Source organism: Calliphora vicina, chromosome 3 (assembly GCF_958450345.1).
Source record: "Calliphora vicina chromosome 3, idCalVici1.1, whole genome shotgun sequence".
Taxonomy (NCBI): Eukaryota; Metazoa; Arthropoda; class Insecta; order Diptera; family Calliphoridae; genus Calliphora; species Calliphora vicina.
Window position 1 is genome coordinate 115,306,276 of NC_088782.1, and position 67,437 is coordinate 115,373,712.

Below are 67,437 nucleotides of genomic sequence, written 5' to 3' on the forward strand. Positions count from 1 at the left end.
TCAGTGAATGCTAAAACATCTTTGCAATATAAATCAAAATAATTTATACAAAAATTTTGCCCAGTTCCGATTTTTAATGGAATTATATAGAGAAAGTGTTTTTACAAGCTTTATATAGAAAACTATTCCAATCTGTATAAATATTTTTGTTTTTCTTTTACAGAATGATCATCCCCGCTATGCATTTGAATATGGCGTCAATGATCCCACAACCGGTGATATAAAACATCAGCGTGAGGAACGTGATGGTGATGTGGTGCGCGGCGAATATTCACTGGTGGAGCCAGATGGTAATGTGCGTACCGTCAAGTACTATGCCGATTGGGAAACTGGTTTCCATGCCGAAGTAATAAATAGTCGAGATTCCGTCAAGACTCTTACTAAACGTACTGCCAGTAAATCATAAAGTAAGCAGTCTCTAACAAAACATTCATAATATAACAATAATAAATAAATTCTGTTTTATTTTGCAGTTAAGTAGTCACCTTTAGATTCTCAATTATTTTTTCTTTAGCCATAGTAAAAAAGTCTCATTAATTCCATGGAGGATTTCCAAACAGTTTGCTGTTGTTGTCTCTATTATATTGCATCCTAAGCCTGTCAATTCATTAAACATATTTCCTCATCATGATGTTTAGCAACAACTTTAACATGTTCACACCTACCCTACATATATAGATATATAAAAACTGGCTACATTCCAGGCCTGAGAGGTATTTTTTTTTTTGAGAACATGCTCTACTCTTAACAGTCTTGTGCCGTTTCTATAAGTCCACTAGCATTTTGTTATTTTATTTATATTCATTTATACTTATGTCATTTTTCCATACAAATCGTATCTTATTTCCCGGGGGATTTACTTTTTTTATTGTATATTTTTCCAAATTTGGGCTTTTTAAAATTCTATTTTTGTATGTACATATATTTTTGAGTAAATTTGTTTGCATTTAAATCATTTAAAAAGAAAAAGAAGTAATAATTTGTTATGTGATAAATGAAAGTGTCATACATTATCATCTCTCTCTATATATATATTTTTTTTTATTTGTGTATAATTTAATAATTTTTTTCTCATGGTCTTTTTTTTTCTTAATTTTTGTAAATATTTTCTTAAGTTAAGAATTGTTAAAACTAAAAACGAATAAAAAACGAAATTAGATGTAAAATTAAGTTGTTTTCTTATATGGGGTCAGAGGTTAAATAACATATGAGATCTGTGATATTTCACTAAGTGTGGTAAGGGCATAGATAATTATACATAGAGAAGAGACACTGCGTTTTGTCAAACAAAAATAACCCAAATCATATGTCTGATACAAATAAAATTAACTTTTTTTTCAAAATTTAAAAAAAAATTTTTTTTTTCAAAATTGTTTTTTAATTTTTTTTCCAATTTTTATACCCTTCACCTTCGTGAGAAAGGTATATATAAGTTTGTCAATCCGTTTGTAATTTCCACAATATAATTTTCCGACCCTATAAAGTATATATTGTTACGTTTTAACCTTTTCAAAACGCTGGTTTATTTCCTTTAAATAAACCTGATACTTTTGATTGCAAATAAAAGCCGTTTAGTAGTTTAAAAATTGTAACAACTCTTTATTTATTTAAAATGTACAACAACCACAGAATTAAATAGCCACTCAATGTTTTTTATACAGGTTTATAAATTCTCAGAATTACAGACACAATTTATAATGTACACGAATTTACTTGAAAAACACAACACACTTTAAGGCACTCAGATGATGTTTATTCGAAAAGCGTCTCTGATCAACTCACTAACGACTGCAACCTCTGCCACTATTTATAACACTGCATTACCATCTAGAAAGCTCTTTAACTGTCTATAGGTTTCTAATACATACGCCATCTGTGGTGTACTTTCTACAATGTTCTTTAACTGAATATTCGAAATCGAATACAGCGTTGCCAACTTACGATCAAATCAACTGAAAGCTTTTATTTAATAATGCCACAGATATGTTACAGTTTTACAGCACTGTTATTTGAAAGCATTATGCTACTTTTAAATCAGCCGTTAAAATCGTTATATTTGAATTCATGTACAATTTCGTAACAATATGTATATTCTGGATCCTTATAGATAGCGGAGTCGATTAAGCCATGTCCGTCTGTCTGTTGAAATCAATTTTCTGAAGACCCCAGATATCTTCGGGATCCAAATCTTCAATAATTCTATCAGACATGCTTTCGAGAAGTTTCCTATTTAAATTCAGCAAAATCGGTCCACAAATGGCTAAGATATGAGGAAAAAACCAGGACAACCTCGATTTTTGACCTATTTTTGACCTATATCTGGAGTACTAAGACATTAATATAGACAATATGGATATCTAATGATAGATATTTCATCTTTGCAGCGACAATAGTAAGTTGGACCTACAATGGTTCAAAATCAAAAAAAATATTTTTTAACCCGAATTTTTTTTTAAAAAAAAAAAAAAAGAAATTGAAAAACCAAAAAAAAATTTAAAAAAACTTTAAAATTTAAAAAAAAAAAATTTAAATTTAAAAAAAATGTTTCAAAAACTTAAAAAAAACTGAAAAAAAATAAATTTTTATACCCTACACCACCATAGTGGGGAGGAAGTATACCGATCGACTTAGAATCACTTTCTGAGTCGATTAAACGATGTCCGTCCGCCTGGTCGGCTGGCTGGCTGTCCATGTAAACCTTGTGCGCAGAGTGCAGGTCGCAATTTTGAAGATATTTCGATGAAATATGGTACATATTATTTTTTCGGCTCAAGGACCAAGCCTATTGAAACTGACTGAAATCGGTCCATTATTTCACCTAGCCCCCATACAAATGTCCTTCCGAAATTGGACTTTATCGGTCATAAATGGTTAATTTATATATGTATCTCCACAAATTCCGCTCCAAATAAGTTTTATATACACAAAATTCATGTCACCAAATTTTGTTACGATCGGTCCATAATTAGTCATAGCTCCCATACAGAGCCGCTTCCGAAAATCACTTTAACGTGCATAAATCCCTTAACGTTGGTATACTCACAAAATTTAACATAGTAAATTTTCATGTAGACATAAATCACACGACCTAATTTCATGGTGATCGGTCCATAATTGGTCATAGCCCCCATATAAGACCCACTTCCGAAAATCACTCAAAAATATAAATTATTGAAATTTTAAAAGAATAATGTTTTTGCTCTTTTACTTAGTGTAGGGTATTATATGGTCGGGCTTGACCGACCATACTTTCATACTTGTTTTACTTAAAAATATTTAAAACTTTTATTTTGAAGTATAATTTGGTGAAGGGTATATAAGATTCGGCACCGCCGAATATAGCTCTCTTTACACTAACTCTCTCTCTTTTGACAAACAATTGTTTTTGGTGAAAACAAAATTCGGTTTCAAAAATATTTTTCCTGATTTTGACGCATTACAGGTCCAACTTACTATAGCCATATAAACATCCATATTGTCTATATTAATTACTAAATAATCCAGATTTAGATCAAAAATTGAGGTCGTCCCGGTTTTTTCCTTATATCTCAGCCATTTGTGGCCCGATTTTAAACAGTAATCGAGCCGGCAGAATTCCCGATACATTGTTTGTAAGTTATTTGGGGGCTACGGAAAGTTGATTTCAACATACAGTCGGGCAGACGGCTATATCCACTCCGTTATTTATAACTATCCAGAATATATATACTTTGTGGGGTCGCAAATGAAAAATGTAGAAATTACAAACGGAAATAACCAACAACTCATGATAAATCGAAAAATTCGCGATCAATTTTGATATTGAAAGACTACTCCCTGTAAAGATGAAACGTACAAGAATTTGGCAACAAAACATGTTGCCATTCGAAATCGAAATAAATTTCGAATGCTTCTCAGCTTTCTAGTAAAAACATGATCGTAATCGAATGTCATCAAAATTAATTTCAATACATTTTATTCCATATCGAATAAGGGAAACCCAAAAATAAAAATAGAAACTCTCGAATAAGTATTCGATCGTATACGAATGCGAGAATTAGCCCCCAGATCTACTGCTGCTTAGCAGAGTCTTTAGTCGCTTTGGATTCGCATTCGGGTCAGTTACTTTACTAGCTACCTAGCTACCAGCTACCAGATCGAGCTCTTTTTCTTGATTAAACGCTTATTAGCCAAATTATTTACGAATTTAGATATTTTTTGGTCAGAAATATGAGTGATCACAGATCGAGCTCCTTTTCTTGATTAAATGCTTATTGGCCAAGTTACTATCGAATTTAGATATTTTGAGTTTTTATATAAAAAATCATTTTTTTTTTTTGTCAGAAATTTGAGTGATCACAATCGAGCTCCTTTTGTTGATTAAACGCTTATTGGCCAAGTTATTAGCGAATTTAGATATTTTGAGTTTTTATACAAAAAATCGATTTTTGTTCAGAAATATGAGTGATCACATATCGAGCTCATTTTCTTGATTAAACGCTTATTGGCCAAGTTATTAGCGAATTTAGATATTTTGAGTTTTTATATAAAAAATCGATTTTTGGTCAGTTTGGACCCCATCGTGTTTTCAACAGACAGACGTACGGAAATACCTAGATTGTCTTATAATAAATATAAAGAATATAAATAAATTTGAAAAAATAATCAGTACTTTTTTTTATAAACTTATGCGAAAAATATTAGATTTGTTACAAACGGAATGACAAACCCCAATATATTTTATGGTACGTATAGAAATGTGTAAATTAAAGAAGTTAAAAATATTTCATGTATACTTTTAGGAGTAACAAATAGCATTGTATTAAAAAGTAAATTGTAAGTTGCGCCTTAAGGTATGTGAAGTTTTTGTAGCAAAATCTTTTTACGAAAGCTGAAGAAGCAAAACCAAAACATTTCAAAATTAAACAGTATTATTTTCACTTTCGTAAAATGTCTGTGAAAAACCTGATTATTTAAATAAAATGAACAAACTAATTTATCCACTTTTTCTTACCCCCATTAACATAACTCAGGAGAGAAATTTATCCACCTGATATATTTAACAACGTGAACTTGTCATGGTATTGCGATGTAATGGATCCTACACATATCTTTGTATGTTTTCCTTAAATATCCTACTTTACATACCTCGGGTGAGGGCTCCAGCTGTGTGATGTTGAAGCAAGGATGACTCCTCCGATGACAACCCTGGAGAAACTGTTTGAACAACATGACGTTGTGTTCCTTTACTAGCAGAATCTACGTTGCATCGTGTATATGGTTATCCTAGGTAATTTGCATGTAGTCTGTGACAGTCCTTAACGCAGCATTTTGTCAGCTCCTGGAGCAGCATAGTTGACCACTAACCGACCAATCGTCTTGCAGGTAGCCAACAAGGTTTTTTTATCCACCCCAAGTGCTGCCGGCTAGCGATTTGGAATTCTTATTTCTACTTCACAATCATGTTGTTGTAACAATTTTCTAATGCGGGAATTTCTGCACCAAGGTGCAGGTCTAGACTGTGCTAATTCTACTAGGTTGTTAGATAAATCCATTGGACAAGGTTAACTGAATTGGCTGGTCGTCAGTTGAACATGTGGAGAACCTGACCAAAATTCGAGAATAAATTTGGAACGCCTCGGTCAATGCGGTAAGAGAATGAATTAAATCTGCTGTTCCATACCAACCTTAGTTGTTTTCCGCTGCAGTTTTTCCTCTATAGTACGACAATCATTCCCAAGACTATCGGCTCATGGAACCAAATTGACGTCACACAGAGGTTTAGAAATATTTTGTTTAAATAATTCGGTGAACTATTGAAGATATTGTTACGAAATTTCACATGATTGGAGCAGAGTTGATTTACAGTTGATCAGCTTCCTAGGGGTAATGGCGGCCAGTGCGTGACTTTTTTTTTTAAAAATCGCCAAAAATCCATTTATGATCCGAATGTGCTGAAATTTAAAATATAAATTGTTCTTGAGAAGATCTACAAAAAATGCATACATGTGTAGGTTATCTCTTTTAGTTGAAGAGATGTTTAGGGGTATTTATTTCTTTTAATTTGGCTCGATATTTTTTTGTTTTTCAAGATATGGTGGACCTATGGAGGGTCGAATTTTTTTAAATATCTGCATATTTAGACGAGATAACTGCAAATAATAAAAAATTGGTAACAGTTATCTCGTCCCTATAAAAAGCTACACGTATCCAAAGTTGGAAAATGTAAAAAGGGACTTCTCAAAAAAGTCCCTTTTTGTTTTTTCTTTTATAGAAACAAATGTTCTTCGGGACTATATAAAATGTTTATGTGATCCGTAAGGAGAACTTAATGGAAAAGCTTGTAAAGTAAAATTTGGCTCAATAAAAGGGACGTAGTATCCCATAGACCAATACAAACTTGGACGATTTTTTAAAAAAAGCTGAATTATATATTAGGCTATAGTAAGTTGGACATACTATGGGTCAAAATCGAGAAAAATAATTTTTAACCCGATTTTTTTTTTTTGTTTTATCTCAAACATTATTTTCAAAAATTCTTTTTCCAAAATTTTTTTTTTAAAAATTAAAAAAAGATTTTAAAAAAATTTGGAAAAAACTTTTAAAAAAAATAACTTCCGGTGAATTTTTATTCATAATTGGGCTGATTGTTAGTGAAAAATTATTAGTGCCTGGAAGTTATTTTAAAAAAATTTGAAAAAAATGACAAAAAAGTTGACCATAAATCTAAAAAAAAAAATTGTTTGGTGGACTCTTATATATTATTGCCATATATAGCTAAGCGGTATTACCAAGTCTGAATTAGCTATTGGGCAAAATCAGATTGATTACACCTTTTTTAGGGCCCACTGATTTTCTGAATCTTTAGAGGTACATAAAACAAAATTTGTCACCAAAATCGCCAAATTTTACTACCCTTTGGTAGTAGAGTCGAACCTATACTGTTTTTTACACTGTGTTACCAAATGCATCCATATAAATTTTATATATTTTATTCGATATCAAATAAGGGAATTGAATTTCAAAAATAAAACGCTCGTATACGAATGCGAAAATTAGCGCACCTGTGCGGTTACTGAGTAACACAATCCGAAAACGAAAATGTTCAAAAATTTGTTCTAAATACATTGTAATTCAAAAAGATTTCCTTTCGAATCGAATCGGGAGTAACCCCCCTGATCTACCACCCTGCTAATTTGAGTACCAATTGTTCAACATGGCTCTGAATTGAGAGCAAATACTTTTAGTTGTAAGATTTGAACTAAATGTTAGAACTAGGACGCCTTTACTTCCTATATAAATTAAACTTTATTCGCCAATAATTTTGCAAAAATGCACTAAAACGAAAGAAAGTTCCTTTTAAGATCAGTCATATTTTTAAAGGTGATCTTAACCCCGATCTTATCAATAAAAATATCCTATTTTCCCCCGAATAAATAAATAAAAAACACCTTTAAATATAATTGTTTTTTTTTAGTTTTTATATATTTTGTCCAACATTTTTTGTGGGTAAAATTAGGTTTTTATAGTTTTTTTTTTAATAAAATAAAAAAACACATCTTACTTTTTAATTATTTAATGGGTTTTGGCGGCCAAACGCTTGTCACGTTCTTCAGCAATGCTCAATTTAACACCCTTGCCCTTAGGCAAACTAATGTAAGGCTTGTTGCCCTTGCCAATGATGAAGACATTGGTCAAACGGGTAGCGAATACATGACCTTGAGTATCCTTAACATGGACAATGTCGAAGGAGCCGGGATGTCTTTCACGGTTGACAACGGTACCGACACGACCCAAATTTCTACCTCCAGTGATCATGCACAAGTTGCCTGTAAATTATTAAAGAAAAAAAGCCAAGTTAGTTAAATTTGTTTATATAAAATAAAATTAAATAAAATTTAGGATTTAAAAATGTAATTGAACTAAAATGTTATGACAGTATCATTTAAAAGACAAAGCCATGACCGTGTTACAAAAATTGCTTTTGGCTTGCTGTTGATCCCTGTAAATGTGGTTTTTTATAATCATTATACAAAGTCTTCGATGAAGCCAATAGAAATTACTTAGTAGTAATACTTCTTTTGTTATTGTTTGTTATAAAAAAAAATGTATTCAAACTTACCGGAATCGAACTTGATGTAATCGGTGATCTTGCCGGTGGCAATATCAACTTGAACGGTATCGTTGGCCTTGATCAAAGGATCGGGGTAACGGATGGTGCGACCGTCGTGGGTAACAACGAATGGTACACCCTTGGCGCCCAATTGTGTCTTGCGGACCTTGCACAATTTGTACTAGAAATAACAGAAAAATAATAATAAATAAATGATTTTGATTTAATTTAGCTGAAAGCAATATCTTTAAAGAGTTATTGGCAGGGGAGAAGTTTATTTCCTTAAAGAATTTAAAATGCCGATGACATTTTAAATTTGTAATTGAACGTAAATGTTATTGCAGTATCTGGTAAAATGATAAAGCAAAGACCGTCGTTACAAAAATTGCTTTAGGCTCACTTTTGATCTATGAAAATGTGGTTAATTGTATTCATTTACATAGTCTTCGATAGAGCCAAACTTGGATATTTATACTCTCGGTTTACGAATGAAAATAACCCTTATTATGACTGGGAAGTCGATTGTACATTTTTTTACAACTACAACACAAAATATATAACAAATCAACTGGTTTTGGACTGCGACACTCACAATAAGACGGAATATTCCCATAATTGTTTTCAAATCATGCATATATCCGATAGAAATCGATCGGTTTCAAAACTCTACCTTATACGAAAACACTGAATCAGCTTTATCGTGTAAGGCCAGTCGCAATAGACAGTTGATAAAGTCTAATCCCTATCTTACTTATTATTTTAATCAAGTACTCTATTTTTTAAAGCTCTACTTTTAAAAATGATCCTTGAAATTCTAAATTCTCTGAGTATTTAAATCCTATATCAGTTTTTTATTAATTTTGTAATTGAACGTAAATGTTATTGCTGTATCTGGGAAATGATAAAGCAAAGACCGTCGTTACAAAAATTGCTTTTAGGCTCTTTTCTAATTAAAATATCCACACTATAATGAATCAAAAATCAATAAATGTGGTGTTGAAAAGCCCATGAAACATTTAAAATTAAAAGGTTTACAAAATGTTCCTATTTTCTACTCTTAAATTATTATATAAAAAGAAGTTCTAGAATTTAAGATTCTCCGCAAAACAGTTGACTTCTTGATTTGAGGAACCAATACTTTGGCTAATTTCTCCTGTTAACTCCAAATGTAAAACTTCTATCAAATCCCAAAACTTTCGCTACAAAGAAACCCCAGCTTAAATTTTCTCTCAATTCTGCAGTGTTTTTTAAATCCAGACTTTAAACTACAAAATTTGTTTTACAATTCCTTTTTAGATTCTCAAAATCCTAAAAAATACAAAGAACTTTCAATTAAACTAAACTCCAAACTATTTCCACTACTTCTCCCCTCTTTCACTTTAACAAACATATTCATAAAATACTTACGGCAGCTTCTTCTTGGGAGATACGGTGAATGGTGAAACGACCTTTAACGTCATAGACCAAACGGAAGAATTCACCGGTCTTTTCAATGGTGATGACATCTAAAACACAAGATAAAAACCATTATTAATAACTCCGTTACACTTCAACTTAACACAAAATAAAAAAAATACATCAAAACCAATTGATAACTTACCCATGAAACCAGCTGGGAAGGTAGGGTCAGTGCGTACCTTACCGTCGACCTTAATCAAACGCTGCATAACAATTTTGGTTACTTCAGCACCATTCAAGGCGTACTTCAAACGATTTCTCAAGAAAATCATCAAAGGCAACGATTCACGCAATTTGTGTGGACCGGTGGATGGACGGGGAGCGAAAACTCCTCCCAATTTGTCCAACATCCATGCCTTGGGGGCGGCTAAACGTTTCAAATGCTTCTTAGGACCTCGCGCCTAAATTCACATATTTTTTCAAAAATAAATAAATATTCATTAGTTTCTTTATAAACACTTTTATTTTATTAAATTATTTCATTATAAAAAAATCACTGCCATCTTTTAATTTTTTTAAAACACTTTTTAACACTCATTTGTTTATGCTTTCTTGGCCATAAACAATATTTTTATATTTTCTTAAATTATCGTTGTTTTTCATCGTAATTTCTTTGAAATATTTACATTTTCTCTTAGCAAGTATTGCACTTTAGTTGTATTTTCACTTAATTTTACACATTTTTCTTGTTTTCTTTTGGATGGCAATGAATTTTAACACAATCCAAAATTTTGGTAGAACCTACCATCTTGTAAGATACGAAAAAAAGGAAAGGAAGATGGCCGGATGTCGCTTTATTTGACACATAATTTGACAGTTGTTTACCAATTATTGTTCACTGGCTATTGTTGACATATGTCAGTTGTTTGGCAGGGCGACATCTGGTTGTGCAGTTATTTTCGTGCAGGGTTGTATTTAGTGCTAGCGGGGTTGGCAACCACTAGTAAATAGTGTTCATGTAGTGCTAGTCACCGCTAGATGGTGTTAAAATGATTTACAAATTGTAATAAACTTTCAACAAGTATTTGAAATTTTGTAGTTTTTCGTTTAAGTACAAAATTTGAACGATTGGAATGAGAATCTCAACAACATCTACTAGGCCATTTACTTTTACTGGATATATCACAGGCTTAATAAAAATTACCTATTGCTTTTGCAACAGTAACTTTTCTATAGAAAAATATTACGAGTTTTTCTTAAAAGAAAAATTTCTTTGACATACTGATATTTTCATCCCGAAATTAATACATTTCATCAAATTCGTGAGGGTTTAGGTACAGAAATTGATTAAAAATGTTAAAAAAACATGTAATTACAAAGAAATGTCAATTCCACTTTGAAAACTGAAAGTGGTTTCGTTTTGCTTTTTCTGAAGAGTTTTAGGTACAGAAATTGATTAAAAATTTTAGAAAAACAAAAAATTACAAAGAAATATCAAACTTTGAAAACTGAAAGTGGTTTCATTACGAAAAAATTGTTCGTTTTTCTTTTTCTGAAGAGGCATGTAAATCTCAATGTTTTTACACCGCATTTATCTACTACTTAGTTATTTGAATTGAAAAAAAATTTCTAAAGCATATTTGTAATAGATTTGAATTGAAGATCCATTTCATCATTCAATAAATTTTATTAAGAAATTTTGTAATGGATTTTCGTTGAAAAATTCTGAAATTCTTTTTAATAAAGCCGAAAACTAAATTTCTTTCGTTAGTGACAAATTGAAAGCGCTAAAAGTTTTATAATAACATGGGGTTAATTTGATTTTGAAAATTGAGTTAAAAATTAATTCATTCGAACCTTTGTTTACAGAACTGCAAAATATATGAATTCGTTTTAAAAACGAAAACGGTACCCGGAATTAGACCTTATTAGAGCTAAAATTGTCAACGCATCAAGAAAATTTAACATTATTTAACATAAGATTTGATATTAACATACTTTTAGCAGTTTCAGAAATAAATTATTCTTCCATATTACTTGTTTTTTTTAAATTTCTACTTTTATTTTCAATGTAATTTTGACATTTACAAAAAAAGTGCTGCCAAATTTTGTACCTGTTTATGTTTGGCATCACTTAGTTTTGACCGTTAAAAATATAAATAAATACAGCTCTGTGAATTTTTTAAATGTATTAAACATTTCTAGTAGATATATCTGAGATTCATCATCGACAGCTCTTCCATGTCACAACAGTTTCAATATGCGCTGCCTCATAGTGCATTGACAAAATAATTGATAAAACATCGCACAGTACTTTGTCACCATATAACATATGGACAAAAGTAGAAAGAATTGTAGTAGAAAATATAAACAGTGAGCTTAGTTTATAGAACACGTTAATCCATCTAATGTAGTTTTTATTAATTGATCTTCGGGAGTTTGAGTTGGGACATTACCAAGGATTAATAAAGCCTTCATTGGGAGGGATTTCGGTTATAAAAATTCTTCTACATTAAAAATATCCACAACAACACTTTGTTACGAAACGAGCGGCGTTTCTTAACATTTCCAAGAAAAGATTTAATCTGCTTTGTTCCAGATAAATTAGCGCAAACTAAAATTGTTAGTCTATTCTTCGATAACTTTCTTCCTGGAGCACTAGTTTTTCTATCACGAACAAACGTTTTATCTTTAGCATTTTCCAATATAGACCACTTACATTTGCATTGAGAATAATATCAGGAGTTAGATTGTGCTCAACATTAATTGTTTGGAATTTTTTTTTGTTGATTCTTTAAGAAGAATTAGAATTAAGAAGAGATTAAAAAAAGAGACGTAAACAAATCAAATTACTCGAAATGCGTTATTTCACAATTACATATTACGGACTATAATTTTTTCTATAGAGAAATATACATATAGCAGAAACTCCAAAGCCTAACTCAGTTGTCAAAAACATATGTATTATTAAAAAGATACTGTCACCCAGTTCAGACGATGATTTTACGATGTGGCGACGTCACTTTATCGAACAGTGTAGAGAGAAGCATGTAAAGTAAACAGAAAGAGTTTTAATTGATCTCCTCCAATGAGTTTTGAATGGTTCTCCACCAGGTCTTTGTCTTCTCATAACCTCAAATTAAGGTTATAACAAAATGAACGAATGTAGATTAATATAAACGACTGAAACTGTTAAAACAGTTATGCGACGTATAAAATCAATACCAATGCGAGATGTGACTCAGAACACTCGAAAGTCAAACAACAAAAATCGGTCTGACCGTCCTTAAGAGATAATGCCGATGACGCGTGAGTTTTTCTACGTATAGTCGGTTTTAATTTTAACGTTCAAATTTATAGTGTGACCAGACTGTTGAGAATTAGTAATGCATGCAAGTACTGCCATATTATAACTAAAATTAATGACAAAATTAACCGAAAAATCCATATCCACAATCACGCATAAACAGCTAAGCCAATTTTATGATGTGTAAGCGTCAATAGGCTATACATAACTTTTTTTAATGACTTGGACCAAGAAGAGATAAAAAGGGGAAATCCGGTAAAATTTGTACCTTTAATCCTTCAACAATCAAGCCAAAACGGCTGAACCGATTTTATTGAAATTTGGAACATAGGGCCTTTTCGGAAATGCATCACTGGGCTGCATCTGATGCGCAGTACGTTCTAAAATGCAAAAGTTGCCAACACTGCAAATGTCTTGAGTTCTAAAAAGCAACAGTGAAACAGATGATGCGCAAAAACCCATCAAACAAGCATCACCAAAATGGCTGATGCATTGTCTGCGCATCAGCATCGCAAACTAATCACAGATGCGCATCAAATGCAGCGCAGTGATGCATTTCCGAAAAGGCCCATACATAGATCTTTATTGCGAAGCTTTTTAGTTGATAAAGTTTTTTTTATTTTGCTCTTCGACAGATGATGAACGTCTCGTTTTTCAAGGGAAGCACAGAGTTAAATCTACGATTACTTATGGTTGCCATTCCACTAGAACCCATATAAGAGTCCATTAGGCCTACACTGCCCATGTGTGCAAAGTATTCACTCTTATATTGACATCTTTTAGGTTTCCTTATTTAGTAGGTCAACCAGAAATATGTAATAATGAATTCAATTGATTCCGGCAAAAAACGTTCTGGTTGCCAATAGAAAATTATCTGTAATACAATTTTTGATATTAGCCCCTGTCTATATCTGATAATTTTTTTTCATAATAAACGTCAAAATGGTTGTCAAGATAAAAAATTATCTGGTATAGTCTTCCTTTATTAGTATTATTGCTTCGTTATGACAAAATTTTTAGTGCTTTTGTACAGACAACTTTGTCTTGACAACAAACGTCATTAATTGTTATGATAAATATTTGTCCAGTATAGACAGGGGGTTAAAAACTCAACTTTAGTTCGTCTGTTTTCAAAAACCCAACTCTTGCAACAACAAATTAATCCATGTATTTTGTTGTTGTAGTAGTATTTTTATTTGACAAAACTGTTCGAATCGTAAATATACATAGACCGGAAACTCTCCTGTCAAAGACCTAACTCAGTTGTCAAAAACTTAAGTGATGAGACTGTATGTGATTATTGTGATTAATTTTTTGTTTGAGTTGTTTCTAGTTTCCGCTGTGTATATTTCTCTATGGTCTTTGACAGGAGAGTTTCCGCTCTATGTATATTTATCCATGGTTCGAATACTCACCAACAATTTTTTCTCTTATTTGTTCACTAATATTCTGATTGAAGTTTTTATTTCTGCCATACTAATTCACTTTGTACGTTAAATCTAGTACAGTATTTAATTGTTAGATTGCAAAATACACCAATTTTGCATAAAATGGGTTTTTGTGATGACCTTCTGTAGACTGCTTTAGTTGTTAAAGGGTTAAGGACTATGAGGCTACCTGAAGCCATGTTGCTGTGTTGTTATGGTCGACTCGGCATTTAACATGGAAGGGATATTGCCAGTAAAAAATCAGTTCCATGATTATAGACATGCTATTGTTATGAACGATTGGTATGGGCTTGTTATTATCTGAGTTCGGGAATAACAGCATTCAACACTTTTGTTTATAACGCGTGAGAAGTTTCAGTTAATTTACTAATAAGTAGACGAGTGCTTGCCGAACCTGTTCTAAGAAATTGACGATCTCATAATTCGATAAACAGCTAAAAAGAATATCGCCATGTTACGCTAGAAATATTGCATGAGATGAAAAATGCGGTCTAATATTTGCCGCCATGAGAATAATAATTCATAGAAAAGTATCAACTTTTCCAGCGCATGTGATGAGACAGTGGATCAATAAAGTTTTGTAACGTTGAATTTTGAACAGTTACAATTGTTTGCACAATATTTACTTCTTAGTTTCTGCCGTTGTAACTGAAATGTATTTGAAAAGTTTCTTTTAAGATTTTTTAGGGATTAAATTGTATATATTTTTTAAAGTTTTTAATATGATCATACCTTTGCCTTGACTTAAAAGAAAGAACCACACACTCTGTGTTTTCTTTTTAAATTTTTATTAATTCTTCTTAGAATTGTATTTTTTTTTTCAAATATTTTTGTTTTTACTCTCACATATTTGTTTGTTTTATTATTTTATGTTCTGTTAAATTTTAATTAAACTCTTCTTAAAATGTATACGCTCAAACTTGGGGTAGATAAATACATATTTTGAATTCTATATGTATTAATTTATAATTTTTTTTGTTTTAATAATTATTTTTTGTTTTGTTTAATATAAAGATGATTTTGTTTGTTTGTTTTTTAATTAAGTTATGAAACTACTTATAAATTAAAAACTAAAGAGAAAAAATAGAATGGACAAAAAAATCTTAATAGGTTTTGTTTATATATCTTTCTTTTTTATATAAATGTTTTTTTTTTTTGTTAGATTTTTTATATATTTTTATTTTTTTGTAAAAAAAAGTTATACTTTGTTTGAGAAGTATGTATGTATAATGAAAATACGAGTGAGTACTCTTGAAAGGATGCTGCAAGAATACATGTCTGTTTTAAAAGAGCTAATAATAAAATAGTTTCAACGACAGCTTGATAATATAAAAAGCCACACACTAAATACTATTTAAAAAAAAAAAAGAAAAACCACAAACACAGCAGTCATGTGTTTGTTAGGGATAAATGTGGACAGGGAGAATGAATGGTAAACTAAAATAAACAGGAGTTTAAAAGCAGTAGTTGAGTTTCTTTCAACTTGTGGTGATTGATTGGCTGGTTAGTTTGATGTCTATATAAAAATGTGTAAAAATCGAACAAATCGCCGCAACAAAGGAAATAACTGAAGTCGGGTTTTTTTATATCCTTTCCAATTAATCCATTTTCTTCATAGATTTAAGAGCTCTTTCCCTTAATTGTTTTTCTAGATCCTCATTAACACCGCCCAACAACATTGATGCCGTATTGGAGACTTTACCGGAGGACTTTTCCTCTTTGCGGTGAGTGTCGGTTACCGTTTCATCATCACTGCTGGATGAGCTGTCAGCCTTTTTGTTCTTCTTCTTGTGTTTCTTGTGTTTTTTATTCTTTTTGCTACTATGTTTTTTGTGTTTCTTGTGTTTTTTCTTTTTGCTCGATTCATCATCCGAATCGCTGGACGACTCATCATCTGAATTCCGCTTCGAAGAGGATTTCTTTGACTTCTTACGTTTCTTTTTGGCGGCGGCATGTTCATCCGTATCAGAAGAATCGTTTTTAGACTTTTTACGCTCATTATTCGTGGCCGAATGCGTGCGTTTGCGGGCCTGCAGTTTTGAGGCTTTTGTCTCCATTTCCAATTTGTTGGCGTACATTGCGACGGCGCCCTCATCTGTGTCTGAGTCAGATTTTGTTGGTTTCTTGTGTTCTGATTTTGAGCTGCTAGATTTTTTGGCAGCTGACGACGTGGATGATGAAGTGGTAGTTACTTGTTTTTCAGCACTAGTTTTAGAACGTTTAGCAGAGGATGATTGGGTACTAGTGGTTGTGTTGGTAGATTCTCTAGCTTCCACATGTTTGCGTTTTTCTGTCACCTCCACTGAGAGTTTGTCACGCTTGCGCTGCTGCTCCTCTTCTACACTGAGAGCTGATAGTTTTCTTTCCTTATTATTGGTTTTAGTAGGAGCAGAAGTTTTCGTCACAGACTTTTTCCTTCTTTGTTTCTCATCCTCAGAGTCATCGGAGTCACTTTCACTAGATGAGGTCTGTTGTGGCTTGCGCTGCTGTGGTTTGGTAGCATTAGCCTTTTCGGTTTTCTCAATTTTATCAGACTTTTTGGTGGCCAATGCAGCTTGTGTTTTCTTCAAATCCTCTTTAGCTTTGGCTTTCTCTTTTTCGCGTCGTACTCTTTCACGTTCCTCTTCTTCCGTGCTGTCCTCATCTTCACTGTCGTCGCTGTCATCTGAACTATCCGAGGAACTTGAATCACTGTCTTGTCGTTTTTTAGTCAATGACTTTTTCTCCTTGCCTGAGGCTTGATTTTCTGCTTGTTTGCGCTCATGGGGCTTAAGGAATGGAGAGGGGGTCCTAGATAAACTAACACTATAAAGATCTCTACGTCCACTGGATGCAGTTGTTGGTACCGCTGATAACTTCTTGGTTTTAGTTTCTGCGGGTTGTATGGATTCTGATTTAGAATGTTTGCGTCCGGCTTCCTCTAGTTCATCTCGGGAGAGATCGATAGTTTTTACAGCAGGGGCACAGTACTCCACCGAAGAGCGGCCTGTAAAAAAGGAATAAAAAAAAAATAAATCAAACAGAATTCTTAAACATGTGTTGTAAACAGGTGAAGTTCCTGTGTATTTTGATTCGAAAATACAAATTTTTGAATTTAAACCAACTGTAGATTATAAAATAGAACATTTAAATCGAATTACAGTAATTGTTTTCGAACAACTGAATTGCTTTCCAATAAGGGCGTATCATTGGCGACCATGTTATTTTGGCGGCCTCAGACGAGATACACATTTGAGCAACACAACCAAATGATAAAACTGTATTATCAAACAAAGTTGTCATATATGGAACAACACCAACAGACAAGTGGCACACCAGGCGTCAATCCACAAAAAAATTAAAATTTTGGGCCGGCGCCATCATTGATCCAGACTTCTTCGAAAATGATGTTGGTGATGCGATCTATATCAACGGCGAACTCTACAGATCATTGATCATCAATTTCTTTTGGCTCGAATTAAACGTAATGGTCGTGGACGGTATGTAGTACCAGCAGGAAACCTCTATAAACCACACAGCGATCGACAATGGACATTATGCGTTCCCAAGCCAATTGCATCTTCGATCCGTAACGACCCTAGTCTCATTCGGCCAAAGATTGTCAACTCAGCGATAGCTTTATCAACCGGAAGTTTTTCCCCAGGGAAGAACTTTCGACGACAGCAGAGCTGTTACAACATGGAACCGCTAGACTTTATATTAAGGAGTTGTCTCCCAGGTCTACACCAATAAGCAGGATGCAACCGATGCCCTTAATGTCAACATAAATCTGACCATTACTCAAATTCAGTTGGATCTATGTATCTCAGAGTCAATGCAAATTGGAAAGCAGCAGTGGCTGTTTGAATAATATTACATTACTTAAATAATGACAAACATGTGCCTTTCAAAAAATAAAAAAATATAAAGAATTTCGTTAATACCTCACACACAGCTTGTTTTACAACATTTCCCGCCCTTATTTCCTCTACACTATAAAATGAAAATGTTTTATTTCAAAGTATAAAAACCCACTTCTAATTCACTTCTAAAAAATTTCCTTTTTCATGCAAAAACACTCTCTTTCGAATCAAACTTCTATCAGCCTCTAGGATTACTTACCACCACTTTCCCTCGAACGATTAGCAACTCTCTTATAACGCTCTTGGGATCTGCTAAGGCTGCGATTTTTACGTCCCTTGTCTTTGATGGACGGTGGTGGAGAGGGTTTCCTATTCTCACTGCTGCGACGATTACTCACGTTCTTTTTCACATTCTCACCATCCGACTCGTCCTCCCAATTGGAACCGGGCGAAGGCGAACGTTGCTTTGGTTTATTGACGGGTGCCGCAGCATTTCTTTGTGATTGATCCCAACGGTTGAAAGCGCCTGCACCACCACCAGCAGCACCACCACCACGTCCTGCACCTCCACCTCCCCCACGTTCCGGTGATGAGCCACGCAAAGGTGAAGACGGACGTCGTTCCCGTGAATTAAGTCGGCGCTCGCGGGATCGTCTGGGTGGTGAACCACGCCATTGGGGTGAATATTTACGAAATTGATTTTGCACCGGCGAAAAACGTCTTTCTCGTGAAAAGCGTCGTTGGGGTGACATGTTGCGGCGATTGTCAAAACGATTGCCACCCATCATGCCTCTGTTACCACCACCGCCGCCTCCACGATCGCGACTTTGACTTCTGCGATTCCAGTGATTCATGCGTCCACGATTGTTGCGATTATTGCCTCGGAATTGTAAAGGTGAACGGCGTCGATTGAATCTATAGGAGAAAGACAATTAAGAAATAGAAACATTTTGGTTAAAAAAAACAACTCTTTTAGAAAAACATTTTAAAAGCTTTTTTGGAATAAAAAATGCTACTTTATATGAGAAAATAATGTTTGGCCAAATGAAATTTTGCCTTATTTACCTTCTAGGTGAACGTGAGCGATTACGTGAAAATGAACGTGGTCGTGATCGAGATCTTCTTCTAGACCTCGAACGTTGTTGACGTGGACCGCCACCACCTCGGTCATCAAATCTGCCGGGTGATCTTCGATTACGATTATGCATAAAACCTCTGCCACGGCTACGGGAATCACCCCTTCGGCCGCCACCACCACCACCTCTGCCACCATCTCTATCCAAAGAACTGGCCGAAGAGTCTCTATTATTGCGATATTGACGTTTGTTTTGTATACTATTCTTATTACGCTTCAATTCGAAACCTTCCTGGGGTGGTTCGGGCGAAAGGGACAGACTAGCTGAACGTGAGGGTGTACGTTTGTTATTGCGCTTGGAGCTGGAACGTGCAGACGAATGCGTGCGAGAACGTGAACGTGAAGAACGAGGCGGTGAACGGGGTTTGGGTTTCCGGGCGGCCGGTGATGTGACCCTACTGCGGCTGCGGGAAGAGGAGCGTTTATTTTTGCCAGCAAACGGATTACGGGGATTCTTAGAAGCGGAGCCCTTTTTCTCATGGCCATTTTGTGCCGGATTCGAATCTCGCGATTCGGAACGATTGCGTTTAGGAGAAGCCGGTTTGGGTGGAGGCGGACTTGGTTTGCGTTTCTCTGGAGAGCGAGTGCGCGACTTGCGATTACGGCTGCGCGAATTATCTTTACGTTTTTGAGGCGTCTTAGAACGTGACTTCTGGCGACGTGCACTGCGATCTCTAGAACGTGATCTTCGTCGCCTGCGATCGGGAGAACGACGTCGCGGTGATCTTGAGCTGCGTCTACGTTCTTTTTCCCTGGAACCATTACGTCGCCGTTGAGGCGAGCTGCGATCACGCGAAGAACGTTCCTTTTGAGCTGATCTATCCCTAGAACGTTTACGTGGTGATCTATTTTTGTCCACATGATTATCTCGGGATTTCGATCTAGATTTATCGCGTTTTGTTGACTGATTTTCCACATTATTGGTATTTTTATCCTCATCCTTAGTCGAATTGCGATTTTCATCCGAATTCGAACGATTTTTAGCCGACAGATGGGAACGCACCTGTTCAATGGCGCTGAGAGTGCTGGGCGGTAACTGTTGTTCACGTTCTTTTTGTGTTAAATCACGCTCTTTGCCACCACCACCACTAGCACCTGTATTACCACCGCCAGTGCGTCTCTCACCTCTATCTCGGGAACGAGAGCGGGACCTAGATCTAGATCTTGATCTATCATTTCTATCTCGATGCTTGATCTCTTCTTCTCTTTTGAGAATTTCATCTTTCTTCTGTTGTATAAACTCGGCCGGTATGCCCGTCTCACTATCTTGCGCGGACAACAAGAGCGCCCATAACTCACCCATAAATTGTCGGGCATTAGGACCATTCAAAAATCCTGTCATATTTATTTGCATTTTCTTCGGACAAGGAAATTTCTCCTCTTCCAATTGATTGTACACAAACTCAGCCACCACATCATCTTCCATGTGCAACATATCGGTAATTTTCTTACTGATCCATGGCCTCAACACATCCAATTTGACTTTGGACATGTCGACACGTTTGTTGAGACAATCACCAAATTTCATTTGTTTCATAAGTTTCTTTTCTTTGTCGCTGAAGCGAGTGTCCTGTTGTTGTGTGGTGCCCTGTAAGTAGTATATAAAGTTGGTCAATTAATTTTGTAAGTAATAAGAAAAAATATGACTTTAATGAGTCCTCATTTTCTTCTCCAAATATTAAATCCTTAACTATTTTTTATAAGACAATATTTGACATGATAAAATTTTACAAATTTAGCTATTAATTAATTCCCTGTGATGATCTTTTCGAATAAAATTTTGTTGCCAGACCCGGCAGATCAGACAATTTTTGTAAAATATTTAAGTAAATCGTCATTTTATCAATAAGATAAATTAAATTTAAGGTTATGTTATAGCATATTTCAATATTTGTTTTCAATAATTACTCGGACTATAACCCAACAAAAATCGGATGTCTATAATCTTGTCATAAGAACAATAAGTAAAAGTAGAAATGGAAAAAGTTTAATAAAATGCACAGTCATATCTTAAAATAAGAGGTATTATTATTCGAAATATGTAATTACATTTTCCCCCAGAATGCATAGCTTTCTGATCTGATTTGTAGACTTCTTACACAAAACCTTGACCCTAAAACAAACATTATTAAAAATTTATGAAATAAAACAAGGAATTATACAAAATTTTAAATCTGTTAATGAACTATTAAACTTATTTAGTTAACCGCAATTATAAAACTATTAAACCGAAATATTGTATTTTTTTTTGGAATTTTCATTATGAAAACAACAATAATAATATAAACACAGCACAAACACTGTCAAACACAAATTCATATATATATATTAAATGCAACTTACCGTGAACATCATTTTGTCACCCTTAATTTATGAACGACGGACGTTTGATTTTCAAGAAACAAATTATAAAACAAATATTGGAAAACTTTTTCGTGTCTAGGGGAAAAAAATGTGTTTTTATGCAGCTACAAACACTACACACCATTCATTCCCTTTATATCTGTGCTCTAATTATTTCATTTTTCATTAATTACAAAATTTTAATATTTGTTGTACTTTTAGCCCCACTTTTTTTTCTATTAACAAAAACAACACTCCTGCTTTACACACTTTGGTCAATTTCCCACTCTTTTTCTGGTTTTGAAAAAAAATATTTATATTTTTTATTTCATCCACAAGATGAAATCGCTCGCAGAAGAAGAAAAAAACCGGGTATAACTCCAAAACGGCGTGGTGCGAAAAAATAAAACACACACGTTAAGAAAAAACAAGAGCAGCAGCAGCAAAAAAATATCAACTGCCTTATCTTGACGACAGCTACGAAAGCAGCATTAAAATGTAATACGAAAAAAATCAGCAATAAAAAAAATTATGGAATCTTTTTTCTCTTGTTCGTTTTTTAACTTTTTCCGTATAAAAAAACACTAAAAATAACACATTTAATGTATTGATGCTAGCAAATTCATTGTTTTCTATGATTTGGCCGTTTTTAACAATATTTTCAATGGAAATGCTGTAATTTTAGTAAAAATTTATACAATTTTTAATACGGCTCTATGCAAAATGGAGACGCACCGAAAAGAAAACTTAACGAATAATTCGTTAAGAAACAGTATTGCTTATTCGTTTTCTCCCTGCATTCTCACACGCATACACACACACACAGCCAAAAATGTTTGTTAATGACATCTGGTGAAGAGAGTTGGCATTTGAAGAAGCAGAGTTGTAATTATGAAATAAAATCAACCCTGCTAGACAGTGGTGGGTTAGAAAATAAGAAATAATTATTATCGAAAATACTAAAAATATTAATTTCATAGCCTTAAATATTAAAATAAATGCCTAAAATACAAAAATTAACTTTCATTTAGACAAACTTTGATAAAATCTTAAATATGTCCATACATTTTTCTGGCAGAGTCTGCACTCCAGTAAAAATTTTAATTTGTCAAAATAATGAAATTCTAAATAAGCAATCAAATAAAGCCTAATTTCATTATTTTAAAAAATATCATTGTCGCCCCTAAATTTAATTTTCATTAAATTATTCACCTATTGAAAGAGTGGTCGAAAAGTTCAATAAGGAAATAATAATAATGAAACAAGTAAATCAATTAATACTCCTTGAACTTTTTAAAATCGGTCAATTTGATAGTTGGCAATAAAGCCAAATATTCAAAATCATCCGATTTGAATCTCAATGGAGCCACAAGGAATTTAATTGAAAAAAATTAACCCTTTCACTACCATGGGGATCATGCATCCCAAGAGAAATTTAAAAAATCGCCAAAAATACAATATACGCTGTATTTAAAAAATATAATGTCCCATTAATAGTATTAAGTATTTTTTGTTTGTTTGGTACGTACAATGAGTGCATTGAGTTTTAATGCAATTAGTTTATTAAATCTCGGTTGCGCAAGTGTTTTTTTATTTATAAGCGTATGTAATTGTTTTTGCTTCTGAAAGTTATTTTGTGTAAATAATATGTGTTTTATATTATAATCAAGTAAGTAAACATCAATATATTCTTTATATATTCTTATATCTTGCATTTTATCCATTTGGGATAATTGATCCCACTGGTTTTGTTAAAGACACATCTGATAAAAAAAAACAGTTTTATTATTCTGAAGGAAATGCTACCGATTAGGATTTTAAGTTCCAATCAATGTCGTGTATATAACCCAGTGGGACATATTATCACAGGACTTAGCTTCGAGCTGAAGCTATATCCTGGCTTGTGCTTCTGGTTATTAATCATAAACAAAAAAATACCGCGCTACTTATAGAACGACAGTGAAAGGCTTAAAATAAAAGAAGTTAAAATAGAATAGTAAAAATAAATTTCAAAAAGTACCAAAATACACACAGCCTCAAAAGTGAGTAACCACCAGTGAATTTTATTATATTTTTTAAGATCATGAAGATCATTATAGTCCGACTTATATCTTTTTTTCAGAACTGAATCTATTATTCATCACAATCTTCAACAAAACGAAACTTTAAAATTTTAATCGATGAATAATAGATTTTAGGATTTTCATTATCTTAAAAAAAATCAAATAATTTGTGGTGTTTACTCATTTTTGGGGATGTGTGTATGTGTACTGAAGTTCACCGCTTTTTACCGCTTAGTACTTGAGTTCCGAATAGCATCTTGTTAGTTCTTTTTACACCCTTCATCTTTGTGATAAGGGTATATATAAGTTTGTCATTCCGTTTGTAATTTCCACAATATAATTGTCCGACCCTATAAAGTATATATATTCTGGATCCTTATAGATAGCGGAGTCGATTAGGTCATGTCCGTCTGTCAGTTGAAATCAATTTTCTGAAGACCCCAGATATTTTCGGGATCCAAATCTTCAATAATTCTGTCAGATATGCTTTCGAGAAGTTTCCTATTTAAAATCAGCAAAATCGGTCCACAAATGGCTGAGATATGAGGAAAAAACCAGGACAACCTCGAGTCTTGACCTATATCTGGATTACTAAGTCATTAATATAGACAATACGGATATCTAATGATAGATATTTCAAAGGCCTTTGCAATGGCGTATATAAAACCATAGTAAGTTGAACCTACAATGGGTCAAAATCGGAAAAATATTTTTTAACCCGATTTTTTTTTTTCACCAAAAGATTTTTTTCGCTAAATATTAAAAACATTGAAAAAACAAAAAAAAAATTTAAAAAACAATTCGAAACATTTTTTTCTCCAAAAATTAAAAAAAAATTAATTTTGTTTACCTAAAAATATTTAAAATTTTTATTTTGAAGTAAAATTTGATGAAGGGTATATAAGATTCGGCACAGCCGAATATAGCTCTCTTACTTGTTTAATACACACACTGTTAATAAAGTTAATGTTAAGTCTAACAGTGTCTACAATACACTGACTGACAGCAACTCGCAGTTACACAGTGTCATCTTCTAGAAGTTTCATGAATTATCCAACTGCTCTTGGTAAAATTCTATAAAAAATAGCACATATACATATAATTAAGCTTACATTAATACAAACATTCAAACTCTTTAAAATAGAAACACATTTTTTATATGATTTCATTAGTTTGTTTGAAAACCATTACCAAAAAAAATATATTACACACAATTTAAATAATTTTTCTTTATTTTTTTCTTTATTATTTAAATAAATTATTACAAACATCTTCTGTAATATAAATGCAACACACATTTATAATTTAATTTGAAAATTTCCAACTTACTATACTAAATGGCTTAAAAACTAAATTTCTAAAAATATGTAAAATATATTAATTTATAAAATAAATATTATTCCAAAAACGACATTTTTCACTTACAACAGCACTGGTTTTTTTAAAGTGAGTCCGGTTTGAAAAATGTCGTAATTGGAAATTTCCAAAAAAAAAATAATAAAATAAAAAAAAGAAAAAAACAATAAATATAAATTTTTTGTTTTAAAACTTAAAATTTAAAAAAAAGGAAAACAAATTTATAATAAGAGCTATTTAATTTTTTTTTAATTTAATAATTTTGCTTATCAATTTTAAATATTTTGTTAGTTTCAGCTTAAGGCTTGTTTTTTTTAATACATACTTAAAATTAAAAAAGAAATGTAATTTAATTTACATTGTTTTTACTTTTAGTGTTTTTTTTTTAATAAAAAAATTTACTAAGAACTTGTAAAAGTTGAAAATTTATAGTTACACAAGATTTAATAAACTTGGAATAAAGTGTAGACTTTTTTTGTTTTAAATATTAATTTAAACAAAATGATAGTGTGTATTCACAGGCAATTAGAGATGGTTTTTATAATATGGAAATTTTGAGTTTTTTTATTGGCCTTTCACATTGCAGCTAAATGTCGATATCTTTAGGAAATTGCGATTGATATTTTAATAATGCAAAAGGTAAACAAAACAATATTAAACAATTGTAACTGTTAACACACACAATAGGAGATATAGCCCCTGTCTATACTTGACAAATATTTATTATAATAATTAACGACGTTTGTTGTCAAGACACTGATAAATGGGGACTATACCTTATAACTTTTTATCTTGACAACCATTTTGACGTTTATCATGATAAAAATGTATCAGGTATAGACATAGGGTAAATTTTTATGTCAAATATTTTCAATTAAATTTTCAAGAAATTTAAAATTTTCTTATATTAACATTCAAAGTTAATAAATTCCTCTTGAAAATATTATTTTTTTATGTTTGAGTTGAATATGAATTAACTAAAACTTGCCAGATTTTTTCTGGCATGCCAATTTTCTTTTATTTTATTTTCCAACTGACAGCTGCTGTTTTCTATTTTAATATTTTATTTCCCTCACGTTTTATTGGCAAACAACTGAAGTATGCTGCCAAACTATTAGAAAAATATTTGTTCAAAAGATATTTTGTTTTACAACATTTAGTTTCACTTTCTATTAAACAAATTTACAACCATAGATAACTGAGATCCAAATGGTCAAAAACCGAATTCATGAGAATGTATTGCCTGAAAAGATAGTTATTTTGTTTAATTTTTTTCGTTGACATTTCTATGTTTACAACTGTCTGTGAATATCCTGTTATTGATTACAAATTTTTCAAGTTTTCTTTTGTTACATAACCAGGCGTATTATCTATCCCCCGTCTTGACAAGTCATGAATATGTATCGTGTGGACAACTCTTGTTGATGTTATGTTCTTGTACAAACAACCTTGTCAGAACATTTGTTCGCACAGCTGTGTCTGACATCAAATGTTATTTACACACAAAAATACCGACATTTTAAACAATTACAAAGAAAACTATAAACATGAACATTGACACGTTTTCCCCACATGCCAACATCGAAGAACATGAACAAATTTAGCTTGTCAAGACATGGGGTTAATACAAGGTGGAAGCAGTGGCGAATTCAGGCAAATACGAGCTAAAACATTAATTTATTATATAAAATGGGATACTCCATGTACCAAGGCGAATTAATTCCAGGTGGTGGCAGTGGCGAATTCAGGCAAATACGAGCGAATTCATTAATTTTTTATATATGGAGTTTAATATTCGAAACAACTCCCTCATTGTTGAACAAATATAGAATTCGCTCGTATTTGCCTGTATTCGCCACCGACACCACCAGGTTTATAAATTCGTCTTGCCATGTACCAACAAAACTTAATGTATTCGCTCGAATTTGCCTGGTTTTGCCACTGCTTCCATTTTGTATAAATACCCCTTGTTACATTCAATTAAAGATCAGTACTTTTGGTAGTTCTTTTTCGTTTTAGTTAAATATTATATTATAATGATTTTTAGCTTTTTTTAAGATATTATAGTTATTGTTTTCAAAACAATTTGTCCCGCCTATACTACATTCTTGTAACTTAATTAAACTAAGGTATCATATTAGGTTCTTGAGTCGCTCCTGTCGAATATTTGGGTTTGCAAACACAACCACTTTCTACCAAAACATAATCCTGGCCCGTTAAGGTCACAGGACCCAGAGGTATAACCAAAAATAAATAAGGCACATAAGTTTGAGTGCATTCGCCTCTGACCACATCACATTCAGAAGATCTGAAACAAAGAAAAATTATGATTAAACCCTTAGAAAATCGAGAATTTGAATCCCTTTAACTTACTCGCACACTTCGAAAACAACTTGTTGCAAGAGATCGGGGAATTTTTGTACAATAGTAACGGGTTGGCCAGATGTCAAACTGACACCATACATAGGTGCTGTGGTGTTGTAGCGTGTCTTGCACAAACGTGCCGGTGTACTTCTGCACTGGTCGACTTGTGGTGTTTGCTTCAATGAGCGACCTATAAAAGTAGACGTTAATAAAAAGAAATTAATTAATTTGTATTAAATTGAAAACTAACAATATACAGAGAAGAAAACTAAGAAATAATAAAATAAAAATAAACGTTATGCTTAGTTGTATAATTGGTATTTAGTTGTTGTATTGTACGTTTTAACGCTTATAAAGTAGGTTATTATGTTGCCGGCCATTACTCTTACTATTTATTTATTTCTTTATTTAAGTTCTAACATTGCTTAGAATAATATAGCCAGTCTAGAGTAAAACAAAAATCAATTACTATTTTTATTTTTACAATAACAATTAGTTAAGCATGTTAACTAACGTTGAAAATAGGAAATAGAAATAATAATACACATAAATCATAGATATTTAAAGGAGATTGTTCTTACATTTAGATATCAATCAATTGTTACGTTTAACATGCAAAAATATAAAAATGTAAACGGTTAATGTTAATGCTTGTTATCACTGATCTTATAAAAGAGTGACTTGCAATAAGAACTTCTGAATTTTGACAGTTGATAGCTGCCATATTGTTAAAGCTTCTTTGATGATTACTAACTTATGTTGGCATGAATTGGATGATATGGACATTTTGCACGAGCGATTTGAGGGCATGGTCATCTCTCGTGGAAGTGATCAAGTGAACTGTCAGCCGAGATCGTGTGATTTGTCCCCGTTAGACTTTTTCTTGTGGGTTTTTCTTAAGTCGCAGGTGTATGCGAATAAGCCATGTAGACCAGCAACTTAAGAAAACTCCACGAGAAAAAGTCTAAAGGCTTCAATTCGTTCGATCTCGGTGGCCAGTTCACATCACCTCCACTTGCGATGATAATGCCCTCAAATCGCTTGGGCAGAATGTGCAGTGTGGCACGTAGCACCGTCCTGTTGAAACCTCTTATCGTTGGTGTCCATATCATCCAATTCAGGCCAAAAGAACTGTTAACTGTGATGGCCTGGCAAACGTCGTTCTCAAAGAAATTTGTCAGTCCAAAATCCACACCAAACAGTGACTTTTTCGGGATGCATTGGACGCTCTTGGATCTCATGTGGATTGGTATCGTCCCAAATTCGACAATTTAGTTTGTTGTTGTAGCCATTCATCCAGAAATGAGCCTAACCATAAAATGAGCGATGCGCGCGCAACTTTGTCCGAACACTTGTTGTTGAACACTTTATCCGTCCATGGTGATTTGGAAAACAAACTGAATAAATGACAGTCAATACGACATGTGTAGCATCAACCGCTAAACTGTCAAAGTTCGGAAGTTCCTATTAGAAGGCCCTTATCCAAGTACAGGCATTCCTCTCGTATAATGCAAATTTTTGATTCAAAACCAATTGTATACTCTTGCTCAAGCAACGTGGACTAATAAGTCCACATGCTCCCTCAGAATATATCTCTGGCTGTACAGTTGTTTTGCCAATTTCTCTGACTCCTCCTACTTATAAATGGAGATGAGTATGTTCTCAGCAATACTTCTAATCTGCAATTCACATTATGTTGGGAACAATAGCATTCACTGTAAGGTTCTTGGTGAAGAGAGGAGAGGTTGGCTTGTTGTTGTTGTAGCAGCAGTAGTTGCTGAGTTGACAGCCCTTTGGTTAAGTGAACTCGGGTCATTTCGGTGCGTAGAACCGGCTGTCGAGTTAATGGAAATTAGAGATTAGATCTGCATCAATGGCGTTACTCATATCAGGAGATTAAATTCAACAATCTATCTCGATTATTGTAAAGTTCTATAGAGTGGAAGTTCTTCATTGAAGTACATCAATAATTGATTGAAAGTTCTTGGAAGTGGAAGTTCTGGGCGAATTTTGAACTGATCTTCCCTGTTTTTAATTATGAATGTTTGGATTCTTATAAATGTTGGTTCGAAGAGAGATTCGGTCTGCATCAATGGTGCCTTTCGTAACACTATTGGTCCTACTACCACCTGATTTGTATTGGAAGGAGATAGTGATTGTGACGTTCCATAATAATACCTACTTGAGAATGCTACAGAAGGTGCAGAGGATATATTCGATCTGCATTTCTGGATCATCTTATACCACTCCAACACCTACCTAAACAAGAAGATGGCTGTGTTCTCAGCAATCAGACTAATCTGCATTTCACATTCGAGTTGAAATATTTGTGTTCTTTGTACGGTTCTGGGTGAAGTTTGAATTGCTCTTTCCTGTTTTCAATTATGAATGTCACTTTGAAATGCGATTCTTGGAGGGATGATGTACATTTTGAATCGAGAAGAAATTCGGTCTGCATCAATGGTGATGAAACTCAGCAATTTATCTTGTCCATATTCCAATATTAGGGTTGGAATATTTGCGTTCATTATCAACCGTGGAAATTTTGAGAGGAGTGGTGTACAGCAACATATTCTACATTTTTATAGAAAGTTCTTGGTAGTGAAAGTTGTAAATGAATTTTGAACTGCTATTCCCTATCTTCCATTATGAACTTTACTATGCAATGTGATTCTTGGATAGATGATGTATATTTTTATTCGATGTGGGCTTTGGTCTGCATCAATGATAACTTCCATAACACTAGTACTCCTACTACCACTAGATTTGTCATGGAAGGAGATGGTGATGAAACTCGGTAATTTATCTTGTTTGTATTTCTCATTAGGGTTGGAATATTTCCATTCAATGTAAAGTTCTGGGCAGTGGAAGTTCTGAATTGAGTGTGAACTTCCCTGACACCGAATCTTGGATAGATAGATACTACAATTTTATCCTAGATCCAGCTTGTTTCTTTCCTATGAATAGCCTTATTCTAAAATGGAAATTTATATGGAAAAAAACATTTGTTTCTTGCTTAGTCTACTCCAAATAAATTACTATTTCAAAGCACTGTCATCCGCCATGCACAAGTTTAACATGTGCTTATGTATATTACGAATAATTACTACTATTTCACAATTAATTACATACATACTATATGGAAAAGAAATACGTTAGCACACTTACCAAAACGATGATTGTCAATATCTTCATTATTAACTTCATTGTAGGCCCTCAATAGAGCACTAGTTGTAATGGCGGGATCTAATGTTGATGGCAATTTACTTTGACGGCCACGTCGTGAACTTCCGTTCCAATTGGTAAATGTTCGCGCCACGGCCGCACTTGAAAATTCAACATGAAAATAAAATGACAAATAACAAACAAGAAATAGAGGAAATTCATTAATAACAAATGACAATTAGATGAAAACATTAATTATAAATATTAAAATAACATTAATTTTTATCTAAATAATAAATAAAACATTTTAAGAAAAGCTTACCTGGGATAGGGTGAATTATTGGGACCCAAACAATCGGTTGAATCTGTTAAGGCATCACCGGATAAATATTTTAAACCTTTACCGCCACTACATCTGGCCAAACTTAATGTTTTACTATCACTACTGCTGCTGCTGCTGCTACTGCCATAACTGTTCCATAGTGAGGCACTGGCGATGTGGACATTTAAGTTAATAATACAAAATAATGCTAAAATCTGTTAAAAAAAAACACAAATAGTAAGTACAATACATAGATGAAGAGAATAAATAACAATGAATAAAAATTTTGCAATTAAATTTATGCTGTTGTAGCTTTTTTTTTATTATGATTATTTCTTTTAAAAAAAATTTCCATTCTACACAACACTTATGGTACTTATAACGGTTTTGCTTTTCTAACAACTTTTGCATGACTTTACTAGAAATTAAACATACAGTAAAAACAACAATAACAACAACAACATAGACAAAACAAAAGAGAAAAAAATCACTCACAGATTTCACGAAGATGAAAGAAAAATGAAAATTGTCATAACATTAAAATGTCGTGATCTAACATGCAAACATTGTTTAACCAACTACTATTTTTTTATGTACAAAAGTTTGTAAGAATGTTTTTTTTTTGTTTTAATAAACACTCTACATTAATCATACATGACATACACATCAACAAATATTTTGTTTTTATTAAACAATTTTACACATGTGAAATTATTAAAAACACGCACACTAACCAGACATGGCATGTCAGCTACCGATGACATTAAAACATTCACTTGGAACATGTTTAACACTGTGAACATTGATTGAAAAATTGTTATAAAAAAGGAAAATCTTGTGTAAAACAAAATTTAGAATAGAAAATCTTGTTTATAACACAATTTTCTATTGAAAATATTGTTTATAACACAATATTCTACAGAAAATCTTGTTCATAACACAATTTTCTACAGAAAATCTTGTTTATAACACAATTTTCTACAGAAAAAAAAAATTTCTATAGAAAATGTTGTTTATAACACAATTTTCTATAGAAAATCTTGTTTATAGCACAATTTTCTATAGTAAATCTTGTTTATAACACAATTTTCTATAGAAAATCTTGTTTATAACACAATTTTCTATAGATAATCTTGTTTATAACACAATTTTCTATAGAAAATGTTGTTTATAACACAATTTTCTATAGATAATCTTGTTTATAACACAATTTTCTATAGAAAATCTTGTTTATAACACAATTTTCTAAAAGAAAATCTTGTTTATAACACAATTTTCAAAAAGAAAATCTTGTTTATAACACAATTTTCTAAAAGAAAATCTTGTTTATTATAAACAAGATAGAAAATTGAAATTTGAACGTCTAAAATGCGCTTCGTCAAGAACAACCGCGGTGGCCATATGTAAAAAAATGTTTATTAAAATTTTCTTTTGTCTAATATTATTTTTCAATTTCGGGCTTAAAAAACACCCTTTATATACATATATAATATACAAACAAGTAAGAGAGCTATATTCGGCTGTACCGAATCTTATATAACTTTCACCAAATTATACTTCAAAATACAAACTTTAATTATTTTTAATTAAACAAATTTTTTTTTTCCAAAGTTGTTTTTTTCATTTTTTTGAAATTTTTTTTTTTCGAATTGTTATTTTAAAATTTAATTTTTGTTTTTAAGTTTTAAAAATTTTTTTGTGTTTTTTTCAATTTTTTGTTTGGTGATAAAAAAATTTCGGGATAAAAATATTTTTTCCGATTTTGACCCATTGTAGGTCCAACTTACTATGGTCTTTATACGTCGTTGCAAAGGTCTTTGAAATATCTATCATTAGATATCCATATTGTCTATATTAATGACTTAGTAATCCAATAATAGACAGACAGACGGACATGGCTTAATCGACTCCGCTATCTATAAGAATCCAGAATATATATACTTTATAGGATCGGAAAATAATATTGTGAAAATTACAAACTGAATAACAAACTTATATATACCCTTCTCACGAAGGTGAAGGGTACATATAAAAAATAAAAATTTCTTAAGAAATTGTGTAGATTAATTATGTGCTATTAATTGAATATTTTGAAAAGTTTCCATTGTATTGTCAACCACTGTATATAAAAAACCATATATTATTTATCTTCTTTATTTTTTTCATTTATAATATTTTTTCTCGAAAATTATTATTTATAATTTGCAGCCATGTATGTAAATTTGTTAATTTTCTTATTGTTGTTATAATTTTTATATATTTTACAAATTTCTTTTTAACAAAATACACACTTTTCTCTTTTCAAGTGTAAATTAAATTATATCACAATACAGCTGCCAGATATTAAAAAAAATTGGCAAAGTGAAGATTTGACAAATTTTATTTAAAATGTGAAGATTTTCTATATTGTTTATTGCTAACCAAAATTAATTTTGGAAAATAAACACTGAACAAAGTTTAATACTATATTAATATTATAATAAAATAATAAAATTCATTTATTTCTAATAAAATATATAAATAATTGACTTGCAACTTATATTTTTATATGTTTAATACAATTTTGAAGATTATTTTTATTAAAAATCGTCAAAATTAACCATTTTGTCTCCTTATCATCTGGTAGCTCTGCTAGTATGTATAATAATAATAAAAAATATATACTCACACAACCATACATATGTCAACCCCCTGTCAACACTTTAATGACAAACGTTATTTATTAAGATGGAGGATCTTGTAAGTCATAGACCATGAACTTAAATGACATGTTTTTTATTATTGTTTGTTGTTGTTGTTTTTGTTGTCATTTAAGTATAACTTAAAGAGTGTAATATTGTTGTTGTTGTTGGAGTTAATGATATATTACGGTGTATTTTTCATGAATGAATTTCTATGTTGGCAGATTTGATTTTTTTTTGTAACATTATGACACACAGCTATTGATAATTAGTGATAGAAATTGTCATTAGGGAAATGGCAAGCAGCACCTTAAATTTAGTTTTAAACAAATTGGGTTTTTTTTTGAGGGGTTTTCTTTTTTCTTGTGTTTGACAGAAATGTGAAATTTAATACTTTTGTTTATGAAATGAAACTGAGGTTTGTCAAAAATGGTTTAATTTGCAATGAAACTAAACTAAGACTTAAAAAATACCTAGTATTGAAGCTAAACTAAGACTCTTAAAAGATCTACGATTGAAGCTAAACTAAACCTCTAAACATACGATTGAAACTAAACAAAAGGTCTACGATTGAAGCCAAACTATCAATCGAAAAATACCTACGATTAAGGCAAAAAAAGATTTATGATTCAAGCTAATCTAAGACTCTTGAAAGATTTACGATCTAAGTTTAACTAAGTCTCTGATAAACATCTATGATTGAAGCTAAAGTATGTCTCTGAAAAATAAACTTAAACTGTAGAAAGATCCACGATTAAATCGAAACTTAGTCAATAAAAAGACCTACGATTAAAGCTAAACTTAGACTTTAAAAAAATCTACGATTAAAGCTAAACTTAGACTGTGAAAAGATCTACGATTAAAGCTAAACTTAAACTGTAAAAAGACGTATGATTAAAGTTAAACTTTAACTGTAGAAAGACTTGCGATTAAAGCTAAACTTAGACCCCTTTCACACTAGGCATGCAACATGCTAAATTTTCTTCCCCTTAACCCAGGGAAGAAACTTGCGCAACTAAATTGCCTAGTATGAAAGGGGTCTTAGACTCTAAAAGACCTACGATTAAAGCTAAAATTAGATTCTAAAAAGACCAACGATCAAAGCTAAACATAGACTCTAAAACGACCTATGATTAAAGCGATTCTGTATTTATTGTGAGTTTTATTTTCTAATCCATTCCACTGTTATTTAACAAATACTGTCCAAAATGTTTATAATTAAGAATGTATGTATGGGTTTTAAACATTTTTGTTAATTTGTTTATATTTTATCTATAAAAACTAACTAAATTTATCTGCTAAGTCTCTTTTTTGTTTGATATTTTATCTTTAAAAATATTTAAATTTATCTATTTAACACTCTCTTAACATCTGGCGGCTGATTACAAAGAAAACGAAAGTGAGTTCTAAACTTTAACGCCTCGTTGTTATGACCCCAAATAGATATGTGTCATCCCCCAAAAAATACTTAACGTTAAAATATATGGTTAGAAAGTAAAATTAATTTTGATTTTGCTATTCAAATTTCTTAACTTATAACTTTAAATATGGTTGTGCGAAAGTGAAAAAAAAAGTTTATAATATTGAAAAAATAAAAACAAAAACAACATACAGACATATATAAACAAATTGTTATAAACAGCACGAAAAAAAATAATAGAAAATAGAAAAAAACAAGCAAAAACTATAATACAATATAAGACAAATAAGGCATAAAGCCAAGTGATATGATTTTACTTTCTCTGATTTATATATAGTTTTTTTTGTTTGTTGGAATTTCTGGCATTTAATGTATTGTAAATATTTGTTTAATGAAATTGAAAAGAAAAACACATGTTTATTTAAACCGGTTTAATAAAAACTTATATTAAATTTAACCATAATTAATTTTGTTTAAAAGTTAAACATAAAAAAATATATAATTTTCTTTAAGAAATGAAAAGTTATTTATCATTATTATGACTAATTACCGGTAATTGTTAAGTACAAAACATCTTTTATTTTGTAAAAAAAAAACTATAACAGTGTTATTTTATAATAAGAAATAAATAAAAAAATAATTAATTTACAATAAGACACTTTGAACAAAAAACACGCGCGTTTGCATGCATTCACTTATTTACAACAATAGCAACACCAACAAAAAACACAAGACTTAAAACACAAACTTTCTTTTCAGTGTCAGTGAGAATGTGTAAATAAAAAGAAAAAGAGCGAGAGAGAAAGAATGACTGATTATATGTAAGAGTGTGTGAGCCTGAGTGTTAAGGGAAACCTTTATTAATTAATTTCTTTTTTGTTGATTTTCTTGTATAAATTGTAAAGAAAATTTATGAAAAAAACCGGGCCCTAAATAATGGTGGGAATAGCAAATGAAAGCGAAATTCTATTATTTAATTCTTTGCACATTATAAGTTAATCAAGAGAAACAAAAAAGTTAAAAAAAAACAAACAAAAAAACCTCAACAGTGAATGAACGCATAAATGAATGAATGACAGGTTTCATTTATACATTAAAATATACAAAACAAAAACAACCAACCAACTAATATAATTAAAAATTTAGCTTTATAAAATAGTAGCTATACTTTTTACCTATGAATTATTATGAGAGGCTAACCGAAAAGTCTTCTAAAATTGTAAATTAAAGCAATCGGAATCAAGGCTGATAATATTGAAGGTTAAAAAAAACAATGTAAACAAATGAACGAACACATACAATACTTATGCTTTCACTGCAAAGGATATGACACGGTTGTTCTATAGTGTAGTGATTAGGCAGCGTTGTATAAACATGTATGTATCTCTTATAAACAGGAATTGTCACTAATGTCTAACTCCAATTTATATATTTTGGGTAATTTTTACATGTATGGGCTCTTTGTAGTGCAAAGAGAAGTCAATTGGTTACTTTATACATCCCTGGTAATCTAGCGTGAAGTCAATTGTCATTTTATTGTCTCTCAATAATCTAGAGTGGGACAAGCACGTATTAAAATAACTAGTCTCGCAGCTAGTTGTGTAACTAGCTGCCACCATAATTGATAGGTAAAATAACTAGTTCGGGACAGTCTCCCAGAACGGCTAATATGTTTATCTATTATTTTCTATGAAATTTATTGCCCAACCTCGTATACTAGATATTCGGGTGAGAGTGATGACAACATTTTTCATTATTATTTATTGTAAATGGGTTTTTTCTTTTTTGGAATTTTGATTTTATTTTATGTAAAGCCATTGACTTTTTTCATTTCTTCTTTTTTACATATTATGACTCATTTGCTTTGTTTTTTGTTGGTCTTTGTTTTTTTTAATTAACTAACATTAAATAGAAATTATAGTTTAAAAAAATTCATAATTTTTTTGTGTGTTTTGTTTAGAAAATGTTATAATATGTTGAACTGGTCTTTAAATGAAGTTTGACAGACGTAATATGCAAGTTTTAAAGTTATTTTTTTACAGCTGTTTTAAAGTTACGTGTAAATATTAAGATTTTAAAGAGATTATAAACAGAAGTTTAAAAATAATCAAAACAAAACATCGTATAGGAAATTAAAGCTGATAGTTATGTATAACAACTGTTCCCATATACAATTTTCAGACACGCGGTTTTATTCTCAAACATTTAGATAAATGTTATCAAAAAGAAAATTCAATGGTTTAGCTTTAATCGTAGGTTTATTTAGAGCCTAAGTTCACCTTTAATCGTAGGCCTTTTTAAAGGTTAAGTTTAGCTTTAATCGTAGTTCTTTTTAGAGGCTAAGTTTAGTTTTAATCGTAGATCTTTTTAGAGTCTAAGTTTAGTTTTAATCGTAGATCTATTTTCAGTTTAAGTTTAGTTTTAATCGTAAGTCTTTTTACAGTTTAAGTTTAGCATTATTTGTAGGTCTTTTCAGAGTTTTAGTTTAGCTTTAATTGTAGGTCTTTTTAGAATCTAAGTTTAGCTTTAATCGTAGGTGTTTTTACAATCAAAGTTTAGCTTTAATCGTAGGTGTTTTTAGAGTTAAGGTTTAGCTTTAATTAAAGGTAATTTTAGAAACTAAGTTTAGCTTTAATCGTAGGTGTTTTTAATGTCTTTGTTTAGCTTTAATCGTACGTCATTTTTGAGTATAAGTTTATCTTCAATCGTTGATTTTTTTAGAAGCTAAATTTAGCTTTAGTCCTAGGTGTTTTTAGAGTCTAAGTTTAGCTTTAATCGTAGTTATGTTTTGAGTATATGTTTAACTTTAATCATATATCTTTTTAGAGTCTAAGTTTAGCTTTAATCATAGGTCTTTTTAGAGTCTAAGTTTAGCTTTAATCATAGGTCCTTTTAGAGTCTAAGTTTAGCTTTAATCGTTGGTCCTTTTATAGTCTCAGTTTAGATTTAATCGTGGATCTTTTTAGAGGCTAAGTTTAGCTTTAATCATTGGTCTTTTTAGAGTCTTAGTTTAGCTTGCATCGTATGTCTTTTTAGAGGTTAAGTTTAGCTTTAATCGTATATCTTTTTGGAGTCTTAATTTAGTTATAATTTATTGTTTCTTAATCAATTAATTTCAAAAAAAATTTCATTAAAATAAATTACCATTTTTATACTCTTTACCTTCGTGAGAAGGGTATATATAAGTTTGTCATTCTGTTTGTAATTTCCACAATATAATTTTCCGACCCTATAAAGTATATATGTATATTCTGGATCCTTATAAATGGCGGAGTCGATTAAGCCATGTCCGTCTGTCTGTATGTCTGTCTGTCCGTCTGTTGAAATCAATTTTCCGAAGCCCCCAAATAACTTACATACACGATTCGGCTCGGTTGCATTTTAAAATCGAGAAAATCGGTCCACAAATGGCTATGATATAAGGAAATAACCAGGACAATCTCGATTTTTGAGCTATTTTTTTACCTATATCTGAATTACTAGGTCAAAGACCTTTGCAATGACGTATATAAGACCATAGTAAGTTGGACCTACAATGGGTCAAATCGGAAAAAAATATTTTTTAACCCGAATTTTTTTTTACTAAGTTTTTTTTCGCTAAATATTTAAAAAAAAAAACCATTCGAAAATATTTTTTTAAATTTTAAAAAACAGTTCGAATTTTTTTTAAAAATTAAAAAAAATCGAAAAAAATTTTTTTCCAAAAAGTTAAAAAACAATTTTGGAAAAAAAAATAAATTTTGTTTACCTAAAAATATTTCAAATTTTTTCTTTGAAGCATAATTTGGTGAAGGGTATATAAGATTCGCCACAGCCGAATATAGCTCTCTTACTTGTTCTTTACCATAATTAGCTCTAGTTTATAATAAAAAACCCATAATTTTAAAGAAAGAAAAAAAAACTAGTTTAATGCCACAATTAGTTAAAATTATTATCATTGGAGATAAATCTTTTCTGCCATTTTTACCAACTTATCGTTTCAATTAGTTGTATTGATATGATTTCCCATCCCATTTGTAATGTTTAAGCAAGTCATGCTGTTTTATTAAGCATTTTATTACAGCTTGTATTTTAGCAAACAAGTGTTTATTTCATTCGTTTTCTTATAGATTAAATGGTCTTGAGTCTACCATTGAAATGATATCATAATGGTTGATTCCAAGAAATCATGACCAACAAATAGTGAAAACTCTTTTTATTTTTTGTTTTTCGTTTAAATTTGCTTTGTTGTATGTTGGAATTTATGTATGTATGTTTCTTTTTGAATACAATGTTGGCATTTTAAATAATGTAGTTTTTTTTTTTTGAAATAGAGTTTCTTTGGCGCAAAATTTGTACATGAAACGTGTTTTTTTTACAAAAATTGCTTACAATTGTAATGCATTTGGAAGGTATGAAATTTATGTATATGAATGTTTATGTTAAGTTTGTGTAAATTGTATTTCCATAAATTTATTTAAATTTTGAAAAGCATGCTTTGGAAAAAACTAGGTTTAGTTAGGCAAACGTGTTGGCAGATTTATTAACTGTTGATTTAAATAGAAAAATTTATATATTTAGAAAGAAAAATCAATTATAAATAACTTCGATACATCATAGTTTTAATATATGGGCGCGCTGCGGTGTAGCAACGACTTTAAATGCAACTGACAGCTGACAGAAAAGGTAAACAAAACTAACACAGTCAATGCATTAGCAACACATGTTAATTGTCAATTTATATACTTAAAATAAAATTATTTGGCAACTTTTGTCTCTTACATTTGTATCTTATTTCTTATTAATTCTTTTTAAAAAACTTCTTAATTCTAATTTCCCCTTATTCTCACCACAGTTTGTAAGACCTTTGACCCAGCTTTTCTTACACTGAATATTTCGTGAGAAAAATTCTCTAGCATCCAAAAGTATATAGCCATTAAACAAAACAGTTAACAGTTTGTATTTGTTCTTAACACAAATAGCGCTAATTAACAGCATAGAATTAGTTTTGACCCATATTTTAAAACAACCAACATAATTTTCTCGCTTATAATGGCTTCATTCATAAATATTTTGAAATTTATACATTTGTATACATATGTTTATAATTAAAAGTAAAAAAAAACAAGATAAATCTTAGAAGTAGAAAAAAACAAATCATAAATCATTATTATAATGATGAAACGCTGGACATATATTAGTTTAAATTTAAAATTAAATTAGCGTAGCAAAAATTATAAAAACATTTTATATAATCAACGTTTTTTTGTTTATGTTTTCTTGGGGCCAAATTTTTGGCAAGAATATTAGCTTAACATAACAATGAAAACATTTCCGTTTTAATGATGTGTTGTGGTGAAATGGTGGTGAGTTGGGGCCGAATTTTGAACACCTTAAAGGAAAAACTTTAAGTCAATCTAAGACTACTCATGCAAAGCATTGTTTTGGAACTAGGAAAATATGTTATGGGAGGGAGGAAAGAGGGAGTAGTGTTTGTGGCCATTCGATTTGAACTTTCCTACATTGAAAATGACAGGAACCACTTCAGCGGGAAGTTTATTCCACATACAGACAGTACGGCTAAATAATAAATTTCCCGCGTAGTGTGTTGTGCGGTCCACTGGCCAATCGACCACAAAGGAATGTGTCCATGACAAAAAACGTGTGTTACGTAAAAATCTGCGGGTATCAGGAACAAGTTCCCTAATTTCATCAGAACACATTCCATTGTATTACCGATAGAACAGTGAAACGTTGCGACGCTGCTCCAGCGAATCAATAGAGTTGGATACCCTACTGTTACCCATAATCTCCTTCGCCCTCTCCTGTACGCGGTCGAGAAGCTCCAAAATAGACTTTGAAGCATCGACCCATAAATGGAAGTTATATTCCATTTTCGGTCAGATATAGATGGTGTAAATAGTGAGGAGATCAGATGGAGTGAAGTAATTCCTACCCAGAACATCAAGAGCGTCTGATTCCACAATACTTACACCACCCATAAATACAGATGAAGCGATGAACACTGAGTCTTGCGAGCTTTGAAAGCGACCCTATTCGCACGGCGCCATTCAGAGATTTTCAAAAGGTCCCGATTAAGGGAATCGTTCATGTTTTGCCTCATTGCCCCAATCTCATACTGGCTTGGTCCTTAAATTTAATGAATTTGATTGGCAAATGTTGCTGTCATCTGCAAAAGAATAGATAGAGTTGGAAGTTTGAAGGTCGAAGGTCGCGGTACCCCTAAATTTATCTTGAATTCGTTTGATCAGATCCATTTTGTAACAGCTCATATAGTGCAATATCTGGGAAAGCTTGATATAAATCGTGAGAAGTTAATACCGAAATCAAAAGCAATAAGTTCTGATAAAAGTGCATAATCGAACGTCTTGGAAATATCTAGAGCCACCACTTTACTTTCGTCAAAACGGTGAATGGAATAACACCATTTTTCTGATAGGAAGGCTAGCAATTCTCCCATAGACATCATGTACGAAAGCCATACTGGCGGTAAGAAAATTGTTGGACTCCAAATATTTAACTCCAAATTAAAGATCTACGATTGAATCTAAAATAAGACTCTATAAAGATCTACGATTGAAGCTAAAATAAGACTCTATAAAGATCTACGATTGAAGCTAAAATAAGACTCTATAAAGATCTACGATTGAAGCTAAAATAAGACTCTATAAAGATCTACGATTGAAGCTACACTCAGACTCTATAAAGATCTACGATTGAAGCTAAAATAAGACTCTATAAAGATCTACGATTGAAGCTAAAATAAGACTCTATAAAGATCTACGATTGAAGCTACACTCAGACTCTATAAAGATCTACGATTAAAGCTAAAATAAGACTCTATAAATATCTACGATTGAAGCTAAAATAAGACTCTATAAAGATCTACGATTGAAGCTAAAATAAGACTCTATAAAGATCTACGATTGAAGCTAAAATAAGACTCTATAAATATCTACGATTGAAGCTAAAATAAGACTCTATAAAGATATACGATTGAAGCTAAAATAAGACTCTATAAAGATCTACGATTGAAGCTAAAATAAGACTCTATAAAGATCTACGATTGAAGCTAAAATAAGACTCTATAAATATCTACGATTTAAGCTAAAATAAGACACTATAAAGATCTACGATTTAAGCTAAAATAAGACACTATAAAGATCTATGATTAAAGCTAAACCAAACTTCCAAGAAGACACACGATTGAAGCTAAATTAAGACTCTAAGGCCCGTTTTCTCAATGTATCGACAAACTGCCTGTTACTAAATGTCGACATAAATTTATTAGGCCGATAAACTGTCCGTTAACAATTTTGTTTTTCTCAATATACCGACAAAAAAAGATTATTTTCAGTTGGCAATACCTCTCAAAATAGATGTGAAAGTTGGGAACCCTGCCTTCAATTGACAACATGTTTACATAAATCAGCTGTTTAACGTGGCCATCGACAGCTGGAATCTTTTGAAATATTCATTATCCTCAATGTCTGCCAGGTAGTTAGGCCTGGCATGATAACATTTTTCAGCATTCACTTGGAACTCATGCTCTTCGTGTTCATCCTCCATCAAATTAATGTTAATTCCTCTATTAAACTTTTGTTTTTATAAAATCTATTTAATTTCGTTTACAAAATACAAACACATACAAACTATGAACAGCAGTCAGCTGATTGAATTTATCTGTACGATAAATACATAATTGGCAGATGAGGTCGGGTTAGCTTTGCGACAGAATAGAAGCAAATGAGACATTGAGAAAACCAAATTTCTTTAATCTGCAGTTTTTCGTTGGAAAAAAAGATAATCACCTAATGAGAAAACGGCCCTAAGAAGACCTATGATTGAAGCTAAACCAATCTTTCAAGAAGACATACGATTGAAGCTAAACTAAGACTCTAAGAAGACCTATGATTGAAGCTAAACCATGCTTCCCAGAAGACATACTATTGAAGTAAATTTAAGACTCCAAGAAGTCCCACGATTGAAGCTAAACTAAGACTCCAAAAGTCCCATGATTGAAGCTAACCTAAGACTAGAAGAAAACCTACTAATCAAGCTAAACCAAGACTCTAAGAAGAGCTAGGATTGAAGCTAAACCAAGACTCTTAAAAGACCTACAATTAAATTTAAACTAAGATTATTTAAACCTTCAAATGTTTCCTATGATTAGAAAACTTCACCAAATACCTACGTTTTATAATAGCGTAACAAATTAAGTAAACTTTTGCTACCGAATCTTGGGCTAGTTCGGCTGTATAACAAATAATGAATGACAAAGCTAATTATCACTTATGGCTAAAGATTTTTTTTTTCAAAAATACTGTTGGTACACCTGATACTGATTTCAAAGATATAACCATGAAACTTTAACATGGAGTATACACCATAAGATTTACATACTTTTATAAGAAAAAATCTAAAAGAAATATGTGTGTAAAGAGAGAGTTAACAAGAAGATGATGAGATTTTAAAATATATATTTTTTCTTTTCATTTTCTGTGCGTATTTTTTTTTAGTTTTTTTTTTTTTTTTTTGGTTGCTTCATGTTGTTACCAACAAACTTTAACCAATCAAGCAGAAGTAAGCCGTTATATTTAAGGTTGTTGACCCATATACTCATGTGTATACATTATATTTATTTATAAAACAATAGGAAAATATGTTAAAATTTAGATGAAAAACTTGAATTCAAATAAGTTATTAATTTTGCTTTAAAATAAGTATTAATTCTTAAATAATAACTAAAAAAATCTTAAAACTTTGCTAAATTTACACAAAACAAATCTCACAGTTTTGTTCTAACCTCATTTTGTAATGTAAACATTACTTATTTAATCTCTTGATTTTAACATTTCTTTTCATTTCATTCTAATAACAATGAGAGTAAAATTACTCTTAACAAAAGGGTCAAACACGCACAATATAATAACAACAATTGTGTGCTGTTATTGTTATTGCTGTTGTTGTTGTTTTTTTGTTGTATTAAAGAAAATTTAAGTCGTGATAACCTTAAGCTTGAAACAATTTAACAGAATGTAAGGAAATATGGTTAAAGATTAACTTTAAGATATTTTTTGTGCATGCAAAACACGTTTATAAACTTATACACATACAATCATTTCTTGAGAAGCACAACAAAACAGTTAGCGGGCTTTAAAGTGTTTTTTTTCTTTTTTTTTGAAAACGTGGTAACATTCTTAAAACTTCAGTCAATACGCCTGCACCCAAAGTGAGCACAGCTACACAAGCACACACTTGTTTTAAAATGAAATTTATCTGGAAGATTTGGAATTGAGGTCTGCTTAAGAGCAACAGTTTGTGAGAATTGTGGTCATATTTAAACTAAGTTTAAAGTGAGATAAAAGTGTACAACCACACAAACGTGAGTAAGAGAAAAGTTTAACATACAAAGTTTAACTTACAAAGCAAATTTACCAAAAATCTTCCTCAATATGAAATATAATGGAAAAGTGTAATTATAATAACACTTATTCATCTGTTAAAAAAATATTCTATTAAATATTACACATTAACCAAAAAGTAAATTTTCTCCATTTCTTTTTGGTACAGTGTATTTTACGCATCCCTGATTTCTTTAGTAACTTCAAGGCATCATCATCAGCTTAAATTGAAATTAAACAATAGTCATAAATCTCAAATGTTTAAAACAACAACCAGACACCAAAATAATTGAAAAATTTAAAACAAAAAACCCCAAATACCTAACGGCGTTTCTGAAGAAATTTAAAGCGAGAGTTTATGTTAAACTTGAACATAAACCCACGAATAGATGACTAACTAACCATAACTCATATTCATGGGAGCAGCTTGCAGCTCATCATAAAATCTAAACTCCGAGCTACAACAAATCTATCATAGCTTTTGCATTAGTATCACTTTTACTGTTTAAATTTTTAAAATGACCAGGTTGTGTGTGGGTGTGGGAATTCAAAAGATTTTACTTTTCTTTTTGGGAGATTTTATGGTGTGAACATAAATAATAAAACAAAAGAATTTAATTTCTTTTTTTTAAAGAAAAAATTTAATCAAATTTCTTTACGTATTTCCAAAAAAAAAAAAACTACTACTGTTCTGATTTTTCATCTTATTAATGGAAAAAAGAAAGTTTTATATAAATTATTATTTTAACCAATTGACATTTTTAACAAAAATCATTAACAAAAGATTTTTGGAAATCATTAAGTTAAACTGTTGGTTAACCTACCTTGAGTTTACATCTAAAATTTAAGCTAAACTAGGACTCTAAAGAGACCTGTGATTGAAGCTAAACTAAGACTCTTTAAACACAAAGATTGAAGCTAAACTAGGTCTCTTTAAAGACCTGCGATTGAAGCTAAACTAAGACTTTATAAAGATCTAACATTTAAGCTAAACTAGGACTCTAAAAAGACCTGCGATTGAAGCTAAACCAAGCTCCCAAGAAGACATACGATTGAAGCTAATTTAAAACTCTAAGAAGATCTACGATTGAAGCTAATATAAGACTCTAAGAAGACTTATGATTGAAGCTAAACCATGCTTCCAAGAACACACACGATTGAAGCTAAACTAAGACTCTTTAAAGACAAAGATTGAGGCTAAACTAGGACTCTAAAAAGACCTGCGATTGAAGCTAAACTAAGACTTTATAAAGGCCTTACATTTAAGCTAAACTAGGACTTTAAAAAAACTTGCGATTGATGCTAAACTAAGACTTTTTAAAGACAAGGATTAAAGCTAAACTAAGACTATAAATATCTACGATGGAAGCTAAACTAGGACTCTAAAAAGATCTGCGATTGAATCTAAAGTAAAACTTTATAAAACTTTAAGCTAAAATAAGACTCTAAAAAGACCTGTGATTGAAGCTAAACTAATAGTCTTTAAAGGCAAAGATTGAAGCTAAACTAAGACTATAAATATCTACAATTGCAGCTAAACTAGGTCTTTAAAAAGACCTTCGATTAAAGCTAAACTAAGACTCTATAAAGATCTATGATCGAAACTAAAATAATACTCTACAAAGACAACGATTGAAGCTAAACTTAGACTCTTTAATGATCTAAAATTGAAGCTAAACTAAGACTATTAAAAGATGTGCGATCTTTCTCCTACTTATTTTTGTAAACGACCTACTACCTCAAACTTCCAACCCTATCTATTCTTTTGCAGATGACAGCAACATTCGCATTCATATTCATTCAATTACAGACCTAACCTGGCCGAGATTGGGGCAATAAGGCAAAACATGAATGATTCCCTTAATCGGGACCTTGTGACAATATCTGAATAGGGTCGCTTTCAACGCTCGCAAAACTCAGTGTTGCATGTTGACACAAAAACGAACGACAGACCATGTCGCTTCATCTGTATTTATGGTGGTGTAACTATGGAATCAGAAGTTCTTGATGTTCTGGGCATGTGTTGTCCGCTGCACTAAACTCAAGAGTCGAAAGAAGCATTCAAGTGTATCGGTTTTCTGAAACAGTGTAAGAATTACTGCACTCCATCTGATCTCCGCACTAGTTACACCACCTATATCCCACCTAAAATGGAATACAACTTCCATGTATGGGCCGGAACTTCAAAGTCTAGCTTCTCGACCGCGTACAGGAGAGGGTGAAGGTGATTATTGGTGACAGTAGTGTATTCAACTCTATTGATTCGCTGCAGCACCGACACAATGTGAGCTGCGTTTCACTGTGCTATCGGTAGAATAACGGAATGTGTTCGGTTGACATTAGGGAACTTGTTTTTGATACGTAAATTTTTACTTAATACAAGTTTTTCATCAAGAAAACAAACCCTTGTGATTGATTGGCCAGGGGACCGCATAACACACAACAGGGAAAATTCGTTCTTTAGCCGTACTATCCGTATATGGAACAAACTTCCCGCTGAAGCCTTTCCTGTCATTTTCAATGTAGGAAAGTTCAAAACGAATGTCCACAAACACTACTCCCTCTTTCCTCCCTTCCATAACCAATTTTCCTAGTTCGAACAAAATGCTTTGCATGAGTAGTGGTCATATCCTGAGTGCAGGTCCAAGAAGAAAAAATTATAAAGATCTACGATTGAAGCTAAACTAAGACTCCATAAGGATCTACGATTGAAGCTAAATTAAGGATCTACGATTGAAGCTAAATTAAGACTCTATAAAGATCTACGATTGAAGCTAAAATAAGACTCCATAAGGATGTACGATTAAAGCTAAACTGAGACTCTATAAAGATCTACGATTGAAGCTAAATTAAGAATATATAAAGATAAACGATTGAAGCTAAACTGAGACTCTAAAAAGATCTACGATTGAAGCTAAATTAAGACTCTATAAAGATCTAAGATTGAAGCACAATTAAGACTCCAAAAAGATCTAAAAAAAACTCAAAAATATCTTCGATTAACTCGAAACTAATGCTTCAAATACTTAAGATTGCAGTTAAATAAGACTCCATAAGATCTACGATTAAATCAAAACTCCACTCCATATAGAGCTATGATTAAAGCTTAATCAAGCTTCCACAAATACTTAAGAATGCAGTTAAACTAAGACTCTAAATAGATTTACGATTGAAGCTAAACTAAGACTTGAAAGGAGTCAAGGTTACTTCTAAACTAAGATTCTAAAAAGAGCTACTATTCAAGCTAAACTAAGGCTTTAAATAGAGCCACGAGATGACCTGCGATTGAAGCTAAAGTAAGACTTTAGAAAAGCTTAATTATCTTTAAATTTGGCATAAAAATGCTTATTTTTTCCACATATTTTATTATATTGTAGTTACAATAAAAGTAAATAAGTATTAAACATTCCTAAAGAGAAAGAGATTAAATTTAAGATTAAATTTGACAATTTGCATTCCTATCATTACAAACAAATGTCAATTAAATTTCTTTTAAAACAATAGAAAGTTAGGAAAAAAACACTAACATCCTCAGTACTTTTCGCCAAAACAAATCATGTCCAAACAATTAAGATTTTTATCTTTATTTTTTTTATTTCTTAGATAAATGTTTAAATTCTTTTTATGTCAGTCAGTGTTACTATAACCTGTCACAAAATTCCCAAAAACACTCACATAAAAATGAGAGTAAAAACCTAATATATAAAAAAAGACAAATTCTATGACTGATTCAATATGTAAATCAAAAGAAAACAAATTTATTTAAATTGTTTTTTTTTTTTTTTGTTCATAAAAAAAGTAGGCTAAATATATGCAGAACCTTAAATAAATAACAAAAAAAAATAAAAGGTAAATGCGGTAAAACAAAAATAACGAAAAAGAATTTTTTTTTTTAACAAAAATTTATCAAATGAGAGAGAACCCATCCCAAAATAAATTGTCTTTTTGTAAGACCAACAAAAAAAACTGGATTTTTTTTTTGTTTAACAAATATGTAGCGTTTTTACACGTTTCTTTCGAGATGATTTATACGGTTTAAAATCTTATAAAATGATAAAGGAATTAACATTGTTTTGTTGAAATTATTAAAATATTTTTAAAGAATTTTTTTGTTTAACAATTTTAAGTAAAGAAAAACATTGAAGGAAAACTTTAAAAATCTTCGTTTGAAGCTAAACTAAGACTCTATAAAGATCTACGATTAAAGCTAAACTAAGACTCTATAAAGATCTTCATTTAAGGCTAAACTAAGAATCTACGATTGAAGCTAAATCTATGAATGAAGCTAAACTAAAACTCTATAAAGATCTTCATTTGAAGCTAAATTAAGACTCTATAAAGATCTTCATTTGAGGCTAAACTAAGACTCTATAAAGATCTACGATTGAAGCTAAATTAAGACTCTATAAAAATCTTCGTTTGAAGCTAAACTAAGACTCTATAAAGATCTTCATTTGAAGCTAAATTAAGACTCTATAAAAATATTCATTTGAAGCTAAATTAAGACTCTATAAAAATCTTCGTTTGAAGCTAAACTAAGACTCTATAAAGATCTACGATTAAAGCTAAACTAAGACTCTATAAAGATCTTCATTTAAAGCTAAACTAAGACTCTTTAAAGATCTACGATTGAAGCTAAATTAAGACTCTATAAAGATCTTCATTCGAGGCTAAACTAAGACTCCATAAAGATCTACGATTAAAGCTAAACTAAGAATCTATAAAGATCTTCATTTGAGGCTACACTAAGAATCTACGATTGAAGCTAAATCTATGAATGAAGCTAAACTAAAACTCTATAAAGATCATCATTTGAAGTTAAATTAAGACTCTATAAAGATCTTCATTTGAGGCTAAACTAAGACTCTATAAAGATATAAGATTGAAGCTAAATTAAGACTCTATAAAAATCTTCGTTTGAAGCTAAACTAAGACTCTATAAAGATCTTCATTTGAAGCTAAATTAAGACTCTATAAAAATCTTCATTTGAAGCTAAACTAAGACTCTTTAAAGATCTACGATTGAAGCTAAATTAAGACTCTATAAAAATCTTCGTTTGAAGCTAAACTAAGACTCTATAAAGATCTACGATTAAAGCTAAACTAAGACTCTATAAAGATCTTCATTTGAAGCTAAACTAAGACTCTATAAAGATCTACGATTGAAGCTAAATTAAGACTCTATCTAAGACTCTATAAAGATCTACGATTGAAGCTAAATTAAGACTCTATAAAAATCTTCGTTTGAAGCTAAACTAAGACTCTATACAGATCTACGATTAAAGCTAAACTAAGACTCTATAAAGATCTTCATTTGAAGCTAAACTAAGACTCTTTAAAGATCTACGATTGAAGCTAAATTAAGATCTTCATTTGAGGCTAAACTAAGACTCTATAAAGATCTACGATTGAAGCTAAATTAAGACTCTATAAAAATCTTCATTTGAGGCTAAACTAAGATTCTATAAAGATCTACGATTAAAGCTAAATTAAGACTCTATAAAGATCTTCATTCGAGGCTAAAGTAAGACTCTATAAAGATCTTCATTTGAAGCTAAACCAACACTCTACAAAGATCTACGATTGAAGCTAAACTAAGACTCTATAAATACTTACGATTGAAGATAAATGAAGACTTTAAAAAGACTCTATAAAGATCTACGATTGAATAAAGATCTACGATTGAATTTCCTAGAGTTTCGATGAGTCCTACTGCTCACAAACGTTTTGAAATTGCTGCTTAAGTAGCTCCCAATGATTTTGCAAGCTCTTGTTGAGTTTTAATAACAATCTTCATGGAGTAATGCCTCCAATTCTTGGTCTTCAAACTTTTTTGGCTGGCCTGGGCAATCTTTGTCTTCCGTGTCTAAATCACTGTTATACAAACTAATTTGTAGAATCCAATTCTCATGTATTGAATTGATATCAATTATTTAGCAGTAAAGGCCTTATAACAAACCTTCAATATTGTTATAAATTTATTAAACTTGTTTATATTTCAAACAATTTTAATTTTAAAGGCCCTCTTTTTGCTCCAAATTTCATTAAAAATTTTATGAGCAACTCTTTTGAATCTAAAAAAAAATAACGGCCTGAATTTCAAACAAAACGCTTACATTTTGTTGTTCTTTAAAATTTATTGATTGTTTACAATACAAAAAAAACAAAGTTAAACAAAACGAAATAACAATAAATTTTCTACTTAAATCCGACAATAAATACATACTCAAAAAGTCGATACACAATTTAACAGAATAATAAAGACAGACCTAATTCAGCCATACTGAGCTGGTGTATAGACATCAGACATGTCAGTGCAGAAGGCCCAACATGTGAATAAAATAATAAAACAGTGGCTACTTATAGAGATTAACCCTTTAGGGCAGTTAAATAAAGATCATGAGTAACTTTGAAAATGTGTGGTAAAAATTGATACTTTGGGGCTTAAAGACAGTTAAATATGATAGAATTATATAGTTTATTTTAATTAAAACACAAAATTTTATAATTTGTGGTTAAAATTAACATATTGTGGATAAACGGGGGTTTAGATATGACATTTTTCAAAACAATATTCCAAGAACTTAACTAATCCCGTAATACACCGTTAATAAAATAAAATTAAATGTCACAACATTAAATTTGTTGAATACCTTCATAAAAGTCTGTGTTAAAAAATAATTGCAACTACAGAACTTTAAGTTTTATTAAGTTGTTTCCTTCTCCTCTAAAGTAATGAAAATGTTAGTTAGGGCCTTTCTATATTAAAGTAGCGATATGTGGTTTTAATTTAAATATGAAATATTTAATATTTTATTTAATTACATTTCACCATGCCTTATAATTGACCAGGTCATAACTGACATTTTCTGGTGACATCGTAGCTATATTTAGGGTCTTAGATTAGCTTCAATTGTAGCTATATTTAGAACCTCAGTTTAGCTTCAATCGTAGATCTTTAGAGAGTCTTAGCATAGCTTTAATCTTTGATCTTTATAGAGTCGTAGTTTTGCTTCAATCGTAGATCTTTATAGAGTCTCTGTTTAGATTCAAACGAAGATCTTGAGAGAGTCTTAGTTTAACTTCAATTGTCGATCTTTATAGAGTCTTAGTTTAACTTCAATTGTAGATCTTTTAGTTTAGCTTTAATCTTTGATCATTAGAGAGTCTTTAATATTTGATCTGTATAGAGTATTAGTTTAGCTTCATTCGTAGATCTTTTTCGAAGAAAAAAATAACGTTGCTCTTTACACTATAATGATCAGTAGATAAGTGAGAACAAATGACATACAAGTTATTGAAAACAAAAACCGGGTTCAAATAATACGCCATGTATTGTAAATTCCACATTTTTAAGTCATACGCCTAATAACAAACACGTTAAGCTTGCTCAGAAATCACGAAGTCTTGTATAAGTAGCCCGAATTGATGATTGATTTTCAAAGTAAATTTTGGATAATTTGGTAGCGTTGTTCAAGCGTCAATCTATTCATGATGATATGCCAGAGTATACTGATCATAAATGTCAAAAGTGACAGCAGTATGACAGTTCGTTTGATAGTTAACCATTTCATATGTTCTATCGGGCTTAAAACAACACCCTTTATAAAAGTTTCAAAATGTTTAACACGAATTTGATCCCTTTATTTATCAAAGTATTCTTTGGTGAATTGGATATGAGATTAAGCACAGCCACAGAACCAAATGTTGTAATTTTCTGCATATAATGGAGTTTGTAGGGTTTGTCTCCATATCCTGCAATTTTGTTTATTAACAAAGCTAAAAAATGAGCCTCATCGCTGAACACAATTTTGCGATAATAGATGACTGATTTTCAAAGCAAATTTTGGATAATTTGATAGCGTTGTTCAAGCTTCAATCAATTCATAATTATTTGCCAGAGTATACTGATCATAAATGTCAAAAGTGACAGCAGTATGACAGTTCGTTTAATAGTTAATCCTTTCGTAAGTTCTATTGGGTTTAAACAACACCGTTAGCAGATGTCACGTAAAAACGTAAGGAAATTCTATTTTAAATAGGTTTAGCTGTTCATTAAGGATACTATACTGTCGGCTAACCCAGCCTTTATAATTATTTCTGGCGGAATTTTAAAAGTTTCCATTGTTTTGCCAGTATTAAGATTCTATAAGTTGAATGCCATGGAATATAGTTTAAAATAAAAGGGTTTTCATTGTTTAGTCACTCATTGTATATTTAGTGGAATTTTTCCAAACGATTTCAATATGGCGCCAAAGCGAAAACAAAAGAGTTAAGAACAAAACTGTTAACAACAACACAGAGTAAACGATTGTAAACAAATTTTAAAAAAAATTATATATTTACTGAACTACAAATCCAACGGAAATACCTTGTAAATGAAACTTATAAAGGAGAACTTAAGCATTTCGAAAATTAAACTTAGAATCTTGTTCTGCGAATACAGCATGAATTAAAATTACAAACATTTTTTTTATAAAAAATTCCTGCCATGTTTGCAAATCTTGAAAAATTTCTGTAATACCTTCTTAAATTATTATAAATTGTGAGCTTAAAACTTTAAACTTCAATAACAAATTGTTTTGTGTAAAACAGCTTCCCTTAAACAAAACTAAAATCCTCTTAAAATTAAAAATAAAAACGCTAAACTTTATGATCGATCATAAAATTTATACAAAAACAAACCAAAAAAAAACAACAAAGAAATTGATCATCATAAAGATCATTAAACAAAACAGAAGAAACAAAAAATAAATAAAATAAAGACAAAACACAACACAACAACACATATTTGAACCTGAACTTGCCACAATTTAAGATACTGGTTTTAAGATACTACTACAATATTTTTTTTTTACTTTGTTTTCCACTAATTTTTAAAAAAAAAAACATGCAAAGTATTTATATTTGTAGTGGTGGCAGTAATGTAAGCAAGTGTGTGTGATAGCAAGTTGCAACTTGGTGGTAAGTTTAACATTGAACAATTTTTATGGGATGCTGTTTGTTTTTTTTTTTGCTGTAGCAGTTGCACGATGTTTTTAAAGTGGGGAGCAAGAGAAAACATGATAAAAAGCTTATTTCCAAGAACCACAAAAAGATATACACACTCACATCTCATGCATACTTACATGTGTATGAGGACAGACACAGGCAAACATGCATTCATGATTGAATTCATACAAACAGACAGAGAGAGATTGTATACAGAGAGGATGATGAAGATGGAGAAGGTGATGACAATACAAATTAGTGTTGCCATACCATTTAACTAAACAAGTTTTCAGGAAAGCTTGGCTTAAATGAAAAATGTAAAAATAATTCATATAAATAAAACTTCTAAACTACTGATTGGATCATTTTAAAAGTTAACACATTAATAGATCAGAAGTTAAGTTTGCTAAATATTGTTTATATAAATTACTAATTAAAACATAATACAAGATATTGGCTTCGAAAGTTAAGGGTAAAAAATACCACTGCAACTTGAAGTAAAAATGCTGTCAAGAAAATAAGTGACGAGTTTTGCTTTACTTCTTTAATTTGAAAAGTGCCGCTGAAGAACACCGATTGTTCACCAAAGCTTATGGTGAATGTTTTCCATCGGTTTCGAGAGATGGTTTGTGATTGTTTGTGCGTTTCAGAAGTGGTGATTGGCCAGGCCAGCCAAAAAAGTTTGAAGACCAATAATTGGAGGCATTACTTCATGAAGATTGTTGTAAAACTCAACCAGAGCTTGCAAAATCATTGGGAGCTATTTAAGCAGCATTTTCAAAACGTTTGCTACCAGCAGGACTCTTCCAAAATCATACCATCCGAATTGAAACCTGCCGGCCTTAAAAGACGATATTGCATGACCAAAAATATGCTTGAATGTTTTAAAAGAAAATCATTTTTGCACCGAATGATTACTTGCGGTGAAAATGGATTCATTACGACAACCCGAAGCGTAAGAGATCGTACGTGAATCGACACCAAAGCCTAATAGCCATGGCGCTAAGGTAATGATCTGTATTTGATGGGTGCAAAAGTGCCAGACCACTACATGGAACCTGTACCGAATGCAACTGAGTCGTTTGAAGAGAGCATTTTCGCGAAAAAAAAAGCCCAGACAGCCAACCAGCCAGCCAGAAGGACGGACAGACGGATATCGTTTAATCGACTAAGAAAGTTTTTCGACTAATTTTTTTGGGCGTTACAAATATAAGCACAAACGCATTATACCCTCCCCACTATGGTAGTTTATAAAAATCGTACTGCCAAAATAGAATACTCAGGCCTGTCACAGAATTCCATTCCGATCGAAAGTGGAATTAATTCCGTAGTTTGCTTCTTCAGAAAAGGTAAAACGAAAATTACTTTCTTAATGAAACCACTTTCAGTTTTTAAAGTGGAAATGATATTTGACTGTAATTATTTGGTTTTCTAAAATTTTTCAATAAATTTCTGTACCAAAACCTTCACATTAGGAAAAATGTTTGGAATTAATGCATTACACGGAATCTGAATAACCTAAAACGAAATCGATCGGAATAAAAACTACGAAATTGAAACGATTCCGAATAAAGTGTGTGACAGACTTGACTGTTCGGTTTTCTCATGAATCCAAATACAGTTTAAGAGACACTAATGGAAGAACATTTGTAGGAAGGTCGATGGGAAAAAGAATGGAACCAAAGTGCACAAACAAGGCCTATCCATTGATATACAATAAGTCTATTTTAGCTCTTACTCAAGTCAAATTAATGACCTCCAAATAAAACATTGACATTTTTTTTTATTGCTTTTAGCGCTTTCATTGAATATATTTATTTGATTTGAATCTAAATTAAAAGAAGACACAATTAAATTACCTATCGATTGATATGCAATATATCTATTTAAGCTTTATTTAAATAAAATTAATGACCCCAAATAGTTTTTAAAAATATTACAAATTTCTAACCTAACCTAACATTAATTTTTTTATTGATTTCAGTGTTTTCAAGGGATTTATTTATTTGCTTTGAAACTATATTAAAAGAAGACACAATTTCCTATCACTTGATATACAATATGTCTGTTAAGGAATTATATAAAGTCAAATTAATGAACACAAAATAAACATTTCGGATGTCTTAGAGATATTGAAATTTTCTGGCTAAAATTTTATTTTTTTGTAGATTATAAGTTTTTCTTGGTATTTATTAATTTGATTTACAAATAAATTTAAAGTAAACACAATTTCCTATCCACTGATATATAATAGGTTTATTTAAACTTTATATCAAATCCAATTAACACTCCCAAATAGACACCTGACACTTTTAAAGATATTGCAATTTTCTGGGTAAAAATTCATAATTTGTTTATGGATTTCATTTTTTTCAAAGAATATATTTATTTGATTTGAAACTAAATTAAAAGTAGATACAATTTCCTATCGATTGATATAAAATAAGTTTATTTTACCTCATACTCAAGTCAAATTAATAAACTCCAAATAGACATAATACGTTTTTTAAAAATATTGAAATGTTCTAACCAAAAATTCGTAATTTTTTATAAATTTTAGTGTTTTTAAGGCATTTATTTATTTGATTTGAAACTAAATTTAAAGTAGACACAATTTCCTAGCCATCAATATACAATAGATCTATTTAAGCTTTATATCAACTTAAATTATTACCCCCAAATAGTTAACTCACATTTTTAATGATATTGCAATTTCGTGGCTAAAAATTCATAATTTGTTTATTGATTTTAATGTTTTCAAGGGATTTATCTATTTGCTTTGAAATTAATTAAAAAAGAGACACAATTTCCTATCGATTGATATATAATAAGTCTATTTTAGAGGTTAATCAAGTCAAATTAATAAACTTCAAATAGACATCATATTTTTTTTTAAAAAACATTGAAATTTTCTAACCAAAAGTTCATATTTTTTTTATTGAGTTTAGTGTTTTCTAGGGATTTATTTATTTGATTTGAAACTAAATTAACCCTTTAATGCACATTGTTGCCAATTGTCTACATTCCAGTTCCAATTAATTTTAGACGAATATAACCTTGATACTAATTCAGATTCGAATTCATAAAAATCAAATGGAGTACGAAAAGTTTCAGTTAAAGAAATTCTAAATCAAACTAAAGCTCAACTAAATATAATAAATAAAAATTAACTAAATGTTTGATAATTTATAGAAAAATAAAAGTAAAAATTATGCATTTAAGGGTTAAAAGTAGACTTAATTTCCTAGCCTTCGCTATAATAGGTATATTTAAGCTTTATATCAAGTTAAATTATAACCCCCAAATAGTTAACTCACATTTTTAAAGATATTGCAATTTTCTGGCTGAAAATTCCTAATTTTTTATTGATTGTAATGTTTTCAACACAAAGTATTAAAAGAAGACTCAATTTCCTATCCATTGATGTACAATACAACTACTTTAGCTTTTTCTCAAGTCAATATTTTTTTATTATTTTCAAAATTTGGAACAAAATTAAATTCCTTAAATAAAGCTTCAATAAACAAAATGTATTATTAATAATAAGGATTATCAATATTTATATTAACAAACTGTTAATATTTTCAAATTCCCTTAATTTATTTTAATAAAATCTGTTTATATTTTAAACTTTAATTTATTATTTATTAGAAAACCAAACTCGTTTCAAAATCTAACTGGCAGCTCTGCTGAACAACTATAATAAATAAAGGAATTTTATTGTATAGAGTTTTACAGCTTCTTTATTTAATTGACTTTATATTATTTTTTTTTATTTTTGAAAATCTTTTTTTTTTGTATTTGTATTTATAACTCTTGCTTGATTGAGGTCACTTACTTTGGTTGTTAAACTTCTCGAGCACCGGTATTCCATTGTGTTTTGAGTTAATTTATTATAGATTTTTTTCAAAAATTTTATAAACAATAAAATAATTTTGTTAAAAAATTTCTTTTATCTATTTTATCTATATTTAATAAATAATAATTTATTTTATATATTTTATACACTTTTTCTTTTGAATTTTTATAAATAATTTGTATTTTATTTAAAAATCTTATTAGTTTTCTTTTAATATTTTGTTTCAATATTTATTTAGCTTATTATTTAATTCTTTTTTATTTATATAATATTTATTTTTTTAATATTTTAAAACTCCCGTAATGTTTCTTGTTAAAGTTCCACCAAAATGTTGTGTTTGTTTAATGAAAAAAATAATAAACCGTTTTACTCGAGAGTTCACCTTAGACTGGCCATCCAAATATTACTTACCATTCCTTTAGCACTTTGTGTTTAACAAAAAAAAGAAAAGAAAAAATTGTTGTTAATACTACAACAAAACTTCTTTGGCTTTTTGTCTTCTTAACACTTCTCTTTAACTCTTTTTTTGTTTGCTTTGCTTCTTTATTTAACGTTTTCTTTTTCATTTCTTTTCAGCTGTTTCTCTTGTTTTTCGTTTTGCTTTTGTTTGTTTGCTTTCTTTTGTTTGATCTTCACTTGCCACACATAATTTAATTTAATTTGTTGTTGTTGTAGTCGTTTAAGCCAAGTTTAAAAATCTGAAAATACACATACGTACACTGTAGAAAATTAAGGTGGATGTTTAAAATGAAATGTTTTTATTAAATTTAGCTTTAATCGTAGATCTTTATATAGGCTATATTTAAATTAAAACTGCGCCCTTATATAATCGTAGTTTAACTTTAATCGTAGGTCTTTATATAGTTTACAGAGCTAAACTAAGACTCTTTAAAAATCTACGATTGAAGCGAAACTAAGACTCTTTAAAAATCTACGATTGAAGCGAAACTAAGACTCTTTAAAAATCTACGATTGAGGTGAAACTAAGACTAAATATTGAAGTGAAATAAAGACTCTTTAAAGATCTATGATTGAAGCGAAATTAAGACTCTTTAAGGATCTATGATTGAAGCGAAATTAAGACTCTTTAAGGATCTACGATTGAAGCGAAACTAAGACTATATAAAGATCTACAATTGAAGCTAAACTAAGACTCTTTAAAGATCTACGATTGAAGCTAAACTAAGACTCTTTAAAGAAATACGATTGGAGCTAAACTAAGACTCTCTAAAGATCTACGATTAAAGCTAAACTAAGACTCTAAAAAGAGCTACGATTGAAACTAAACTGAGACTCTTTAAAGATCTACGTTTGAAGCTAAATTAAGACTCTTTAAGGATCTACGATTGAAGCGAAACTAAGACTCTATAAGGATCTATGATTGAAGCGTAATTAAGACTCTTTAAGGATCTACGATTGAAGCGAAACTAAGACTCTATAAAGATCTATGATTGAAGCTAAATTAAGACTCTTTAAAGATCTACGATTGAAGCTAAACTAAGACTCTTCAAAGATCTACGATTAAAGCTAAACTATGACTCTATAAATATCTACTATTGAAGCTAAACTAAGACTTTTTAAAGATCTTCATTTGAAGCCAAACTAAGACTCTATAAAGATCTACTATTGAAGCTAAATTAAGACTCTCTAAAGATCTACGATTGAAGCTAAACTAAGACTTTTTAAAAATCTACGATTGAAGCTAAACTAAGACTCTTTAAAGATCTACGGTTGAAGCTAAACTAAGGCTCGCGTGTGTAACAGATCGTTAAACCAAGTTTAACAAAACTCTATATATAATTTTAACCTCAACTAACATTCTAAACAATACTATTAACTACCTATTGTATTTCTTTCAAAAAAAAAACGAACAGAAAAGAAATCGTTAATAACTTTTGTCAACACTTTAGCACGCAAAATACTATATGTATCTGTGAGTTATTTGTCGCTTAATTTGTACTTCATTCTACATACATATGTATTCGCAAAATTATGTTCAGTTTTAAGTTAAACTCCATTCATACGGTTTATGTTAATTGTTAAGAACATTTTGTTTACTTTTCAAATTAATAATAATACGAGTAATAGCAATAAAACCACAGACACAACACTTTTAAAACACAATTGTTAGAGAAGATTACATCACTTGCACACTCACACGATCGTTTGCTTTAAATGTTTAGAATATTTTGTTATTTCTAATAGAACTAATTGTCTTCCGCTTTAGGAAAACAAATGAATTGAATTGAATTTTACTTTCCCATCAAATTGTTTAACGGTTTCAAAGAATAATGAAGCTATTGTTAATTTGCTGGTAAAATGAAAAAAGTAAACAGCAGGATATACAATTCTTAGTTTTAAAGTTAAGCTGAGTTTAAATCGAGGTTATAACCTTTAAAATCCTAAATTTTTTTACTCAAATTTTTTGATTATTGAAATTTACTTTTACTACACACTGTATTATATAATGTAATGTGACATGCTATTCGTTTTATTTATAATTGAAATAAACTAAACTTTTCTTTTCATCTTCAATGATATTATTCCTTTTGAATTAAAGATATTTTTAAATTACTTACATATTACTTATTTAAGTTTGATATAAAATTCATTAAAATATTTATTAAGTATGTGTGAATAAACTCAATTGTTTGTTAACTTTGATGATTTGAAATCTGCTCTTTAATATGAGAGGTATTGAAAAGTTGTGAAAGCGTTTGTAACTGTGGCTTGTCATGAATTGAATTTCACAAGAGATTAATAGAAATATGGATATTTTGAACTCTATGTATTATTTTTATTATGCAGTACGATTTTGGTTACATTATCAGTTGATATCGGAGAGGGGTCATTTCTAATATCAAACAAAAATCTTAAAATTCATAAAAATCACTAAATTCATAAAATTACCAAAATTTATTAAAAATTCCATTAAAACAATGATTTTTAGAAAAATCGCTAATTCCGAAAAAAACGCCAAAGTGTTATTTTATGACAAACCAATAAACATAGTTCCAAAAGTCTTATTAGTTTACAACTTTTTTGTTTGAAACCCAACAAAAATTTATTTAAACTAAAAAAAAATTTTATGACATTATGACAATACGACCTAGCAGGAGACCGTTTGAATCCCCAAGGAAATCCCCTAGTTCAGTTCTAGTTCAGTTCTAGTTCAGTTCTAGTTCAGTTCTAGTTCAGTTCTAGTTCAGTTCTAGTTCAGTTCTAGTTCAGTTCTAGTTCAGTTCTAGTTCAGTTCTAGTTCAGTTCTAGTTCAGTTCTAGTTCAGTTCTAGTTCAGTTCTAGTTCAGTTCTAGTTCAGTTCTAGTTCAGTTCTAGTTCAGTTCTAGTTCAGTTCTAGTTCAGTTCTAGTTCAGTTCTAGTTCAGTTCTAGTTCAGTTCTAGTTCAGTTCTAGTTCTAGTTCAGTTCTAGTTCAGTTCTAGTTCAGTTCTAGTTCAGTTCTAGTTCAGTTCTAGTTCAGTTCTAGTTCAGTTCTTGTTCAGTTCTAGTTCAGTTCTAGTTCAGTTCTCGTTCAGTTCTAGTTCAGTTCTAGTTCAGTTCTAGTTCAGTAAGAGAGCTATATACGGCTGTGCCGAATCTTATATACCCATCACCAAATTATACTTCAAAATACAAATTTTAAATATTTTTAGGTAAACAAAATTTTTTTTTGTTATTTTAAATTTATTTTTTTTTTAAATTTTAAATTTTTTTTGAACCATTTTGACCCATTGTAGGTCCAACTTACTATAGCCTTATATACTTCGTTGCAAAGTTCTTTGAAATATCTATATTAATGACTTAGTAATCCAGATATAGATCAAAAATCGAGGTTGTCCTGGTTTTTTCCTCATAACTAGCCATTTGCTGATTTTAAATAGGAAACTTCTCGAAAACATGTCTGACAGAATTATTGAAGATTTGGATCCGGAAGATATCTGGGGTCTTCAGAAAATTGAATTCAACAGACAGACGGACATGAATTAATCGACTCCGCTATCTATAAGGATCCAGAATATATATACTTTGTAGGGTCGGAAATGAAAAATGTAGAAATTACAAACGGACTGACAAACTTATATAAACCCTTCTCACGAAGGTGAAGGGTATAATAAGACTTTTTGGCTGTTAAAAGCCGAAAAACCCTAAATTGGCAACGCAATAAGGAATTTCTCTCCAAAGAGTAAACAAATACCGTTTTACTCAAATCAATAATAATAATAACTCTCTGTATACAAATTGTTGTTGTTTTTGTTATAATACAAATAAATCATTCGTATGTGTGTGCCGTCAAAGATGTAATCGTATGTAAGTTTATGGTTAATTATAATTATAAATTTAATAAGTCTGTTTGGTATCATCATCATAATCATCAATGCTTTCCATTTCATTTTCAAAAAAAAAAACATTTCTTTTTGTTATTTTCGCCGCTTCTTCTTTTTTGTTGTTGTTATTTCACGTCTAAATACAACTACATATTTTAATGTATTTATTGATGGTGATTTTGATTTTGAATTGAACATTGTTTCGGTTGTTAATTGTTTAATTTTTTTTAATGTGTGTTAAGAAAACAAAATACTACCAACACTACGTTTAAAGTGAAACTTTTTTTTTTGAAAATTGTAAACGTTCCAATTTTTATTAAGTTTTTTTTTTTAAAGCGACTAAATTCAATTTCATACGTATGGTACGTAAATCAATTAAAAAAGAGTGATTTTTGCCATGTTAAATGCAATTAATATTGTCAATTGTCAAATAAAAAAGAAACAATAAATATGTATGTAAGTAATAAGCTTTTTTGTTGAAAGCTGGAAAAGATAGATACATATTTAGATAGATAGTAGTTCCGTTATTGCTATTAAGTTAAATAATTTTAAAATTTTTTAACAAATATAAAATCTCTAGTGATTACAAATAAATTGTAAACTATCAAGAGATCAATGACAGTTAGTGTTACCAATAAACAAATCAAATGTCACGGAGTCTGACCTGCCACATGATATTGAGTGACAGTTGGATTTTTAATGATTTTTAAAATATTAAATTAAATATTTAATTAAAAGCAAAATATATATACATATATAAATCGTAAAATAATAATGAACCCTGCGCTTTATTTATGAAGACTAACTAACCGTATTTATATTAAAGACTAACCAACCTTCTTTATACTAAAGAGTAACCAACCGTCTTTATACTAAAGACTTACCAACCGTTTTATACTAAACCGTTTGTTCTAATCCTTTAAATTGATTTTATGATAATCTTTTTATTATTATGTCACATTTCCCTTATTCATTAAAATCTGTCTTCAATATCTAAATATCCAACTGGTCATTAATACATTTTATCGCATAGTGCTCCAATGAAAATGAAACTAATTGCATATAAATATGAAATTGAGAAAGTTTTTTTTACTTTATATTTATGTTCATCTTTTTTATTAAGTATTCGTTGTTTTTATTTTTCATATAAACATTTCTTGCTGAAAGGAAAATGTCATTTAAAAAAAAAGAAGATTTCTGGTAATTAAAGCATATTATTTTCTAACAAAAAAATAAAAAATATTAAAAATTGTCTCACCATTTCACAAAATAAACATTATTTAAGGCCGTTATTGTCATTATATTAACATTATTACTATTACGAGTATTAACGCACACACAAAACCCACCAACTTTTTAAACTTTTTCTTTTGTGTTTCTTGTATAAAAAATATATGTATAACTACTCAATCTATTAAATTTATAAATTATTAACTTGTATTTTATATGCACACCTATTATTGCATATTAAAAAGAGGTGTTTGTTACCGAAAACTTAATTATTCAGCCCTATTCGGGGAAAATCTAGCTCTTAATCAATTTTGAAATATGTTCGCAAAAAAATAATTGGGGATATTTAAAGACACGTTCAAATATATAGAATCAGAAGAAAAGGGAAAATATTCGAGTTGTTAAAATTTTGCTCCATTATTATGTGTCTCAGACCATTTGGAAAATAAATTATAACAAACTATTTTACTTGTATTGAAATATAATCGAAAAGAGAGGACTGTGCCGCAAACACTGTGATTTCGATTAATGCGATCTCAGTTTTCACAAACCGCTCATAGAAGGAGGTAGCTACTGACTCGGTAATTTTCTGTGATGGTGACTCTATTTTTGCTGCTGATGTCGTAAATCTCAAAAAAAAACGAATGATTCGAGCCGCGAGGCGTCGATCATTGACATCTACGTGAATTTAGCAATGAATACCCTAAATTTAAATGTAATCAATTCGAAATGTCTCCTCGATTGCATTCGTTCTCTGAATCGCCATGTCGAGTTAGTGTGGGTTCCGGAATACAAAGGCATATAGGGCAATGAATGGATAGCAATGAATACCCTAAATTTAAATGTAATCAATTCGAAATGTCTCCTCGATTGCATTCGTTCTCTGAATCGCCATGTCGAGTTAGTGTGGGTTCCGGAATACAAAGGCATATAGAGCAATGAATGGATAAACAAATAAGAGGCTGTGCCGAATTTTATATACCCTTCACCAAATTATACTTCAAAATAAAAATTTTAAATATTTTTAGGTAAACAAAATTTATTTTTTTTCCAAAGTTGTTTTTTTAATTTTTTGTAAATTTTTTTTTGTTTAAATTTTGAAATTTTAATTATTTTAAAAAAATTTATTTTGTTTTTTAAATTTTTTTTTGGTGAAAAAAAAATTCGGTTTAAAAAATATTTTTTCCGAGTTTGACCCATTGTAGGTCCAACTTACTATTGTCTTATATACATACGTCGTTGCAAAGGTCTTTGAAATATCTATCATTAGATATCCATATTGTCTATATTAATGACTTAGTAATCCACATATAGGTCAAAAATCTAGGTTGTCCTGGTTTTTTCCTCATATCTCAGACATTTATGGACCGATTTTGCTGTCAGAAAGCATGTCTGACAGAATTATTGAAGATTTGGATCCCGAAGATATCAGAAAATTGATTTCAACAGACAGACATGGCTTAATCGACTCCGCTATCTATAAGGATCCAGAATATATATACTTTATAGGGTCGGAAAAATATATTGTGGAAATTACAAACGGAATGACAAACTTATATGTAGATACCCTTCTCACGAAGGTGAAGGGTATAAATAATGCAGATAGAATAATGCAGTTGAAGAAGTAAATAGGAAGGTGGTCAGTAGAAAAGGGGTGAGGAGAATATTATGCACCAGTCTTTTGACGGATATTAGGTAACTCCGTGGAAATTCTCGTGTCTGCCTAATAAAGGCATTGATGCATGTTAACTTCATATCCGAAAACTCAGAAATAGTATTTAAGGAACGATGTCCCAGAAACCTGATTCGTAGATCTCCTAATGCCGGCCAATGACAAAGAAGATGAAAAATGGTATCATCCTCTTCATTTTGACAACGTTTACAGAAGTCGTTATCGCATAGTTGCCAAATATGCTGTGTCCGGTTATCACCGCCAATACATTACTTTATTGTGAGCATGTCAGGCCAAGAATATATGTTTTCCGCCCTCGGTTCATTCGGGGCCACATCATTCTGTTTATTGTACAGATGGGTTCACATCACCATCTTGTCTGAACGAGCTCATAGTAAAATTTAGTAATTTGTAGCTTGCAATTAGATAACGGAATCCCGCATAAGAAGTCTATGTCTTCGTCAGGCCTCATGGCTTATTTTTTCGCCAAAACTTCAGCAACACAGTTGCCCGAAATATCTCCGCGTCCACGTTCCCACATGAGTACGACTGTTATACGTCTCGCCATCCTATTTATAAATGCCCGGCATTCCTGGACTAAGTTCGTTGTTGTGAACACACCTATCAGAGATTTTATTGCGACTTGACTATCAGTATATATACGGATATCCCTGCCTGATAACTTGCTATAACTGAACCAGTTAGCCGCCCTTTTAATAGCTTGAAGAATGTTACATTCATTTGGAATTCTAAAAGATAACCTAATTCCAAATTCCTGAATAAAGACACCTGCATCAATTCGATCTCCCTTTCTAGAAGCGTCCATATAGACTGATAGACTCGTTGTTTCATATAAAGATCCATCCATTAATTCCGTGTTGTGTGGAATTGAGAAACCAAAGTTCCACCATAGGAAGGGCTGGAGATTCAATAATCAATATTATCCGGAAGATTCTGTATACTTTGCGATTATACTGGCGTGACCGTATGGTACATATTTCCATACACCTATCGCATTTAGCCTGAAGGCCGTAGTAAATTACATTTTTCTGGCCATTTGATCCATTTGAGCAACTTTGCTTCAGTCGTTCTTAGGGCTCCTGTTGTCAGGATTGCCATTCTCCTTAAAACCCTCTCGAATAGCATACAAATTAAACCTTTGTCTAGTGGCTTCCACCATCCAGAGACTCAATAGAATAATATAGACGTAGTGTCGAAAAGCCAATTTACATACTGGGGTCTAATATCTCAATGCGCACCTATGGCCTTCTTGCAGACATACGTTGCCGTCAAGGCTTTGGATGTCCTTGCTAAGGTATTGGCTTTACTATCCAGAATAACATCCAAGTATGTATTTTGCGCTGTCCGATAGTGTTAATTCAACACCATTTAATCGGCGTAGCGGGAAATGAGGAATCTTGTACTTTCTTGTGAACAATACAAGTTCGATTTTGCTTGGGTTCACTGTCAGTACTGTCAGTACTGTCAGCTCACTATCAGTACTCCACCGACTTAGTATACTGAGTGCATTTACCAAACTTTGTGATATCGTGGCTACTGCAACGTCATCCACATATATCCCATGAGATCCAATTTCCTGAGCAGACAATTTATGGCCAGATTCCACAGAAGTGGTGATAAGACGTCGCAGACTCTACATTATTGAAAGCTCCTTCTATATCCAGAAAGGCCTTTAATCTATATAAATAAAAATCAAACTTCGCGTCGTTCGTTGGTAATTGCATCAGTAGAGAACGGCCGGATCGATTTAGACAATTTTTTTTTTTTAAATATTGGTCATAGTCCAACTTAGGTTTTTACAGAATGAAAAATTTATCACGTCCACTTTTTTCGATTTATCTAAAATCGGAAAACAGCTACACCGATTTGGCTAATTTTTTAATCAAGAAAAGTAGCTCGATCTGTGATCACTTATATTTCTGATGAAAAAACGATTTTTTATATAAAAACTAACAATATCTAAATTCGCTAATAACTTGGCCAATAAACGTTTAATCAAGAAAAGGAGCTGGATCTGTGATCACTTATATTTCTGACAAAAAACTATTTTTTATATAAAAACTCAAAATATCTAAATTTGCTAATAACTTAGCCAAAAAACGTTTAATCAAGAAAAGGAGCTCGATCTGTGATCACTCATATTTCTGGCCAAAAATTGATTTATTATATAAAGACTCAAATATCTAAAATCGTTAGTAACTTGGCCAATAAACGTTTAATGAAGAAATGGAGCTCGATCTGTGATCACTTATATTTCTGACAAAAAAACGATTTTTTATATAAAAACTCAAAATATCTAAATTCGCTAATAACTTAGCCAAAAAACGTTTAATCAAGAAAAGGAGCTCGATCTGTAATCAATTATGTATATTTCTGACAAAAAATTGATTTTTTTTAACTTGGGCAATAAGCGTATAATCAAGAAAAGCAGTTCGATCTGTGATCACTCATATTTCTGGCCAAAAATTGATTTTTTTTATATAAAAAATCAAATTATGTACATTGATTTACATGTATTCTGTTGTTGCAAGACTTAGGTTTTTGACAACAAACTTAGGTTCTTTGTCTCTCAGTAGCGCTATATATATTTTATTCTATGGCCTCCTATATGAATATAAATTATTAAAAAACGTATATATTCTCACAAATTCACAAATCGAACACGAGCATTTTTTTTTAATTTGGACAGGACAACGTCTGTCGGGTCAGCTAGTAGCTTAATAAAATGTTCGCGCTTTAAGAGAGCGTAGACTAAAATATATCGGCATGAAGCTTTATCATGTGTCAAAGATTCGTCATTGAAGGACTTGATCAATTTCGTTTACTATAATCAAATCATTCGCAAATTCTACCTGTTTATAGAGGGCTATACTCATTTATAATCCACATTTAATTCATTTGGATTATAGGTGTGACTAAGGGTAAGGACAAGATTTTACAACATTCCAAATTCAAAAATAGGTTTCCTTGATAACTCAAACATTTACAAATGCTTAAAATT

At 30.9% G+C, this 67,437-nt stretch overlaps 4 protein-coding genes and 3 non-coding genes across 7 annotated transcripts in view; 1 reads left to right on the top strand and 6 right to left on the bottom strand.

Moving 5' to 3' along the window:
* Window positions 1–1,166, top strand: part of Cpr76Bd (Cuticular protein 76Bd) — a 22,385-nt gene extending 21,219 nt beyond the window's left edge. Inside the window, exons 6-7 of the mRNA XM_065506055.1 lie at window positions 164–407; window positions 474–1,166. Coding sequence (XP_065362127.1) covers window positions 164–406 — 243 coding nt within the window. The 3' untranslated portion in view covers window position 407; window positions 474–1,166. The remainder of the gene's footprint in view (window positions 1–163; window positions 408–473) is intronic.
* Window positions 1,167–7,442: 6,276 nt separating this feature from the next.
* RpS4 (ribosomal protein S4) lies at window positions 7,443–10,314 on the bottom strand. The gene is made up of 5 exons (XM_065503695.1): window positions 10,296–10,314; window positions 9,693–9,951; window positions 9,500–9,597; window positions 8,102–8,273; window positions 7,443–7,808 (listed from the first exon to the last, which is right to left on the bottom strand). Exons 1-5 carry the CDS (start codon window positions 10,296–10,298, stop codon window positions 7,555–7,557), a joined length of 786 nt encoding a protein of 261 aa, XP_065359767.1. The 5' UTR covers window positions 10,299–10,314; the 3' UTR covers window positions 7,443–7,554.
* On the bottom strand, window positions 7,889–8,035 carry LOC135956118 (small nucleolar RNA psi28S-3327). The gene has a single exon (XR_010576358.1). It is a non-coding gene; the product is annotated as a small nucleolar RNA psi28S-3327 (small nucleolar RNA).
* Window positions 8,407–8,554, bottom strand: LOC135956116 (small nucleolar RNA psi28S-3327). Its single transcript, XR_010576356.1, has one exon. It is a non-coding gene; the product is annotated as a small nucleolar RNA psi28S-3327 (small nucleolar RNA).
* LOC135956117 (small nucleolar RNA psi28S-3327) lies at window positions 8,951–9,104 on the bottom strand. Its single transcript, XR_010576357.1, has one exon. It is a non-coding gene; the product is annotated as a small nucleolar RNA psi28S-3327 (small nucleolar RNA).
* Window positions 10,315–15,016: 4,702 nt separating the features above from the next.
* On the bottom strand, window positions 15,017–22,285 carry Srrm1 (Serine-arginine repetitive matrix 1). The gene is made up of 4 exons (XM_065505565.1): window positions 21,566–22,285; window positions 19,153–20,810; window positions 18,347–19,002; window positions 15,017–17,231 (listed from the first exon to the last, which is right to left on the bottom strand). The coding sequence occupies exons 1-4, from the start codon at window positions 21,575–21,577 to the stop codon at window positions 15,844–15,846; spliced, it is 3,714 nt and encodes a 1,237-aa protein (XP_065361637.1). The 5' UTR covers window positions 21,578–22,285; the 3' UTR covers window positions 15,017–15,843.
* Window positions 22,286–27,024: 4,739 nt separating this feature from the next.
* LOC135954314 (uncharacterized) lies at window positions 27,025–57,238 on the bottom strand. Its single transcript, XM_065504431.1, has 5 exons — window positions 57,170–57,238; window positions 30,836–31,050; window positions 30,517–30,674; window positions 27,358–27,538; window positions 27,025–27,292 (listed from the first exon to the last, which is right to left on the bottom strand). Exons 1-5 carry the CDS (start codon window positions 57,203–57,205, stop codon window positions 27,109–27,111), a joined length of 774 nt encoding a protein of 257 aa, XP_065360503.1. The 5' UTR covers window positions 57,206–57,238; the 3' UTR covers window positions 27,025–27,108.
* Between the last annotated feature and the right edge of the window lie 10,199 nt (window positions 57,239–67,437).

Bases quoted from the DNA above. Each gene is read 5' to 3' on its own strand.
- RpS4 (XM_065503695.1), bottom strand. The intron at 9,598-9,692 runs GTAAGTTATCAA...CTTGTGTTTTAG, and splicing joins CTTCCCAGCTGGTTTCATGG to ATGTCATCACCATTGAAAAG. The intron at 7,809-8,101 runs GTAAGTTTGAAT...AATAATTTACAG, and splicing joins TTACATCAAGTTCGATTCCG to GCAACTTGTGCATGATCACT.
- LOC135954314 (XM_065504431.1), bottom strand. From the start codon at position 57,205: ATGGAATACCGGTGCTCGAGAAGTTTAACAACCAAA. The intron at 31,051-57,169 runs GTAAGTGACCTC...TTTTTTTAACAG, and splicing joins CGAGAAGTTTAACAACCAAA to ATTTTAGCATTATTTTGTAT. The intron at 30,675-30,835 runs GTAAGCTTTTCT...TGAATTTTCAAG, and splicing joins AATAATTCACCCTATCCCAG to TGCGGCCGTGGCGCGAACAT.
- Srrm1 (XM_065505565.1), bottom strand. The intron at 19,003-19,152 runs GTAAATAAGGCA...TTTCTCCTATAG, and splicing joins CGCTCACGTTCACCTAGAAG to ATTCAATCGACGCCGTTCAC. The intron at 17,232-18,346 runs GTAAGTAATCCT...CCTTTTTTACAG, and splicing joins TCGTTCGAGGGAAAGTGGTG to GCCGCTCTTCGGTGGAGTAC.